This window comes from Triticum aestivum, chromosome 3D, assembly GCF_018294505.1.
Source record: "Triticum aestivum cultivar Chinese Spring chromosome 3D, IWGSC CS RefSeq v2.1, whole genome shotgun sequence".
Lineage (NCBI taxonomy): Eukaryota > Viridiplantae > Streptophyta > Magnoliopsida > Poales > Poaceae > Triticum > Triticum aestivum.
Genome location: NC_057802.1, coordinates 617,354,668 through 617,426,756, shown reverse-complemented (window position 1 = coordinate 617,426,756; position 72,089 = coordinate 617,354,668). Strand labels below are relative to the sequence as shown.

Genomic DNA, 72,089 nt, shown 5'->3' with positions numbered 1-72,089 from the left:
AAGCTACACCGAAGGAATCACACCATAAGGCTGTGAAGCATATTCTTCGATATCTAGCTCACACACCAACAATTGGATTGTGGTATCCCAAGGGCTCGGCTTTTGACCTCATTGGATATTCAGACTCTGACTATGCTGGTGACCGTGTGGACCGCAAGTCAACATCAGGCACATGCCATTTCCTCGGACGATCCTTGGTCTGTTGGTCCTCGAAGAAACAGAACAGCGTATCACTGTCTACTGCTGAAGCTGAGTACATTGTTGCTGGTTCGTGCTGTGCACAATTGCTATGGATGAAGCAAACCCTCAAGGACTACGGCATCAACCTGAAGAATGTGCCTCTCTAATGTGACAATGAGAGTGCCATCAAGATTGCTCATAACCCAGTTCAGCACTAGAAGACAAAGCACATTCAGATTCGTCATCATTTTCTTCGTGATGATGTGTTGAAGGGCGACATCTCTATCGAGCACGTGAAGACTGAAGACCAGCTAGCCGATATCTTCACAAAGCCCTTGGATGAGAAGAGATTTAGCAAGTTGCGGTGTGAGCTAAATATCTTAGAATCTTCGAATGTCCTTTGAAAAGGACACACATCCTAACACTTATACAAAATTGATGACTTAGATGTGCAACACACGAAGTAACGTTTTTCTTCAATCAATGAAGACTAACCCTCTAAGTGTGAAGAAATTAACAAAGAATTTGATTCTCAGAGCCCTACGATAATTGTACGCGGTGTCTGAAATCATCATTCTTATACGGTGGGTCTCGCCACCACCAAAAGTTGAAAATCTTCAATTTGAGTTTTTCTTCATTTTGAATTTCCTCAGTTGTTCGATTTCCTAAACTTGGCATTATCTTCACTATTTACATCGTTTTTCTTCATTGGCTATATATATATATATATATGAGTTTATGTCCTCTACAGCATCCACTTATTCCTATTTCTTCAAGTTGTTTTTTCTGCTAAGTGAATGTGATCGGACCCTTCCCCCTCTATGCTAAACTCAACCCAGTCTATTCACAAATTCTTCATGTGCGTTCTATTTTAAACTCGTTCAAAATCTTCAATGTGTCCTTGTCAGCTGAAGAAATTGCGAACGAAAACTTTAAAATTTATCTTATCTGAATTTTCGGCTTTTGCCGCTCAAACCGTTCCACATTCCATGATATGATTATCTTATGCACCCACGATCTCACACAATCGCCACCTCTCAGTACGTGGGTGACACATGTCACGCGAATGAGAAGGGTCAGGGGCACGTTCGTCCAATTTCCTCGGGCGAAAAGTTTTTCACCACGGCTATAAATACCCCCTCCCTTCCTCACTTCGCTTTTACCCCGCTCGACCTTGCTTGATCGCTCGATCTCTCAAAACCTAGCGCCGCCGCTACTTCCATCGTCGCTGGTGAGGAAGAGCTTCACTGCCTCGACCTCATCGCCGTCGTACTCGTGCTGGCCGCGGATTTCTTTACTCCGCCACCGCTGTAGCTGTCTTCCTCTGCCAAGTTAGGGCGTGGAAGATCTGAAGCGACGAGCTTCAAATCTACACTTCCCAGTTTGTCGTGTTCTTCGTCAAGGGTAAATAAAAGTTGCTTTTACTTCCCTTGTTGATTCTGATATTGTCTTCAATATCTTCAAAAGATGTTTATTCTTTAAATCTTCACACACTAAACACCTCACATAACATATGTTCTTGATCTGTTTCCCTAAGAAACATTTTTCTTCAAGATTCCTCAATTGTGTGGATTTTCAATTTGTACAACTCTGGAACCTAAGTCTTAGAATGCTTAGTGAAATTCCTCAAGACTCATCTGCTCAAATTCCTCAAGCTTGTTCTTTTTGAAAAAACTTTTGAGAACGCATATGACCTCTCCAAATTCTTCGCAACTATATTCTGTTCACAGGTACACATGTCCGCTGCTGAATCTCTAGGTTCTCATCAACTTAACTCATTTGCAGCGTTCCTCGAAGAAAAGTTGCACACCTCTTCAGAAAATTCTATTGTTCAGATTCCTCAGCTGAAGAAAATGGCTGACGGCAAAAAACCTCAGAAGGGAGGAAAGAAATTGGAAGTCAACACATCATTTGAAATTCCCGAGGATATCTATGATGAATATTGCACTCCTAATGAGGCCAAACATGGCAAGGAGACCAAGAATGAGCGCAAGGTGCGCATTCAAAGAATAGAGAGGAGATGGGCCAGAGAATGGAGGGAATATCGCTACGTCACTCCCAAGTACATGAAGAAATTCGTTGTACACCCTCCATGCCCGAGACCTCCATTGGCACCTGGCCAAGAAGCTGATCCCTCTAGCATCAGAAGAGGTGAAGAATTTCCAAGTCATGTGTTGACTGCCTTCATTGATGAGGAGAAATGGAAATATGAACAGGGGAGGAAGGTGAAGAAATCACAGTATAAGAAAGAGCGCTTTCTGAAGCAAAACGTGTTGAAGCTTTCACCTGAAGAACTTGTAGGTCACCAATCAGAGATCAAGAGTCTAAGTGATGAATTTGATCGCTATTATGCTGACTGGCTTGGAGCCAAGGTCGGATTTGTGAAGTTATCTGAGAAATTCACTACTACTGTTGCTGCCCCAACGCAACAAGAAATCCCTCAGGCTGAAGCATCTACTCAGCCTACTGAAGAACATGCCAGCACCGCTGATGAAAATCAGGCTGCTGATGAAACTGCTAGTACCAGGGCTGATGACTGCATTCTAGCCGCTGATGAAATTGCCAGGGCAACCTCTAGTGTTGCGCCTGAAGATCAAGTCAGGCCAGCCGAAGCTTCAACCGTTGTGCCTGAAGAAACTGACCATGCCAGGGCAACTGCATCAGTTGTGCCTGAAGAAAATGAACCAATTTCCTCTGCTCCTCCTGCACCTACACCTGGTCCAATTCTTCCTTCTGCATCAGATGTGAAGAAGACCAAGGCTGCGGAGCGTGCATCTGTGAAGAAAAGGAAAGCATCAAATTCATCACAATCTTCAGCTCCGAAGAAGATGAAGAAATTGACGAGCTTTGAGAATCCAATTGATGTTGTTCCAGTCTCATCCATGCCATCAAAGGAACTCATTCTCCCCAGCGGATCCGATGAAGATATTCCTTCTGCTGCTTCCTCAGAGCAGTTGGATGAAGAAATTGAAGTGGATACAATCCCTTCAACCCCGGTCGTCTCATTGCCCATGCCTCAGTTCACAGCTGAAGAGGCAGGCGTCGAAGAAATGAGTGAAGAAGATGAGGATGTGGACATTGGGAGCACCACACCAGTGATGAATGATGACTTTTTGGAAAGTCAGCACCCCAATTCTCCTTTGTTCACACCTCTGCAACAAATTCCTCAGTCCCCAGTGCATACTGAAGTTCACATTGGCTCTGAAGAACCTCGCACCACTCCGTCTGTGCTAATGAAATTGCTGCTGAAGAATTGAAGACCCAGGCTGCAACTGAAGAAGAAACTAAAATTCCTCAGCCTGTGGATCCTGAGATTACGATTCCTGAGGTTGTGATGCAATTGAATGACACTCCTCATCCCAAGCCAAAGGATCCTTTCTCAAAGAAGCAAAAATTCAAGGCTGATGACTTCTTCCATGAGCATGTACTCTTCACAGATTACAACCCATATGACTCTGCTCGTCTTAGAAGGAAGCGTTTCTGGACTGCCAGCCAAGCCAACTTCTATTCTTCACTGCTTTTCAACAAAGACAAGGTCTTCGACCATGAGCATATTCCTCGCGTTGACATGGAATCACTGCCTTGCTTCACGCCAGTCCTCAGTGTTCTTCATGACGCTGGACTGCTCAACTTCTGCACTGATATTGTTGATTGGAATGAAGAGCTAATTCTTCAGTTCTATGCAACGCTGCACATCACAGGAAATGCTGAAGATGTGAACTCTTGGGTATTGGACTGGATGACAGAAAACACTCACTTCAAAGCACCGGCCTCTGAATAGATTCATGTCCTACCTATCAGTCCTCCCCTTGAAGGTGCTCGTTGTATATACCATGAACCTGAGCTTACAGATCACCACATGCAAGTGTTGATGAAGCAGCTGAAGCCCGGTCAAGCCACAAGGAGCAAATTTTTCGTGAAGGAATTGCAGTATGTGCCTCGGACTGTCTATCGCATTCCGACGAAGACATTGAGTCCAATCAAAGGCCACGGCTCAAATGATGAAGAAGTCGTTGGCATCATGAAGAATCTGCTTTTCAACATCATTCGTGGCGTGAACTACCATGGTTTCTTCATGAGGAGTCTGGCAAATGTTGCATTATCACCATTTGAATTGAAGCCTTACGCTCCTTGGATTATGAGATCCCTCAGAACAAGGTATTCAATTAACTTCAAGGCTGATTTTCAAAATCATCTCAGCTGCTTGCCCCCCATTGAAGTCTTCAAACGGACATTTTCCTCAGCTGATGAAAAGGGCAAGTCCACTGCGTTATTGATGAAGGCATTCATCCATTGGATGGTCAATTTCGCAATGCTGCATTCTACTCCACCAATGATGACTCTGCCACTCATGACTCTGCCGCAAATGCTTCAAAGCAAAATCCTCAAGCCACAGCTCCAAGGGTGATGACTGATTGTGAGATTCTCCTCAGTCTTCACCAGAAGGTCGATCGCAACCACAAATGGGTTAATCGTCAGTTTGTTTCAATTCTTCACAACATGACTGCTACCCACAATGCAGTGAAGAAAAACCACTACTACCTCCATGAAGTCTTCGGTCGCACCTGGGCTATTCTGTCACATCTATATGGTGAAGAAGATCTGAAGCAAATGGGTCTCAAGCAGGACTTTGACTGGTCTCAGCCACCAGCGAAGAAATTCAAGAAGGTCAAAGTTCCCTCCTTGGTAGCCAGCTCATATTCTTCATCACGCGACACGGATGAGCATGAAGATTTGGACGACACTGCGCCAGGCCCTACTACAACAACTGACCCCAACAACGCTGGCGCTCCTCCATCAACATGATATTCTTCAGGGGCGTTAGTCCTCATTTTTCGATCCTTTTGGTCATTCGATGACAAAGGGGGAGAAATTTGAGTTAGTCTTCAAGCGGGTCTCTCTATATGGGCATTTTTTTTGCCAAATACAACTCTCGCTCTTTTGATGACTTTGTTGGATCGAGTTGTAAACTTAAACCCGATGGTGGTCTGATACTTTTGTTGTGTTCTTCTGCATGCTATTTCCTATTATTTGTTAATGCACGCATGTTGAATTACATCAGTCACCATATTTCATCATGCATTTCAAATTCTTCATATTATATGTTAAATGCGTGTATGAATTGCAAGATATAGGGGGAGATCTCCATGATTCTACTCTTCAAGAGTGCATTGCTTCAAAAGCAAATTCCGCACTATGCGCATCTTCAGGGGGAGTTCTTCTATATCTTGCAATCAAATTCCTCAATATCAGTATTTACACTCATGTGTTTTATCCCCGTTGAAAACTTAACCTATATTGTCATCAATCACCAAAAAGGGGGAGATTGTAAGTGCATCTAGTGCCCCTTAGTGATTTTGGTGTATTGAATACTTATAGTTTAAGGGACTGTGTACACAGGTCTATAAGTCTATGCGGAGTTTGATATTTACAGAGAAGGTCGACCCCTAAAAATGATTGTCTTCAACTGAAGACTTTGGATTTCTGAAGACTATGAAAGTGAAGAAATTGGACCGTGAAGACTTGGATTTCATGCTAGGAACATGAAGCGTGAACACTTTTGTTTTCACAGTTTCATTTTCTCTTTCTTGAGTCATAGGAAACACCATACTGTTAAAGGGGGTCGAGGAAATACTAAGGAAAATTTTCCATGTGATGCTCAACTCAAAATCCTACACCTACCAATCCCTTCGAGTGAAGCCATTGGAAATCTCAGACAGTTCAGTTAATTTCTTCAGTGACAGAGATGAAGTTCTTCTGGTCTCTGAGGAATTTGTTCTGACTAAGGAGTTAGGAATTCGCCAGTGTGGATTGCCTGCATGTGAGGAACATGATAGCCCTGAGGAATTTGATAGTCAAATTTCTGACCATTGCTGTGCTATGCGCCAGCTGTCCCAAAATATCTACCCACCTAACGGTCATATCATTGAAGGGCATTTATGTCTTATCATGTCGGGCTGCTCCCTAGGCTATAAATACCCACCCCCTACAACCACTAGCTGGTTGGCTGCTCCGAGAGAAACTGACACTTGTCATTTGAGAGCATCCCATCCTCCGAGGACTTTGAGCGAAAATCATCAAGTGAGGAAAACCCAAACCCAAACACCTACAAACCCTGAAGAGATTGATCCTGCGTGGATCTGACGCTTGTTACCTTTGAAGACTGTGCATCTTCCAGACGGTTAGGCGTCGTGGTCTAGAGCATCCAAGAGGAAATTGTGGATCGCCGAGTGACCGAGTTTTTGAAGGTTTGGAAGTCACTTGAAGACTTACCAGGAGTGATTGGGCGAGGTCTGTGTGACCTTAGCTCAAGGGGAATACGGTGAGGACTAAGTGTCCTGGACTGTGTGTTCAGGACTGGGTGTCCGGAACTGTGTGTCCTCAGGTTTGAATACCTAGCCGCCCTAACCAGACGTACAACTGTCACAACAGTTGGAACTGGTCTACCAAACCATTGTCTTCACCGAGCTAATGGTTCTATTTCCTCAACCCTTCCATTTCCTCATTACTGTGTTCTGTACTTGTTCATATCTGTTTGAAGACTTTGACTGAAGACTTTCTCAATTTCCTCAGTTCAATTTCTTCAGTCAGTTTGTCTTCAGCCTGTTTATCATGTGTTTACGCTTCCTGTACTCCGTGCTTGTTTTCATTTCATCATGATGACCATGCTTATGTTCTGTTATGTTTGCATCTGAGTACTTATTCCGCTGCAAGTAGTTCTTTGCTAAGGAATTTCCTCACCCTGAAATTCCTTAGTGAAGAATTTATAAAAATCGCCTATTCACCCCCCCCCCTCTAGTCGACTTAACACACTTTCACCATGCAGTCATGTTGATTATGATCATGAAACCTCAACTCCGATCAATGTGGGAGGAAATTATTGAGGATCTAGTTGGGGGGGGAGTTCCCGAACTACGTGGTCCACAAAAGGAACCGAAATTTTCACTTCCATCATTGCAGACCAATTATATCCTTTAAGATGGCTAGCTTTCGGCTTCACCCAGTCTGAGGTACTAACCCGGATGACCCGGTAGTAACAATCACAGAGGTGCTCCCTTTACCGCCTAGCCGAATAATCAGGAACGTATGGGTAAGCACAGGAGCCAGGCAACCCAGCTTGGCCAAAATCTTAAGTCAAATTGATTCATATTTATGTCTTTATAACGATAATCGTGGAAGGCAGCGCTTGTATACTGAATACAAACTCCGATGATATATATTTATTTTGACTCCATTGCGACCGTTTATCAGTTGAAAGTGGCCCATCGCCGGCTTCTACCCCTTTGTAGATACTACGCAGGGTGTTTCCGTAATAACATAACAACCCCTAGCTGACGTCTCGGTGCCCGAAGGCGGTTGTGTTAGCGGAAACGAGGCAATCAGATATGCGGGCTTTATAACTTGGGTCTTTTACATCTGTGTCCCTAACTCGAACCCACTACTCACATTTGCCCCTAATTCGAAAGCTTGCTCAAAATGCCCCTCCGCCGTTAGGTTCCCTTACAGAAATGCCCTTCTGCGCCGTTGCCGTCTGAGCTTTGACCTTCCTAAAAAAATAGCACTTCGGCCAATGTTTGACCGGCCTATAACTTTCACTCAGTCATAGGAGCTTAAAGTTGGGAGGCCAGCTAGTAGCCCCCGGTTAGTGTTCAGCGACAGCCGAGGTCAAGACGTAAACACTTCGGCCAATGTTATGAACGGCCCGACATTTAACACAGTCATCGGATCGCTGACCAGTTTACGCTTATTGTGACAGTCAGTTTTCGGCTTTCTCCACTGAGGTGCTTAACCATATGAACTGGAAGCACAATCGCAGTGGTTCTCCCTTTGCACACCTAGCCGAACAAAACGGAACGTAGGAGGCAAGCACAGGAGCCGGGCAACCCAACTATTGACCGAAGACACAATTCGAAACCGATGCATATATAGCAATATCCAAGAATGTTTTTGCCAAAGACTCCTCGGAGTACCTTGGCTTTAGTGGGTCCGGCTGTAGTTTCAGCCCCCCGTTAATATTGCCAATGCTTTAAAGGCGTCTGGCATTGCACTGCTCAGGAACTAGTCCCGATGTGGCGTGTATTTTGTCAACACCGAGGTGTAGTTCGGCGGGAAAGATGTCGAGTTGTGGGTCGAAAAAGATTTCCCAAACTGGATTATTACACAGGGTACCTCGGTCAAGAGGATGACCCGCCTCATAAAATAAAAACAGACATATAGATGAAAAGTGCCATAAGCTCGAAAAGCCAAAAAACTTATGGAAAAGCTTGACGTCCAAACTAAATCGAGTTTTTGGTGCCAATCCGAAAATTGGTCTTAAAAAAATTGTGCTTCTGCCGTGCTTTAACATGACACATCCAATCTCAAGACTTCAAGCGGGTCAGCCTACAGCTTCAAGCTCCTTATCCCGAAGGCGAAGTGCTTCTCCGAGGCCAGTTTAGCGAACTAAACTCGGGCGGCTATAGAGAGAAGCTAGGCTATCCGGCTATTGACCATACAATCGAGTCGAAAACGGAGCAGTAGAAAAAGACTTTGCGACGACCAAGAAGAAAAACACATTATTATAAAACGGCTCATGTAAATTTTAAGAGCCCCCAGTTAACATGGGCAAAGAGAGTTTCGAACAACGTATGTGAGCATGGTCGAACCGAACACAAGTTAAAAACTAAAACTTTGAGCATGAAAGCGACTTAGCTGGTTAATGTGTTCGGCATTGATGACGCGGTCCAAGCTTGTAACAGGTCGAGGTCCCAGCTCCCAAGCCAGTCCCGAGGTGGTGGAGCGAAGATCTCGGCACTCCGAAGTGGTAACATAGCATGGCCAATGCAGGCCGGCAGACTGACGCCAAAGTCCCCGGCGTGGGTTAATGAAGTGATGACGAAGCCCCCGGTCTAGCCGAGGTGACGTGGTACGTCGGTACGCCGAGGTGACAGGGCTGCCCAATTTCGGATCATTTACCTATGCACAGAACATAGTGCAAACCGGAGATGATAGTTATAAGAATAAATTTAAAAAGATTCGTAGCACAATAAAATAATTATGCTAAGTGAGTAATAAAAGAAATATGGCCCGTGTGCCAAACACTCAATGAGGTAGAGCTCTTTCAGCGATGCCAAAGTCGGATGCGCCGTTCGCCGAACTGTGTACGGAAACCGACCGAACCACCACGCGACCGTCGTTAATGCGGCCACCATTTGATAGACCTGTGTATAGATGATGGAACAAACCAGAGTAATAATTCTCCGGGAAAAATAAAACCAAACAAGCAAAAATACTAGGATTAATAGCACCTGGTTTATCTGTTGTACCAATCTGAAGAAAGGTTACTCCCAAAAATGGGACTCGATCCGCACCCCCATTACCTGATGGGCGATAAAGCGACGGCATGGCGATGCTGGCAAATATTGGCTCGCCGAGGCAAAGCCCCCGGTCCAGCTAACGTGACGGAGCTGGTCGGCTGGTGACGCCGAAATCACCGTAGTATGTTGATGAAGAAATAGCAAAGTCCCCGGTCTAGCCGAGGTGTCGAAGCCTCCATGTCAGCCGATGAGTCGAAGCAGGTCGGCTGGTGACGCCAAAGTCACCGGAGTAGGTTTGATGAAAATATGGTGAAGCCCCTGGTCCAGCCGAGGTGACGGAGCAGGTCGGTATGGAGACGTTGCAGCTGCCATGTCACCCGAGGTGTTGAGGCAGTTCGGCATGATGGACATCGGCTTGAAGAAGTAACAGTGCGGCCATGCCGACGCAGGTCGTAACTTGTGACGCGGTCAATGCCCGCTTGATGAAGTGACCATGCGGCAATGCCAGTATGCCCACTCTGTGTGATCCGTGGGGCGGCAATGTTAGTGATGATTTATCTTTTGCGATTCCGAACTCTTGTTCGGCTCGCCGAGATGATGATCCGAAGAAGTTGAGCTCGGCTCAAGAAATCGACGACGTGTCTAGTGCAGGTCAGCAGCCGTGGAGCAACATTGCCGGACTGGTTTGACACCAGCGTGATGGCCAAGAATACCTCAGAGGAGGCTTAAAATTTTATGGGCACATGTTTAAAAACAACGCACAATGCCCTAGAAAAAAATTCTTTCAAAATGGTTGTCCAATATTTCGTTCATGAAGAAACATGAACTCGGGCCGGATTTGCATTCGCGTAGAAAACAGATCCGAAAATTGGTCCACTCATCGGAATGTTCCCGGAAATTTGAACCGTCGGATCGAGCTGAAATTTTGAGGGGTGAGAGACGTGGGAATTCCGCAGCAGGTGAATGGTTGGATCTTCCAAAGGACCTCCGAGCTGGGCTCTGGAGACAACGCCCTAAACTCGTCCAGATTCCCGTCCAGATTTGACAGGGCTCCGGTATATCGTAGATTTCCGGAGATTCCTCTATCGGAACTCGACGAAATTTTGCATGGTTGTTTTAGACTTAATTCTGCACAATTCCACCGAAGCAATTGTTAAAGAGACACTCGAGGAGGCGGTGGCGGTGGATACAAGTTCGCTGTCCGGAAAAACGGCACGGTCGCACGAGGGCAATGTTGACGTTGAGCCCCCGGGATTCATGGATGATTCCTACATGATCTTGAGAGAGATCAGAGTTGATGATGACGAAGACATATGTCCGATCTTGACGATCCGAAGAGGAGCCTGGTCCTCGGCCCAGCCGAGGTGACCAGTCGAGTCGGCGATGAAGACGCCGACGTTGCAGTTGATCTACAAACCAGTCATTGATCCATTGCTGATCACACAACGAAACTCTCAATGAAAGCACCATTGTCGGTGTCAAAACCGGCAGATCTCGGGTAGGGGGTCCCAAGCTGTGTGTCTTAGGATCGATGCTAACATGAACACGGGATTTTACCCAGCTTCAGGCTCTCTCGAGAGATAATACCCTACATGCTGCTTGATTGACTTTGATGAGTATAGGGGCTACAAGAGTTGATCTACCTCGAGATCGTATGTTGTGGTCTAAACCTGAGGGTATGATGAATAATGTCATGATCCTCCATCGACTAGCCTAGCCTCGGCTTATATAACATACCGGAGGCCTAGGATAACAAGAGTCCTAGTCGAATACGTTGGTGGAGAGGAGTCCTTGTCTTGATCATCAAGTCTTATGGAATATCCCTTGTATGCGGCATGGGTTGTCCGAACTGGCCTATGAGTGAACCGCCATGGGGGTCCTCGACCCGATCCAGCTGGTCGGGAGACCAAGTGGTGAGTACCCCCTAGTCCAGGACACCATCAGTCGGCTCCCCCGCGTACCTGTTGCTATCAAGTCGTCATGGGTTACAACGTGTGGTACCCCTCCGTATATAAGAGGCCTAGGAGACAACGTGTCCGACACCTACACGACTCGTACCTAACCACACCGATTACAACTCCAAGTCCACGTAACCCCTTGCGTACATAATATTCAAGACAAATATAACAAAAAAGCACACATGTTTAATCTAATGTATGGTTACTAGCGGTAGGTAACGCCTTAAAAAAATATCTTCCGAAGAGAGCAGGTAACATGTTGTGATGCCACCAGGCTATTTGGTAATTTGGCTCTATTGGGGCAAGGGAGGCTAGCTGTCCACAAGATGTTCAATGTTTTCTTATTCTTGAAACCTGTCCTTCTATTTTTTTTTTTCATTGAGCACGTAGAAGTCTATAGGTACTTGGTATTTTACTAAATAAAATACCATGACTCTCCACTGATTCATCTTTAAAATACTAGCACTGGGTAATATCAAAGAGGTGATGCACTACTTATCTACTAAATTTTGTTTATGAAATATTACCTACTCAATTTGTCACTTATCTAATAAATTATGCAAACATGTATGTTTTGTTCTTTGGTCTGACTCGTGAACCACTATTTTGTTTAGTGATTGATTGATTCCTCAATTATTTTGAGACTTCTCAATGGTGACGTCTTTCTGCATCGTTAAATTGTTGAAAGCATTGGTTGGATGTGCTTGGACATATTTTTCAAGGTGAAAACCTAGATTCCGACCTTGATGATTGAATCCAGTGACACTAGCGCATGAGTGTCGCTCCCTTCCTCGTGGTGTAGCTTTGAAGAACTTTGTCGTCTTGTATGGTGTAATGAGATGGTTGGCGCGGACATGTTCATTGCCACAGTTTGCCAATCTATTCTGAATGCTTAGTTTTTTTTGCCAGCACATAGCTTTGGTCTTTTATGATTGTGTGTGTGTGTGTGTGTGTGTGTGTGTGTGTGTGTGTGTGTTAACCATACAGAGGCCGGGTGTGTGTTCATAGTGTTTGTATCCTCTTCATGCTTCATTTTGAACTAATAAAATTTACCCCTTGTCGAAAAAATGATCTAGCAAGTGTCATCGGATCAGGCCGGACCACAGTAAATACATGAAGAAATAACCAACGAGATTTCTTGAAATTAGATGGTACCTTGTCATTGCTGCCTGAATTGATTACAACATATTAAAATAACATTTGGTTGTATGGTGCATGAAAATTTGAATAGCATAGAATGAACAGTTTTTTGTTAATCATGCTGCATCACATATTTGCATGTTGAGTGAAAAATGTTAATGCGGATCACCAATTGTTAATAGGCACTCATAAACATGAAGTTGCGGCCAGCCTTTCTAATACGTCGAAGGACTAAAATATCACTGTGGATGCAAACAATACTAGCTCTAATTATTTGATCAGCAAGCCGCCATGATGGATTCCTACTCAGAGATTGTCTAGTTAGCTGGATAAATAGCACGCACCAAACACATGAACACGGCGCGACACTTGACCAATTTGATATTTTTTATGGCTACAGGAGCGTGTCCCTCCTGCATTATTAGTGACTTGAGAGGCTAGTTCTCCACAAGATGCTCAACGATTTTTTTATTCTTGAAACTTGTCCGTCCAATTTGTTAATATTTTATTTGTAATTCACTTAGCACGTATGAGTATATAAATATTTTGTATTTTACTGAATAAAATACCACAACTATCCAATGATACATCCATAAAATACTAGCACTTGGCAATATCAAAGTGGTGATGCACTACTTATCTACTCAATTTTTTTATGAAATATTATCTACTCAATTGCCACGTATCTAATCAATTATGCAAACATGTATGTTTGTTCTTTGTTGTGACTTATGAACCACTATAGTGGTTCATTGATTCCTCGATTAGTGTAAGACTCCTTAGTGGCAACGTCTTTCTGCGTCATTACCTTGTTGAAGGCATTGCTCGGATATGCTTCGATTGCTTTTTCAGGGTGAAAACCGAGATTCTGGCCTTGATGGTTGGATCTGGTGGCGGTGGCGCATGAGTGTCGCTCCCTTCCTCAAGGCATTGTTGTTGAAGAACTTCATAGTACGTGTGGTGTCATGAGATGGTTGGTGTGGATATGGTATTTGCTACAGTAGTTTGCCAATCAAATTTGAATGATTTGTTTTTTTCTTGCCCACACATAGCTTTGGTCTATTATGACTTTGCTGGTTGCTGGTATGTTGTGTGTGTGTGTGTGTGTTGTTGTTGTTGTTGTTGTTGTTTATGTGCATCCAAACTATGCAGAGGCCGGGTATGTGCTTAGAGTGTTACATTTAGCTAATAAAATCTACCCTTCGTCGAAAAAATGATATAGCAAGTGCCATCAATTGCTTAATTGGATCAGGCCAGACCACGATAAGTACATAGAGAAATAAGCAACGAGGTTTCCTCTAGTTGGATAGTACCTTGCAGAGTGTTCCACGAATTGGTTACAACATATTACAATGTCATTTGGTTGTATGGATCATGAATATATAAATTAATAATATAAGGTCCAAAACTAAAAATACATATTTGGTTGTATTTGATTACTGTATAATTTTAGAAAAAACATTGTATATAAGTAGCACAATAGAGTAAAAAATATTCTCATACATGTTGTATGACATGTTTGCATGTTGAATGAAAGATGTTAGCGGGGATCACCAATTGTTCATAGGCGCTCATAACCACGAAGTTGTGGCCGGCCTTTCTGATCCGTCGAACGAGTAATTAATTATTTGATGAGCTAGCTGCCTTGATGGATTCCTACTTGGAGGTTGGCTAGCTCGCTGGATGGATAGCACGCACCTAACACATGAACACGACGCGACACACGGCCGATTTGATATTTTCATGGCTACAGGAGCATGTCCCTCCTGCATTATTTCTTTCTTCCGAACTTCTGAAAACGCGATTCCGACCCTCCGAACGGCCGCAGGTGAAGCCAGGGAACAGGAATATTGTTGATTGACGATGCATCACATGCATTCACGTGTTCAAACCACAACGCATCCGCCATCGCATAAAACTAAAAACTAACATGAAAACAGTACCACGGCTGGTAAGTTCTGCCTTTAAATAGCCCCTCCCACAGGCTCGAGTTGCAACGCACAGACACATACACCACAGACACAGAGAGAGAGAGAGAGGGAGGGAGGGAGGGAGAGAGAGAGAGAGAGAGAGAGAGAGAGAGGGGGGGAGAGAGGGGGAGAGAGAGAGTTTTTGGTTGACCATGGAGGGTGTGGTGATCAGACACCGGACTGTGAAGGTGAACGGCATATCGATGCATGTGGCGGAAGCCGGCCCCGAGGTGGACGCCAAGGGGGCGGTGTTGTTCCTGCACGGCTTCCCAGAGCTATGGTACTCGTGGCGCCATCAGATGGACCACTTGGGGGCTCGTGGTTACCGCTGCATCGCACCTGACCTCCGTGGCTATGGTGGCACAACTGCACCACCAGATGTGGCCTCTTACACCGCCTTTCACATCGTTGGTGACCTTGTTGCGCTCCTCGACACCTTAGGGCTTGCAAAGGTACAATTAAGCTTACCTTGTAACCAAATAATATAGTTTGTTTCTCAATTATCCATAAGACACATGAGCACACACACACAACACACCCCCACCACAAGCAGGCCGGTGACACGCCCACAAATCAGATGCTAACACTGATTAAGATCGGAAAGAAATTACAGCATATAGTAGAATGAGATTGTTCAGCGATGGAGGGAGTAAGAACATATTTTGATTCATAGTTAGAGTTTGAAAATGCATTCTATGTGAAATTGTGGGAAAGTAACAAAAATAAAGTGTACATTTACTAAACAAAAGGCCACCACCATTTTTTTATGTTGTGAATAGTTATGACAAGCGAAGTCTATAAAACTGTTGCACCACACATACGACTTAATACTAAAGTCCCTACGGAAAAAAGACTTACAAAACAAATGACCATATCCATATATTCTATTTTATATCATTGTGGTTTTTATAACTAGATGGTACCCCACGTGTTGCTGCGGGGGATTGTCTGCAATATATTTCATTGAGATTTTGTTGTATATAAACATAAATATTTAGATTAATAACATAATAACTAAAAATACATCATCCCGTGCTTAAGTAAAAGATTCCTTTTGTACCTGGCTACCATGTTGTATAATCAAACAAGACAAAATTGTAATAATGCAAATGCCTGATTGGGGACACGTGAAGGAAACAAATATGTTTTTTATGCGCACACACATGGAAGGTGATATTCTATTTATATGTAATATATTATGCAGTGTTTCAGCAACTGTACTAATCTTCTCGCTTCTCCAAGTGAATTCATAAGCCTTGTGTTTTCTCGTTGGGCAAAAACCAAAATTTTCTTGATTATTTGTTAATATCAGGGGAGATTTGTTGTGCAATATAATTCATAAGCCATCCCCTGCATACATTAATGTTGTGACTGATTTGATTTTGACCTCATACCCTACGCGTCATGGTTGAAATGAAGGTGTTTGTGGTGGGGCACGACTGGGGCGCGCTCATCGCATGGTACCTGTGCTTGTTCCGTCCGGAGCGTGTGACGGCACTCGCTAACACCAGCGTTGCCTTCATGCGCAACATCATGATCCGCAACGGCCCCGACTTCGTGAATCCCATAGAGTACTTCAATCGCGCATACGGCCCCAACTACTACAAGTGTCGCTTCCAGGCAAGCCACCATCACGCATTTGTCCGGAGCCCATGAGTAGTTCGTCTATGTATTTTCAGATGCCCATGAGTAACTATTGCACGAAATCATTACAAAACGTATATATGTGTATGGTCCACGTTACAGGAGCCAGGTGTCGCGGAGAAGCAGTTCGCGCCAGCGCACGCCAAGCGCCTCATGAGGCAAATGTTGTGCCATTGCTTTAGCCACGGCGTGTTCTGCGATGAGGAGATGGACGACCACAAGTACCCGACATCACCGCTTCCGCCTTGGCTCACCGAGGCCGACATGGACTACTTTGTCACCTCCTTTGAAAAGACTGGCTTCACTGGTGCCATCAACTACTACCGCAACTTTGACAAGAACTGCGAGCTGGCGGCGCCATGGGCAGACGCCAAAGTGCAGGTGCCGACCAAGTACATCGTGGGGGACGGTGACATCACGTACAACTTTGAGGGGATCCAGGAATACATCCACGGCGGTGGTTTTAAGGAGGATGTTCCACTGCTAGATGAGGTGGTCGTCATCCCCGGCGCCGGCCACTTTATCCAGCAGGAGAGGGCCCAGGAGGTCAGCGACCATATCTATGACTTCATCATCAAGTTCTGATCCCGAAGTCCAGATCGACTCGACTATCCATGTGCTTGCGGTTGTCACTGTTTCATCTTGCGCTTGTCTGTTTATTGTAATGTCATCTGTTTAACATTCTGTTCCCATTCAAGGTGTGTACATGGATTGTTATATATTGTATCCAGTGGCGGAGGACGGAAAAAAAATAAGGTGGGGCGAACTCTGAAGTATAATTTATTTTGATGCAAAACCAACACAGATAACACACACCAGTGTACACTAATATTTTCAAATGATCCTAAATAGAATAACCAGATACAAAGAAAATGTAAACATGTTTGTCCAAATAGAAAAACAATCTAAAACATATCCATTAATAATGAAGCTTTAATGGCGCCTAGAAGGCAGTGCCATGTCCTTCTTTTGAAAATTTTCTTTAACTTTACCAAAATCAAGACTTTTGAATATCCCACGCTCAATGTAACACAACATCAAGCCACGTGTCGAATATGCATTCTCCGTTTCCACGGAATTCACTTAATCTTGATGAACAGAATGTGTCCTAGCATTGCGACTTTCACGGGTACTTGGATTGAAGCTACTAACAGGCTAAAAAATATCTTGTCAAATCTGCAATCCATCCCGAAGTCCAGATGGTCTCAAATATCTCCGACCGCATTGTAGATTGCTATGTCATTCTCTGAAAATGACACTAAAATTCAGAAACATACCTCTCTCGTTCGTATTTGGGAGCCTTTTTCTCCTCCTATTCATCTTGGTCCGAATGCCGGATATCGCTAGTCGCTACTGTTGGCTGCCCGCCTCAAGCGCAGCCTTCACGCCGCGGCGCTGCCCACTCGCGGACTGTAGTCCCGCTGGGCGCTGGCCCCGCCCCAGTGCGCGCTCCTGCTGGCTGCTGCTGGTTGCCACCGGCAACTGGAGCCGCTACTTGTCACGCCTGCTGCCTGCAGATGCTAACACTGACGCTGCAACTGCATCTGCGTGAACTGAACAAGTGCAGTTCGGTTAAGCAGTTAACTGAAGCTGCAACCCTGTGTGTGTGTTCACTGTGTTGGGCCGAGGTCATGTGCGTGTGTGTGGGCTAGAGGCCATGTAAGGTGGCCCAGCGTTTTTTTAGAATGAAGGCTCGAGAGAGAGCCCGGCTTTGAATTAACAAAACCATCAACCGGCCAGGAGTTACATCGGACAGCACCTTACAAGAGGAAAAAAGAAAAAGACGGCAGATACATGGTGTACTAGACAACTTACAAACCTCAACAACACCAAGCACTACAACATAATGGACAACAAAGCTTCGCTTGATGTCGATGATGTCCCCAGCCGCAGAATGAGCACCATAGGTGGAGCGGAAGCACTAACAAGATGAGAACCATCATAGGCAGGGAGCATGCCCTCATCTGCACCAGGAGAGGTGAGCTGCAACAACCTACCCGAAACCATCTCCGAAGAGGATCCCTGCCCCTCGTCCTGGCTCGAAGGACACCGTACCGTCGGAAGATGGGGAAGCTCACCCTAGAGCCAGATAAGATGGCAGCCACGAACAACCTTGAGAGATACTCAGCCCCGCCCCCAGCTGAGACGAGCTCGCCTTGGAAGATCCTTGCCCACACGCATAGAGCCACACACGAAGGGATGAACCTATCAAGATCGAAGGAGCTGAGGAAGGAAGCGCAGAACGATAAAATCGGACCACGCAACCGTCGATCCCCCAATCCCCAAATCAAAACGCCCTCGCATCTCTCGAACCACCTGAGCGGCACCTCCAGGAAGGTGAAGGCGGAGAGCGCCGCTGCCGTCCCATCAAAAAGGATGAGGTTTTCACCCGGGGCGAGAGGGGGAGAGGGGAACAGAACCTCGACGGAGCCTCCAGGGAGGGGCACGGCAACAGTTGATGTCGTCACCGTCGTGGCCGGGCCACACCGGCCAAGGATTTCTCCCAGACTGCCACCACTCCCGCACCCCAAACGCACCAGATCCGGCGACTAGGGACCGCCAAGGACCAACAGCACCGGGGTGGAAGGAGCTATGAGAGGGGGAGGGAAAGACTTGCAGATCTGGCGCCGTCCGCCGGGGAGAAGACCGCACGCGAAGACCAGCCACCAAACGACCGCCGCCACCATGTCGCCCGCGCGGCCGAGGGGGCGGAGCAGCACCCGCGACCACTGCTCGCCGGAGAGCCAGCCGTCGCCTCTCCCTCTGAGGCCGCCGCCTCGGCGTCCGTGGCTCTCTGCACGGAGGCGGAGCAGCAGATCCTCGCCACCACCGTCCTCGTCGGCCGCACTAGCTTGCCCGGAGACCTACTCTGGTGGCGGCGAGGGGGGAGCTAGCACGGGGTGGTGGCGCGCGCTAGGGTTTCGTCGCCGCCCGAGTCGCCCTAAGCGGAGCGACGCGGGGGGCTGGGGGGAGTCAAGGTGGCCCAGCGTGGCAGCTACTATGTACGTCTCACCGAACCAGAAACCAGTGAGTGTTTAGAACGGATCTCCTTTCCCCTTTCCCAAGCTCCTCCTCACCTACTCTGTTCTCTTCCTCACTTCTAATTCTCGATCGCGATCCCCAGGGTGTTACAATCTGGTAGTCAGAGCCTTCAAAAAAAACACCACCTTGCCGCCGCCAACAATCTCTTACCCTCTCGATCGACCGGTAAATTCCACCGTGTCAGCTGCGAGCTGCTCCGGCGAGCTCGCTCGAAATACTGCTCGGGATTCAGTCGATTTGGACCGAGACCATGGCGCTGCCATCTAAGCCCTCGGCGTAGACCCACCGTGTTCTCGACGCCATGTCGGAGACCACGGACAAGCTTCAGAGCCTGCTTGAGACCGTCATATGTCGCCTCAACGCGAATCAGAAGACTGCCCTCGAGCACCACCAACCACATATCGCCTAGAATTACCAGGTCTCCAATGAGCTCAAGCATATCTCGAAGCAGATCGACCTCATACAGGCAGATCAGGACGAGGCCCGCAAGTCTCGCGGGCTCCTCCGTGCATGCACCACCACCGCCGCACCCTCTGCCGGCCTGCCCCACGCCGCTACCCCTCTACACAGACGGAGCGACGTATCTGTCATTTGCATGGCTGGTCAACCACGGGCTACCGCTACTTATTCAACACTCGCCCACGGTGTCAAAGCATGCTCGCAGCACGGATCACTACACCAAACCGCTTAAGCATGATTTTCCGCGTTTCGACGGCGACACCCTGTGCATCTGGCTCAATCGGTGCATTTCTTAGTGCCGCTCTGTTCATGGATGGACTGGCCGCGATGTGGCTGCAGTCGTTTCATCAGACCCACCCGGGCAGACATGGCCAACATTCAGAGCGGTTGTTGAAGCAGAATTTGGACCAGAGGAATTTGAAGTGCAGATGCATCAGTTGGTTTAGTTGCGTCAGAGAGGGACTGTGCAAGACTATCGTCAGCAATTTGATACGTCGATGTACCATCTGCTGTCCTTGGACCCAACCCTGAGCACGCAGTTCTTCAACTCCCGGGACTAACGGACAAATTATGACTGGGCGTCCACTTACAAGCTCCTACTAGTATCAATCGAGCTGCGGTGTTTGCTCGAATTCAGGAAGAGGAACTAGAAGCAAAGGACACCGTGCCACCACATTGTTCCCGTGGGCCGGCCACCGCCTGCTGCACCAGCACCCATTCAGGCACGCGCCGCCACCCTTCCTCGGCCCGACAGCGATGAGTAGGCCAGGGAATGACAGCTCAAGGAATTCAGACGAGCCAACGGCCTCTGTTTCTGTGTTCGCGACAAGTACTCGCACGAGCATCAGTGCAAATGCAAGGGGGCAGATACTCATGATAGAAGTGGGCGATTTTGGGGAGATTCTCTCATATGATACAGTGCACGCCCTGCAAGACAAGACAACTCTTGGCTCCTTCATTTTCATAGACAAGACAACTCAACGTCAACGCGCTACCTCAAGGCAGATGGTTTCTAGAATGTTCATGAATTTCAACACAAATGTTCACATTTTTTTTTGCATATTATAAAAATGTTACTGAATTTTATAAAAAAATGTCTGTGAATTCAATTTATAAACTATTCATAAAAATAAGAACATATTATGAATTGCCAAAAAAAGTTCATTGACTCAAAACATGTTTGTTAATTCAAAAAAATGATTTATCTTGAAAAACATTTCATGCATTTAAAAAAAATGTTCATCTAACAAAAAATTGTGGATGAATTTCAAAGTATTATCAAATTTCAAAAAATGTCCATGGATTCAAAAGATGCTCCTGGGTTCAAAACAATGTTCATGAATTTTTAAAAAAATGTTCACTTTAAAAAAAGATGTTCGTGAACAAAAAATGTTCATGATTAAATAAATGTTTGTGAATTTGAAGAATATTTATAATTTTCTAAACGAATGTTCGTAAAATAAAAAATGTTTATGATTTCAAAAAATAATTATCACATATTTTAAAAGATCTTCAGAAAATGATAAATGAAATGCAAGAAAATGAGAAATGAACAAGCAAAGAACGAAGAGGGAAGAAAACACTAATATGAAAAAAGAACGGAAATAAGTAAAAAAAAAGAAACCGGAAGGAAAATACCGGTCTGGAGAGGTCAAAAATGTGTACGTTCTATGTGGGGTACCTTTAGCGGCCGTTTGTGTAAACGAAGCCAGCACGCACCACTAGATTAGCGGCAGCCCATAAGCGTCCTAGTCGTTCTCTCGCATTAAATTGGCTCACTTGCTCAAAAAAACTCTCTCCCTCACTGGGAGAAACTTTGGAAAATTTCTAGTGGACCGTGACCATTGAACAGTCGACTGTTGACAAATTTCACTGTGGACTTTTGAAATACAAGATCTGAAAAATGTAAATTCGAAACTAGTTCACAAAAGTTTAAAAAGTGATGAATTTTAAAAAGGTCACAAAATTTAGAAAAAGTTCATGAGTTCAAATAAAAAGTTTGCATATTTAGGAAAAGTTCAGAAAAAAGAACGGAAAACACCGGAAGGGAAAACGAATGAAAAAAAGTGAATGAAAACATGATTGGGAGCTTCTGAAAAATGGGGACCTCCTATTTGTGGCAAGGGGCCGCGGTTTTGCATAGGAGGTGGTTCACCTGGGCTTGACCATTCACGCTATCCTTCGCGCGAATGAAAGTTGCAAAAATAAGAGCTCGCTAGTGCTGGAATCCAACACGCGACCTCTACAGGTGCATGCGATGCGCTAACCACCCCCCTTGTCGACCTACTTGTGGAAGATTGGCAGCATGAATGTTAAAGAACCAAGCATAAGCGGCAAAAAACAAAACAAGTTCGCAAAAATCCATAAAACATATGGGCGACAGATCGAATACAAGTCCTCCCGCCAGGAAAGCGTGTCCATAGCGAATGTAGTATATGAGGTTTAGTGTGAAAAATGGCAGCCCAGTATATATGAACTATAATACGTGGCAGATTAAAACTTTTTTTTAAACACAAAATGTGAGTTTTTTTAAGAAAATACTTTTAAAAACACAAACATTATTTGGGAAACTCAAAAGAAAATTTAAACATTATCGGAATAAAAATTGAATACTAGAACATTTTTAGAAATAATGAACTACTTGTTGTAAACGCAAAACATTTTTGTAAAACAATAACAACATTTAAAAAGTGAATATTTTCCAAAATTGCAAACTATTTTTGTAAATCTCGAGCGTTTTTTGAATTTGTGAACTAATTTAGAAAAACATGAACCTTTTTCAAAACTGTAGTGTTTTTCCAATATGTGAAGAACTTTGGATAAAAGGAATATTTTTTAAATTCCCAAAGAAAAATTAAACATGTGAACATTTTTTGCATCTGTGAAATTTTCTGAGAACGAACATAATTTTTCAATTTGTGAACAAATTTGAAAAATAGGAATAAATCTTGAAATTCCTGAACATATTTGAATTTGTGAAGAAAAATTGGAAATAAGAAAAGATAAAGTCGCTAATATTTTTAAATCTGTGAACAACATTTAAAAATGTGAATTTTTTTAATTTGTGTACAAATTTTGAAAATGGCAAGTTTATTTGAAACAAAATATTTTCCGAACATTTCCTGAAATGAAGGGAACAAAATTTGAAATTATATTATTTTATAGAAATTGTCAACCAAATTTGAAAACTGAATGATTTAAGAAAAAATTGTAAGTTGCGAGCATTTTAAATTTTTGTGATGAAAAATAAAAATAAATTTGAGAAAGAAAAGTGAAAATGAAAACAAAAGAAAAAAGGAAAGATAAAGAGATATACTAAAAATAAAAAAAAGTAAAGAAAATAAACAGAAAAAGGGAAAAAAATCAGAAACAGGGAGAAAAAAATGGAAATAAAATCAGAAAATTGAAAAGTTCCGGTTTTGGAACCTTCTAGAAGTTTCCAGAAAATAGAAGAAAAAAAACCGGCTGGAGATCCTAGATGGTTCCCAAAACCGGGAAGGCTGAAAACGCTTGAACGGGCTTGCCCAGTGTGTACGATCAGTCAAATCTTCTGTGCGGGACATCAACAATTTGAGGCAGAACGCGTGAAATAGGGATTTCCCCCGAAATGGGTTGCCCTAGCAGCTCGCAACGTCGCGTGCGGGCTGAGTGCAAATAGTTGGGCCGAGTCTAGTACAAAGGGGGGTGTCGGCCGCTTCGTGGAAACACCTTTAGGTGGCGCAACGGCCGCCGAATAGGATTCGGGCGTGCCAGGTCGTTAACCAGCGACCCACACCGAGTAGGATTGACGTCCCGTACGCTTGGTGTATCTGGCCTTCTTTTGGGAAGCTCCTATAGGACGCATACTACGTCAAATGGAACGCGCGCTGCACGCGGGGTTACACGACTGGGCCGGCCCACTAGAGCTGATTCGCGTTGAACGCAAAACCGCGTGATGCAAAAAAACCGGAAAAATAAAGCAACGTGAGGAATCGACCTCGAGCATTCGATCAGGGAACTTCTTATACCTCACGAAGCTACCCACTTGAGCTGACCACGTCGGCTTATACTTATATATAGCGCGAACTATCAAGACCGAAAGTAACAACAGATTTGAAACATTTATGTTTTTTCTTATATTTCATTGAAATAACGAACAATTTTGAGATTCTCGTTGTTTCTGAAAATACAAAAAAAAAAACGTGAACAAATTTCATAATTCCAAACATATTTCGAAAACAGGAAGAAATGGTGAATAATTTTTGAAATCTTGAACTTTTTCTAAAATGCAAACAAATTTTGAAAATTCCAAACTTTTTAAAAAACGTGGATTTTTCTTGAAATGCCAACGTTTTTATGAACAAAAATGAACAAAAAAGAAAAATAATGAACTCATTATCAATAACGTGAACATTTTTTGAATTTGAGAACAAATTTTATAACCGTGAACAGTTTTTGAATTTGAGAACAAATATTGTAATCAAGAACATATTTTTAAAATCCAAACAAAATTTCAGAAACCCGAACATTTTTAGAAAAAAGTGTTTTTTGGTTTATATTTTTTTGAAAAGAAACAAAAAAGAGAAGAAAAAAGTAAAAAGTAAAAGAAAACCAAAAACAAGGAAAAGAAATAGAAAACCTAGAAAAGCCGGTCCGGAAAACCTTTAGAAGGTTCCAAAACCGGTTAAAACCGGCTTGAAACCATAGAAGGTTCCCAAAACCGAAAACGTGCTGAGCGCTGTAAATGGGCCGGCCCAGTCAATCGCTCGCTCGCACATCCCTGTGCGAAGCGTCGACAGTACGACGCAATATGCGTCCGAGAGCAACTAGTTAACGAACGCTCCTTCGGGAGCCTCGCAATGATTAGCGGCACTTTGGCACGCTCCCAGCCACCTCGCCACGTGTTGCGCTCTGGATGCTTCTTTCAAATTTTTTTGCACGCGTTTTCGGGTTTTTAAACGGTTTTTTCCGGTTTTTTTGAGGTTTCGGTTTTCAACCGGTCTTTCTGAACTTTTGGACCAGAAATTTTTTTCCCGCGAAAAAACACATTTTTTTTCTTTCGCGAGAGTCACGGTTTTGCTTACGCAAGAGTCACGGCCGTGCCTCACGGAAACAGGAAAAAACACATTTTCTGTTTTTTTTCCTTCAGTGAGAGGCACGATTTTGCTTTCGAGAGAGGCACGGTTTTGCTTACGCAAGAGTCACGGCCGTGCCTCTCGGAAACGGGAAAAACGCGTTTTCCGTTTTTTTCCTTTCGCGAGAGGCACTGTTTTGCTTCCGCGAGAGGCACGGTTGTGCTTTCACGAGAGGCACGGCCAAGCCTCTCGAAAACGAAAAAAAACGTGTTTTCTGCTTTTTTTTCTTTCGCGAGAGGCACGGTTTTGCTTTCGCGAGAGGCAGGGGTGTGTTTTCGCGAGAGGCACGGCTGTGCCTCCTCGGAAACGGAAACAAAATGCGTTTTCTCTTTTTTTTTCTTCTACGATATGCACGGTTTTGCTTCCGCGGGAGGCATGCTTGTGATTTCATGGGAGGCACGGGCGTGCCTCTTTCGGAAAGGGAAAAAACCCGTGCTCCCGGTTCGGTTTTAGTCCTTTTTTTCGTGAAAAAAGTTCGTCAAAACCTATCAACATGGGACCTAGTTTTGAAGATCTGAATGCGAGGAATCCAACGGTGAAAACGGTTCGGGATTTGGACGCACGGTTTAAGAGATAACACGTTTTGAATAAACGAATCTACGAAAAAGGGAAAACTCGCAGGTTGCAACAAGTGGCGCACATGCAGTGCGCCACTTGTCGCAACTGAGAAGGTGGGAGTGATCTTTGCAAGGAGTACTCCTTAACCAGTGAAGTACTCTTAACTAGTGATTTCGGATTTTCCCTTCTTTTGTTCCGTGCCTCAGTTACCGCTGCTCTGCATTGCTGCGCTGCATAGGACCTAGCACACGGGGCAGCTGCTGGGCCTACTGCAACAGCAGAAAAAAAAGAATTCCGTTATCCTGTTGGATTAGGACCGAGTTAGAAAAAAAACCGTAAGGCTTGAGCTAGATTCAATTTTTATTAAAAGTCAATTACACCGGTGATGTTAGAACTTGGTGCAAACGATCACTTTAGTGCTAGAACTTGTCACATACATTGAACTGGTGCAACAACTTGAGTCGGGCGTGCAAATACGGTGCAAACCATGTTTGATACGAAAACCATGCTAACTTGGCGCGCCAACTGGCAAGGGGTCTGCTGTCAAGAACTGGAAGGCAGATAGGACTGCGTGTGTCTGCTTTTTTGCAAAAAAAAACCTTAAATCTTTTATCTCATGAAAAAGAGCCCTGTGTATGGGTTAGAAGGCATTTTATTTTTTCCGCCCCTATGACACATGGGTCCCAGCTGTCAGTATTGGAAAATTAAACGGGAAAAAGAATGCCTCACGACTTGAACGCGCGACCTAACGCAATAATGCTAGCCGAATTAACCACACCACCAATCGCAGTATTCTAAAAAATTTAAGATAACAAGCCATTATGTTTTGTTTTTGAGATGATAACAAGCCTTCATGTTTTTTTTTGAGGGGTACAAGCCTTCATGCCGGACGCATGTGAGGCTTAAATGGGTTGCAAATAGTGTGGCCCATTTTTCACGCACTAGGTTTTTTTGAGGTATTTCTAAAACCTATGTAATAAAAATAATGTTAAAATATTCATGTGTTATAAATATTATAATTTTTTGTGGGGATATAAATAGTATACACAAAGACGATAATTAGTAATTAAAAACATTTAAATATACACACATGTATTGTATAAAAATGTTTCACTATATTTGCACTGTATTTGCATGCTCGAAGCAAGTTATTGCACCAGTTCAATGTATGCTATAAGTTTTAGCATCAAAATGAACGTTTGCGCCAAGTTCTGATACCGCCTGTGTAATTGACTCTTTTATTAACGACAGGGTAATAGCTTGAAACAAGCGGTCATAAGAAATTTGTCCATCCCTGTTAGCCACGCGAGCCGTGAGTTCCCGGAGAACGGACCGTGTGATCACAGTGACCCCGCCGCTGCCGTTTTGTTTCAGAGCAAACACCATCGGTGGGATGGGCAGTCTTGTGTGTCCCACGCTTATCCCGACGAGTGGGACATAATAGAATGGGTACTTTTTTGGGACTTGCACGAAAGACATGGACATCACAGGGCTGCCGCCGCTAAGGCTCGCTGAGGCGCCGACGAAAAGATGGCTGCTGGCACCGGCGGTGGCGTTGCGGCGCAGATAGGGGGTGTGACAGTATGAGAACTTTTTGGCGCCCACCTGAGAGATGAGACCGGACGCCCCGCCGTGGAGGGACCCCGGAGTGATCATCAGCGAGTCGACGCAGCCGAACGTGAGCCGCGCCGTGCCGTTTTGGAAGGCGAAGACCTCAGAGCCAATGGACCCTCTGGCGATGCCAGCACCATAGAAGGCCCCGAAAGCACAGCTGCCGCCCCTGGCGCAGGAGTGCTCCAGGTTGGCCAAGCACAAGCTGTCGTTGCATGCCACGGGATGGAAGCTGTCCGAGTTGGACGCGGTATAGTAGGGCAGGCCCTGCTTGACGCAAGATCCTTTGAGGCTGCAGGTGGAGCACTGCGTCCAGATGAGGTCACTGCCTGTGTCGACGATGGCCTCCGCGCGCTGCGGTGGGTTGCCGATCAGGTACTCAGCGATGTACTGGCTGGTGTTCCAGTGGACCGGCACGCTCACACTAGTACAAAACAGGGCTTTCGTCACAGGGCAATATTCACATTAGTCCCGGTTTAGTCACGAACCGGGACTAATGTGAGCATTGGTCTCGGTTCGTGCAGCTAAGGTATTAGTCCCGGTTCACCTGGGCCCTTTAGTCCTGATGCCACGAACCGGGACTAAAGGGTGCGATGCCCATTAGTACCGGTTGGTGGCACCAACCGGGACTAAAGGACTAATGGGCTTTGAGGCATTAGTACCGGTTCATGGCACGAACCGGTACTAAAGGGCCCATCAAACTCTACTCTCCCCCCCCCCCCCCCCCGACCGTCTTTTCAGTTTTAGAAAAAACAAAAGAAAATGATGGAAATGTCAAAAAAATAAAATAAAATAAGTTTCCCATGTGATATGTGGTCTAGTTGTTGGGAAAATTAACAAATATGAATTTCGACTTTATTTGCAAAATCTCTCTAGAATTTCTTAAAATGGGCATAACTTTTGCATACGAACTCGGATGAAAAAGTTTTTTATATGAAAAATTATCTACTCGAAAAGTTACATCCGATTTTAACTGGGGGAACCCCGTTAAACATTTTCAAAATCCTCAAAAACCTAACAGAAAAAAAGATACGGGGCTTCTAAGATCTGGAGAGGCAAAAAAATTCAAAAAAATTCAAATTGTGGTCAAACTGTGGTCAAACAATGACCAAACTAATTATTCTAGAATATTAGTGTTACTAAATAATTATTTCAGTTTTTTGAATTTTGGTCAAATCTGGTCAAACTGTGGTCAAACAATGGTCAAACTAATTATTCTAGAAATATTAGTGTTACTAAATAATTATTGTTTTTTAAAACAATAGTTTCAAACTCAAACAGTGAAATGTGTCACTTCATGCTCAAGCTAAATTCCTGAGGGTTAATAGAATTGACATCTTACTATTGTCAGGAAAACAACAAGTGCAGACTTGGAAACGAGGGAGAATAGAACCCGGAAGTTAAGCGTGCTCAGGCTGGAGTAGTGAGAGGATGGGTGACCGTCCGGAAAGTTAGATGATTTGGAATGATGAGGGGTGATTAGAGATTAGAGGATAAATGAGTAGTGATGAGGGGTGGTGATTAGAGATTAAAGGTTAAAATAATTCAGAAATTTGAAAATAAAAAAAAAATGAAAAAAATTCGCAATTTTTTTTTCAAAAAAATAAAATAAACCGGGACTAAAGGCCCTTACCAACCGGGACAAAAGCCCTCTTTTCTACTAGTGTCACGTCAGCAAAGGACACCAGCCGCTGCCAGCTGCTGGCCATGGCGCGCTGCACGCGCTCCGCCGTGGTGTAGCTCCCCTTGCCATCAACATGGGTGAGCTCCATGTGGAACCCCGCGCTACTACAAGTAACTAGGGTAGCAGCAGTGGAGCACAACACAACAACGATCAGCACCAGGCTTATTTCCATTGTTTCACTCGTTGGTTCGGTGCTGGCTCCTCACCATGTTCTAGCTTAATTGCAACCTGTGGCCTCCATATATATATGCATCTCTACTACTCCCTCCCTTCCTAAATATAAATCCTTTTAGAGATTCGAATGCGGACTACATATGAAGCAAAATAAGTGAATATACACTCTAAAATATGTCTATATACATCCGTATATAGTCCGTATTGCAATCTTTGAAAGGAATTACATTTAGGAACGTAGGGAGTATTAAAGGTGAATTTGTTTGTAGTCGTTCGCACACAACCACTAATGCAAAAATATAGAAACAGAGTGCAAATCAATTTAAAAACCAAGCCATTAATGTAATTAATTAGACAATTAAATGCGCAATTAATTAGATAATGTTAAATAGGAATATTTTTGCACTGAATCAATTTGAAAATTGATTCATTAATATGAAGGCTGTTAATTAGGCCTACAGATAATTAGAAGTAGCTAATTTTCTAGTTAATAAGACAATTAATGAATTAAGTAGAAAATTAATCACGCCGAATAAATCATATAGCCATTAATGCAAAAACGATTTGAAAAACTAGCACCGAATCCATTTGAAAATCAAATCATTAATACAAAAAATTAGCCAGGCAGTTAATTACATTTACAATTAATTAGGTTCATTTAAAAATAGATCTTTTCGCTTCGAATCTCTATTATTAGGGACGAATATGTACGTAGTCGTTTGCCCACTACCATTAATGCAAAAAATAGAAATAGAGTAATGCAATTAATTAGGTACATTTAAATAGACTTTTTTGCATCAAATCAATTTTCAAACTAAGTCGTTAATGCAATTTATTAATTAGGCAGACAATTAATTAGCCCTATAGACAACTAGAAGTACTCCCTCCATCTATAAGGCCTGATGCGTTTTTCTAGGCTAATTCAGACCACATGTTGGAGTAATAATATATGGCATGCAAGTTACATCAAGCACACCGTTAAATTCATAGGTGGAAGGAGTTTCATAGGATACTATTAATTTTGTCAATGGTCAAATCCAACCTCGAAAAACATATTAGGCCCTATATATATGGATGAGGGAGTAGGGATTTTCTTCGCGCGAAATCAGTTTAAAAGCGCTCGCGGGTGAGGAAGGCCAGCAGACTTTTGATGACGTTGGCGAGTACCAGCAGGCTCTCAGGGCATGGCCGAGCAATGCTTGCCACCATGAAAAACGGCCAACAAGCCCTCGCGATATGGGTGACCAAGTGTTCACCCAGATGGATGGCAATCGTGCTCAGCAGTACGTCCACACAATCGAGGGTCGCTCACTAGAGGACGACCAAGTACTGAAGATCGTGGGCTCCAATTGCGCCTTTGATGACAACGGTGACGATCGAGGACAATCGGTCACACGACACCATTTTTCAAATATTGTTCCATCCCGTAGCAACGCATGGGTATGTAGCTAGTCTGAATAATAAGCGGAAACAAACCAACTGACGGAGGATCGATTATGATACATTCGTAAATTAGTGCACTAGGTAGTATAATCAAGTCTGGGGTGCCGGCCTGAACCTTGAATGGGATTGGGCGAACTTCCTTATTGTCAAATCCCAGATTATTCCCAAACCTGGTATGTTAAAAAAATTCACAGGGAATAAAATTTTTGCTAGGAAATATCTATGATTGCCTATGATTGCTTGTGTGCGACTTTGTTTTGCTTGATTGATGCCTAGAACGGATAAAATCCCACCATCACTAGTTGAAACCCTAGCAAGCCTTGGTAGAAACCAAACCATTTGAAATATTATTGGGCACAAGGCTAACCTTAGTAAGTCCCAAGAATATCCAAGCCAGTTAATTTTTCTATGACTTGAGTTGGATTCATTTTGAAAACAATTCAAAAATCAAAGGGAAATTATTTAAAATGGCTTTGCAATTATTTTGGCAGGAAGATGAGTTCAACAAATCCAAACAATGAGCTTGACCCAATGGCATTTTTCTAAACTGAATTTGAACCACATTTAGTTTTGAAACCAAATTCAAATTCAAATGGGAATTATATATCCAAATTGCCTAAACAAAATTTTACAGAAAACCGCCTGAACTTAAAACACACATAATCTAAATATCCAAATTCGGTGATTCATTTTGCAAAATGACCCTCATGAAATTTACATTCACCCTGTCCAAAAACATTTCACTTTTGAATAATCTAAAATTTAAATTCAAACATAATGAATTCAAATTTAAATGGGGCATAACTTGCAAATTAAAAATCCAAATAAATTGATTCTTTTTTGCAAATTGAGCCTAGAGAAATATAGTTTCATGTCAAAACACTTTAGTTCATATGTGAATAATTTAAAAATATATTTTAAACATGATACAGAACAGCCCAAAATTCAAATAGAAATTAAACCTACATTGGTTATACTTTGAAATAAAAATTGTCTAATAAGACAATTATGATACAAATGAGTTCAGAAACTATAATATGGACTTTATTATTAGTTGACTTTAAGAAATCCAAATGATATTTGAATTTAATTCAAACACAGTTTGAACATAAGTTTGAAACCCTAGGTCTAATTTAAATAAAACTAATGCAAGATGGTTTAATTAATTAAATTAGACCTAGTAAGTACCTTGGAGTTAATAGTTGACTTAGGGAAATACGAGCTCAAATTAAATCCAAATAAAGTTGAAAACCAAATAAAATGTATTTCTGGAAGTTTAAAATTGTTTGAAAAATACAATATGTGCGGAAGGTGAGGTTGTTCGAGGGTTTAAAATTTGAAGTTTGAGTCTTAATCAACTGTAGGAGGTAGGATCAAAGTCACCAATGAATAGTGACCAATTGTACGACATCACTGTTTATGCATATTTTCTTCCCTTTCTACCTCCCCAATGAACATGGATTCATACTTTGAACTGAACATGTTTATACTTCATAGTACAAGACCATTCTAACATACCACGGTTTTCAGAGTTTTTCTGAAAGTATCAAACATGGTTTCCACGGAGTTCTCATTGTGACTTGATTTCCACGAAACAATTTTCCATTCCCAAATAGAGTAGTAGTATTACTAGCATAGTCGTTCCCTTCTCATAATCAGACACCTCAATTATAGCATACCTCAAATTCATACAAAGTCATGCAACTACTTAAACAATGCATTACACACATCGTCTAGCTACTACGTCACGACATGCCATCGGACTACCAAAATTTGGTATGTTTTACCTACATGCTACCTATTTAGAAGAACATCCATGACTGCCCTTGCCCTTCCCGGCACCCTTGACGTCCTTCTTGCCAAAGTAGCGGTTGAAAACATAGTGCGGATTAAGCCGGATCTGCTAATCGCCAGAGCTGTCCGTCCTGTCATAGCCCTCCTTCTCCTCCTTGGGAGGGCATTCTGGCCATGCCACGGACCGCAGACTCTACTCTCGGGCGAGGGAGCGCTTGTTCCTCCACTGCAACTTCTTACAATGTGGGCGGATGACTTCTTCCTCTGCGGCAGTGTGCGTCACCGCATCATTTGCCTCCGCCGCCGCCATGTCGGCAGCGAGTCGGGCCTCAGCGACCCCGATCTTCTCCTTCCCATGGTGGGCACACCAGTCCCGATAGGATTCATACTCCGGCGGAACGGTAATGGGAAAAGATAGATTGGAAGGCTCCCTAGAGGGCCACGATGATCTAGCCCTAGAGAATCCGATGCGTCGACGCAATGGGCTACGTCGGATAGATCCTACCGTCGGTTGGGCATTGCCTCCTCCGACCCGCATGGGACGACACCCCAGCCAACGAATCTGTGTTGGTTGGAGTTAGATCCACTGCCCGCCATGCTAGAGAAGGTCGGAGATCACGGGACGGGAGTTTGGGTGGTGGAGTGGAGTGAAGTGAAGTGGCTAGAGTTTGGCACGAGGAGCGGATGGGGATGAATATATGTGGAGTCGGGTGGGCCAGCACGGGCCGGAACCAACATGACGGACGAAGCCGGGCACGCCCGGGCCTCCCCATATCCGCCCCGTATTTGGGCTGGATATGCGGGTGCCAGTCGACTCGGGCGTTTGAAGCCGGTTTGAGGCACCCGTCTGGTCGGATGTTTTTGACCGGACACTAACCGGGCCGCCCACCCACACATTTGAGGTGGGTTTGGAGTGCCAAACACTCCCACAAATATAAATCGATTGACTTCTAAAAGCTAAATCACACTCATTCGAACTTCGAAGCATCAATATCAATGGAAGTTCCACATATGCATGAGTTGAAATAAATTTATCGCAGTGACACTAAACGTGGGTGATCAGAGTTTGCTGCAGTCCGCTGTTTGGAAAGATAGCTCATCCTTGGCAAGGTCGTAGAGCAGGTGGATGTTCTGCAACTGGAAGTTGCCGATGATGCTCATGTCGTTGGATGTCTCCATGACCATGCATGACGTGGAACTGTCCAGCGGCACCCAGTAGTTCTCCGGGGGCAGCACCATGTCCGCTCCGCCACTAAAGTGGAGCACCATGGACGGTACTTTCTTTTCCTGTGCCACCGCCACACACAGGTCCATCTCGCTGTCAGCAGGCGGCGGCACGAGGCTCCCGTTCAGCTGCCTCCGGAGCTCCTCGCGGAGGGGGCCGTATGCCTTCTCGGCCAGAGCCGTAGTGGGGCTGCCGGAGTCGATGATGACACCGCCGCTGGTGCCGTTCTCTTTCAGAGCGAACACAGTCGGTGGGATCGACAACCTTGTTTGTCCCACACTTATCCCGATGAGTGGGACGTAGTAGAATGGGTACTCTTTGGGGCCTTGCACGAAAGACATGGACATCACAGGGCTGTCACCGCTAAGGCTCGCCGAGGCGCCGACGAAAAGGTGGCTGCTGGCGCCGGCAGTGGCGTTGCTGCGGAGGTACGGGGTGTGGCAGTAAGAGAACTTGCTGGCGCCCGCTTGAGAGACGAGCGACAGGGGGCCGCGGCCAAGCCCTATGAGTCCGGACGCCTCATCGAGGGACCCCGGAGAGATCATCAGCGACTCGACGCAGCCGAACGTGAGCCTCGCCGAGCCATTTTGAAAGGCGAAGACCTCGGTGTCGATGGTCCCACTGGCGTCGCCGGCACCGTAGAAGGCCCCGAAATGGCAGCTGCCGTCCCGGCGGCACGAGTGCTCCTGGTTGGCCAGGCACAAGGTGTCGTTGCATGACACGGCATGGAAGGTGTCCGACTTGGACGCGTTATAGAGGGGCAGGCCCTGCTTGACGCATTGTTTGCAGGTGGAGCACTGCGTCCAGATGAGGTCGCTGCCGGTGTCGATGAGTGCCTCCGCACGCTGCGGTGGGGTGCCGATCAGGTACTCAGCGATGTACTGGCTGGTGTTCCAGTGGACCGGCACGGTCACGTCCACAAAGGACGCCAGGCGCTGCCGGCTGCTAGCCATGGCGCGCTGCACGCGCTCCGCCGCGGTGTAGCCGCCCTTGCTATCAACATGGGTGAGCTCCATGTGGAACCCTGCGCTACTACAAGTAACTAGGGTAGCAGCACTGGAGCATAACACTAGAACGATCAGCACCAGGCTTATTTCCATTGTTGTTTCCCTTGTTGGTTTGGTGCTATAGCTCCTCACGATGTTATAGCTTAATTTGTAACTTGTGGCCTCCATATATATGCATCTGGATAACATGTGGAAACAAACCAACTGACGGAGGATAGGATGATACATCCATAATTTATTACACTAGCTAGTATAATCAACTCTTGGGTGCCGGCCTGAACCATGAATGGGATTGGGCGGATTTCCTTACGGCAGAATAGGCATAGGACAGTTGTATAGCATTTTAAAAAATTCTACCATTATAGATACAGCTAGCTAGCAGCTGTGATTACATCGCTGATCTCTCCAAGTGTCGACCTTTACAAGAAGCTTGGATTTTGTCGCCAGATCCTAGTGTGTGTTTTTACCATTGTTCTCAACTGTTGCTAGTCCATTATTCGACGCGATAATCCTCTTGATATAACACTAGCAAAAGGGCCCGTGCGTTGCAACAGGAGACAAAAATATTATCTCCAATGGCCATGATCACATATTGATGTATCACCAAGATTCATTATCACTCTCAATTTCGTGAAATCATGAACATTTTTTTAAACTCGTGAACATATTTGAAATCATGAACATTTTTCAAATTCATGAACACTTATACAAATTTTTGTACATTTTCTAAAATCAAGAACTTTTTTTGAATTCATGAACATTTTATACTATTTGCAAACTTATTTAAAAATTGTGAACATTTTTTTAACAAATTTCTTGAATCGAAGAACATTTCTAGAATGGACAAACATGTTTGGAAATTAGGGAATTTCTTTTGAAGTTCACGAACATTTTTTCGAATTAACAAACATTTTTTATAATGCATGATCATTTTTTGAATCAGCGGATATTTTATGAATGAATAAACATTTTTTGAATTTTTAGGCTATTTTCCATTCATGATTTTGAATTCGCAAAATTTGGTCAATTTCATTAATTTTTTAATACACGAACTATTGATAAAATCATGAACATTTTTAAATTTTCCGAACATCTTCCATTGGGATGTCCGCAACGCATGCCTCCATCTGCCTGCCGGCCTGCCAGCCGACAGCAATGGCGGCATCTCCGTCTTCTGGTCGGACGAGAGGCTGTCCCAAATGCTTTTGGAGCTCAAGCGGCCATGACGGTCGTGGTGCAGCAAGGAGGAGGATGGATGCGGCTATGGCTGGGATTGGAGTTTAAATAGTCGGCGGATGGCAGGGCAAGCGACGAGGTGGTTAATGGCGGGTAGTAGACAAATGGGCGTGTGGCGTCGGAGTAGGTTCTTGGGCAACCGCTAACGAAGGAAGGCGGAATAATGACATGTCATTTGAACATGGGGTTTTCGCGTGCACCGGGAAACAACGCGGGCAGCGCTCTTGGCCAGCGCCACTTCAATGCGAGAGTTCCAGTGAGAGGTCGCGTCGCTCTGAGCCGGCATAAATGCAGCATCTGTGCTCTGGAGCAGCGCTGACCACTTCGGGCGGGAGGGACGTGGCAAAGAGGAGGGTTTGGGTGAGCCATGGCAGGTAGAATCGTGGGTGGTAAATGTCCGGACGCCCGCAAAGACCGGCAAAACACGTCCGGACCATGAGGTCTGGATGGTTTGCCGGCTTTTTGGCGGTCGGCGTTGAAGATGCCCTTACATACTCTTCGAGAGTTTAATAATTCATTTAAAGTATTTTATCAAATGATTTGAATTCGAATTATTATTTTTTAACAAAATGAATTCTAGTGATTTTCGGAGTGTAGTTTTTTTTAATGGAAGGTTTGTTTGATTTGAAAGATTATATTTCATTCATAATATTTTTTTACACTATTAAGTGTTGACCCGAACGCAAGAAATATTAATGGCCGACAAAAACAATATTGGGGCCTAGCGCCCATCAAACCATCACCTGTACCTCCACCGTTAGCTTATGCTTATCCATTCATCTCCACCGAGATGCATCTGCATCCATCTCCCTTCTCTCGCTCCATCTTTCTCACATCCAAAAAAGCACCGAGAGGTCCTTCCTTCATGGCCCTTATCCACAACGCTGCTCCTCATCCATCGTCACCCAGCACCCTGCAGCGCTGCTCTCTCATCTTCTCCGCCCCGCCCCCAGTTCCCTCCTACGCCTACGCGTCCATGCTCGAACCAAAGACAGCCACCCCAACCGCCGTGTGCTCCTCTTTTCTCCCCCCTCCACAACCAACCAAGCACGGATCGAGCGTGCGCGCCTCTGAACCTTGGCGACCACATACCTCTCCGCGCCGACGCTCCACTCCCGGATGTGCGGCCGCGGGGGTCTCCGGCCTGGGCCAGGAGAGGAGGTCAGGGTCGGCGAGGGACGGGGTCGGGCCGGTGTGCACAGTAGCTAGGAGGCAAAGTAGGACTGGGTCACGCTGAGATCCAGCCTCGTGGCTCCCCCGCTCCTCTCTCCCGCTCTTGGGCAAATCGCGGGTCCGTCGAGCGAACCGCCGGTGGCAGTGCTGTCCGTCCCCTTTCTTCCTCTGCTCTGACGCCCAGACTTGCCTTGCTTGGGTCCGTCGAGCGAAGCGCCGGTGGCAGCGGTGTCTGTCGTGCACGACGTGCTGCCGGCCGGTGCCCCTTTCTTCCTCTGCTCTGGCGCCCGCCCCGGGCTTGCCTTGCTTGGGCCCTTTCATTCTGTTCGCTCCTTTCGGTCGCCTCGAGCTCCCACGCATCTCTCTCTCTTTCTAGCTGCACATGCCGCCATGGCCGTGCCTTAGATCCTCCTCTTTGCGGCGCGTCGTGGCGCCGTTGCCGCTTCTCTGCTACTGATCCTCAGCCATTGACCGCCGCCTCCCGCTCGTCCTCTTCTGCTGTAATAAAAATAAAAAAGACGGAACATTTTTTCGGACTAACTAAAGCAGGGACGGCGGCTTTAAATTCTAAAAATCACAGGGGTCTTTGTGTAAAAAAGACGTGACGGCGAACCCTACAGACTCAAGCCGTACTTTATTATTATTAGGGAGAGATTATGACTTACTATTATAGAATTTGCCATGGCCTGACTGGCTGCAGTTTGGACTCATACTGATCCACCCGGCCAAGCCCTTCCCAAGTAAATCTGTCCAATTTGTTACAAGCTCGCAGTGTACTATTTTCTATTCCCTTTCTCAAATATGCATGAGTGTGCATATCATATATTAAAAAAAAAGGTGAAAAATAGCAGACCAAAGAATTAAAGTTTGTCTGGGAGAACATTTATCTCTGTTCAGTTTGTCTCGAATATATATACAACGGGGTTACATTTGACTTCAGGTGTAATTGATAGTGGTAAGGGTATGAGTCGTACTAGAGTCACACGCTTGTACCTTAGGCCTCCTATATATCAAGAGAGGCACCACATGTTGTAATCCATGACGACTTGAAACCAACAAGCAATATCTCAGGAAGGAGAGTCCATAATCATTGCCCCAGGGATGGACCTCATTAGCATATATTGTGCTGTCTGTGATCTTGCATGGCATGATTAATCTAACGTCGTCTAAAAAAATTGAAGACACAAATACAAATCTAATAGACCAAATTTTATGAAGTACAACTACCAAGAACATGAAAGAAAACATAAAGATACTTCAAAACTACTAAGATGGAGAGATGTCCCAGTTGAACATAAGGAAAAACTAATTGATGACCTATCTGTGCCAGGCGAGGATGTTAGACTGTATTTTGTATAGAGCTTCTGTGTATATCCGTATATTGTATTTGTGTACGATATGTACCCTTATATATAAAATGAGCCACACTCGCATTAGGGTGTCGTGCAGTTTCCCAACCCTATTGTTTTACATCGTAGCAGTTTAGGATCGATCCACCACTTCCGCTTCTGTCCCGATCGAATCTCCCGATCGTCCCGATGGCATCAGCCCCGACTGCCGCCGCCCCATCGACCTTCGTCGCCCCGGCTGCCGGCCTGGGCGCCGCTGCCAGGTTAGGGATGGCAATGGGTAGGGTATGGGCGGGTACAACCTCCTTCTACCCAAACCCATACCCATAGAAACTTTCTATACCCACCCACTTCAATACCCATGGGCATAAATTGATACCCATGCCCATACCCATCGGGTATCCTGTACCCAATGGGTATCCATTGGGTACCATATATAGCATTTAAATTTTGATTTTTTTTAGAGAAATGAGTCTGAAATTCAAGTGATATGGGCGGTCATTATGGCACCAACATAGTCTCCTCCGATGGGTGGCTTCTTGGAGGCATCAAGGGATTATGAGCAGCGGTTGGTGGAAGCACGACGTAGTGGGAATGAGCAGCTGGAATTGGGGGTCACTAGATCGAGAGTTTAGAGGAGTCCGATGGCGATGAGTCAAGATTTCATTGTTTCAAGAAGTTACATAGGACGTTAGAGGAGTGTCGAGTAGGCGATTGCAGGCCTATGACCTATGGCTGGTTTAGAGAATACATGATTTAGGGTTGGGCCATAGGAGTTAGATGCTTACCCCACATGTCATAGGAATAATTTGGATTTATTAATTTCTTTTGGGTATCCATTGGGTTACCCATGGGCGCAATTAAATACCCATGCCCTACCCATAGATTTTGCGGGTATGGATACCCATTACCCGCGGGTACAATATCTTTCCAAGTCATGCCCATGCCCATTGTTTTCGGGTAGGGTACCCGCGGGTACCCATACCCATGGGCAAAACAGCCATCCCTATGCCAGGTTGCCCTGACCTCTCCCAGGGCGGCCTCAAGGCCGCTCGTTCCCCTGGGCGCTGCCTCTACTGGCCTGGCCCAGCCCCAGCCGCTAGTGACCTACGCTGTCAACGTATCTGCTGGCCTGGCCCCACCCCCTGCACATGCATACGGGGGACCCGTCGTTTCTGGCGCAGCGCCCGCGTCCGCATCCTGGTGGGGTACCAGGCGCACCAGCGACCCCCGCCGGCGGCCGGTTCCCATGGCGCTCTGTCTCTGCATCAGCGGCAAACGTCAGCGACCGGTCCCTACAGTGCTGCCACGGCCGCTCCATGGTCGACTCCCTCTGCGGCTGCTCCATTGGCTTACACCTACCCGACTGCCTCGATGACCGCGCCTCCTTATGGCGCGTCCTCCTCGTACGGGGCGCCCTAGGGCTGTCCATCGACGGAGCTAGTGGCCTCCTCCGTGCTACCGAGTGGTCCTTCACCTCCGGGTTTTTATGCGCCATCGCCGCCTTCAGGGCATGGTGTACTCAATGAACCATTCTACTTTGCGCATCTCATCCTGGTGAAGCTAACAAGGGATAACTATCTGTCGTGGCGTGCTCAGGTGTTGCCATTTCTTCGCAGTCGCTACTTGGAGGGCTTTGTTGATGGCACTCTGTCGTGCCCCCCGCCATACCACCCGGGGCATCATGCGTGGGTGTCTCAGGATCAGGCCATCCTCTCTGCCATCCAATCCTCTCTAACGGAGGAGGTCTCATCGCTGGTCATCTTCGCCGCTACGTCTCGGGACACGTGGACGGCTCTTCATACCAGTTTTGCTTCGCAATCTCAGGCGCGGGCTCATGCTATTCGCACTGCACTTGGGGAGGAGAAGCTTCATGATCTCACCGTCACCGACTACTTCAACAAGATGACGGGTATGGCTGACACACTTGCCTCCATTGACAAGGCGCTTGGTCCAGAGGAGTTCATCTCCTATGTGCTCAACGGACTGAGTGACGACTATGATAATTTGGTGGAGAATATCAATGGTCGTCATGACACTCCCATCCAGCCACGTGAGTTGTACGCACGTCTCCTTGCTACGGAGCAGCGCATCCAGGCTCGCCGCTCTACGTCGAGTTTCTCTTCCACCAACGCTGCAACGCGTGGGAAGGGCAAGCCCTACAAGCCACCACCTGGTGGCAAACCTCCGCCGACCGCGCCTACTTCGTGGAACACCACTACCTCGACGGGAGGTTGAGTCCGTGCCTGCCGCCCTTCATGTGGTGCTCAGGTCCCCTGCTAGCTATGTGGACTTGATGGTCACCTTGCCTCCCGTTGTCATCGTCGTTTCAAGGAGGATTTCTTGGGGATCAGGAACAATGGCAAGGGTAATGAGAAGCAGGCTGCCCTGGCGAGTCATGAGCAGGGGCATACTCCTTCCTATCCAGTTGATGCATCTTGGTACATGGATACGGGAGCTACCAATCACCTGACAAGTGAGATGGGCAAGCTCTCTACATAGGAGCTGTACTGTGGACATGATCAGTTCGCACCGCTAATGGGGAAGGTATGCACATCTCATGTATTTGTCAGTCATCACTTCTTACACGTCGATCCACACAATTACGTCTTCTTAATGTCCTTCGTGTTCCCACTGTTTCACATAGTTTGCTTTCAGTTCCTAAACTTACTCGTGATAATAATGGTCTTGCTGAATTTCATCCTTTTCATTTTTTGTTAAGGAGCGGGACACGAGGGACGTACTCCTTATAGGTCGACTGCGGAATAATGGTCTCTATGCACTTGATGTGCCACCAGATCATGAGCTTCCAGTAGTGTCAAATAAACATGTTGATGCCTTTTTCGATGCCTGTCAGCAAGGAAAGAGTCATTAGCTTCCTTTTTATAAGTCGAGTCATGTAGTCAATAAACTGCTTGAGCTTGTGTTTTCGGATGTATGGGGCCATGCCCAAACCTTTGTTGGTGCTGATAATTAGTATCTCAGTTTCATTGATGCTTCCAGTCAGTTCACTTCCTAAACATAAGTCTGATGTGTTTAATGTTTTCTTGCAATTCCAAATGCATGTTGAGCGTTTGCTCAGTCATAAAATCATTCATGTGCTATCTGATTGGTACCACAACCTCAATGCATTCTTTAATAAGCTTGGAATTACACATCGTGTGTCATGTCCTCATACACATCAGCAAGACGGTATAGCTGAGCGTAAGCATCGTCATATAGTTGAGACTGGTATTTCTTTGCTTGCCTATGCCCCCGTTCCTTTCCGGTTTTGGAGTGATGCGTTTTCCACCGCATGCTTTCTCATTAACAGACTCCCTACACGACTCCGTCATATGAAAACACCACTTGAACTCTTGTTGAATGAAGTTCCTGATTATACGTTTCTCAAGGTCTTTGGGTGTGCGTGTTGGCCACATCATCGTCCATATAACCAATGCAAGTTGGAGTTTCAGTCTAAATAGTGCGTGTTTCTTGGTTATAGTTCTCTTCATAAAGGGTACAAGTGTCTTCATGTTCCCTCTAACCGCGTCTACATCTCACATGATGTGGTGTTTGATGAGAATGTTTTTCCTTTTTCCGCACTTCCGGTCACCTCCACCATTATCACTGCACCTAGGGATGGCAATGGGTAGGGTATGGGCGGGTACAACATCCTTCTACCCAAACCCATGCCCATAGAAACTTTCTGTACCCACCCACTTCAATACCCATGGGCATAAATTGATACCCATGCCCATACGCTCGGGTATCCTGTACCCAATGGGTATCCATTGGGTACCATATATAGCATTAAATTTTGATTTTTTTAGAGAAATGAGTCTGAAATTGTGATATGGGCGGTCATTATGGCACCAACATAGTCTCCTCCGATGGGTGGCTTCTTGGAGGCATCAAGGGATTATGAGCGGCGGTTGGTGGAAGCACGACGTAGTGGGAATGAGCAGCTGGAATTGGGGGTCACTGGATCGAGAGTTTAGAGGAGTCCGATGGCGATGAGTCAAGATTTCATTGTTTCAAGAAGTTACATAGGACGTCAGAGGAGTGTCGAGCAGGCGATTGCAGGCCTATGACCTATGGCTGGTTTAGAGAATACAAGATCTAGGGTTGGGCCATAGGAGTTAGATGCTTACCCCACATGTCATAGGAATAATTTGGATTTATTAATTTCTTTTGGGTATCCATTGGGTTACCCATGGGCGCAATTGAATACCCATGCCCTACCCATAGATTTTGCGGGTATGGATACCCATTACCCGTGGGTACAATATCTTTCCAAGTCATGCCCATGCCCATTGTTTTCGGGTAGGGTACCCGCGGGTACCCATACCCATGGGCAAAACTGCCATCCTTAACTGCACCAGAGAAATCTGCTTTACCTTTGCCTGGACATTTGTTGATGCTACATATACCCCCTTTTTGCTAGCTAACCATGGTGCAGGTACTGGGCGCAGAGCATGCCTCGAGCTTCTGGATCAGCAGCTGCCCGCGTCCTCGAATGTCCGCCAAGCCCGCTCGGGACGTCACTCTGTCTCCTGGCTTGCCGACGGGGTTGGCCGAGCCGAGCACTATAGGGCTTCCCGCCGCGCCGGCCGAGCCGGCGTCCTCGCCCGAGCCGGCATCCTCGCCCGTGCCAGCGTCCACGCCTGAGCCGGCGTCCTCTCCCGTCCAGGCGTCCTCATTCATGTCGACCGAGCGGGTGTCCTCGCCTGGCATGTCGCCTGGTGTGACTGGTTCTGCATCCGGGGAGCAGTCTGCGTCGCCATCGTCATCTTCGCCGACCGCGTCTCCGCCGCCACCTCCTCCGCCTACCACTGTTCTGCGTGCTCGTACGCGCAACCAGAGTGGTATTTTTTGGCCGAAGGAGCGTACTGACGGCACGGTTGAGTGGATTGCGGCGTGTATGGCACAGACAGATGTTGATCCCACTGCTGAGCCTCGGCATTTTCAGGCGGTTCTTCGGATTCCTCATTGGCGCAGTGCCATGGAGCAGGAGTTTCAGGCACTACTTGGTTCCTCCTGTGTCTGGTGTCAACATCATTGACTCCAAGTGGGTGTTTAAGGTAAAGAAGCATGCTGATGGATCTATTGAGCGATACAGAGCATGGCTGGTGGCTAAAGGGTTTAAACAATGGTGTGGTCTTGATTATGAGGATACCTTCAGTCCAGTTGTCAAACCTACCGCCATTCGTCTACTTCTGTCCATGGCTGTTTCCAAAGGGTGGTATCTACGTCGGCTTGATGTCCAGAATGCTTTCCTCCATTGGGTCCTGGAGGAAGAGGTCTAAATGCGGCAACCTCCAGGTTTTGTTGATCCTGCTCATCCGCATCATTTGTGTCATCTTGATAAGGCGCTTTATGGACTTAAGCAGGCTCCCCGTGCACGGTATGCCCGACTTGGCTCGGTTCTTTGACGTCTTGGGTTTGCTCCGTCCACTGCTGACACATCTCTGTTCATGTTTCATCGTCCTGAGGTTACTATGTACCTGCTGGTTTATGTTGATGACATTATTCGTATCAGCTCCTCAGTGACTGATCTTGATCGTCTGTTGTCTGCTCTGAGTGGTTATTTTGCTGTCAAGGATCTGGGTGCTCTCCATTACATCCTTGGTCTGGAGGTTTCACGGTCTCCTGCTGGCCTGACTCTCACTCAGCATAAGTATCCCTTGGACTTGCTACGACGTGCAGGTATGTTGCAGTGCAAGCATGCTACCACCCCTATGTCTGTAACTGATTGGTTATCGGCCTTGGATGGTGCCTTGCTTCCTTCAGATGATGCTACAGAGTACCGCAGTTCAGCCTGGGCGTTCGGTCTTTTCGGTTTGTTCGGTTCGGTCTTTTCGGTCTTTTTAAGAATTCGGTCTTCCATAATTGAAGACCGAAATAATTTCGGTCTTTTCGGTTTTCCACTATTCGGTCTTCGGTCTTTACATACCAATGTTCGGTCCCGACCAAACAGACCAAATTTAGTGACACAACTCAGATTCATATACATTACTTCCAGTATCTGTACATATTTATTTATGCAAAATTGAGACAACAAATGTATGTACAGAGGTGCGTGTGTGTATAAGAAAAATTAGACAAGTGTTAGACAACAAAAGTATGTAACAGGCTAACATCACAAATTCTGAACAATATAGCTTTGCACATACATAAGTATGCGTTAACATAGGTACGCACACACATTCAATAATCTGGACATGACACAAGGCTCTGCACTTAGGCATTATTGGCCGATCTGATGCACTCATGCACATACATAAGAGTCACTTGCTCATCTTCAAGCTTCAGTTGTGAGGTAAAGCACCGGAAAAGGAGAGTAGGCGGCGGCCAGCTTGGAAGAGACGGTGGCGACGGATTGACGCCAGTGCAGCAGCGTGGAAGGGGACGGGATCTGAAGCACCACTGGCGGATGGCGATTTGCAGGCTGTGGAGCGATGTACGGGAGGTTGGGTTGCCGGGCGGTCGTCACCGGTCACGGCAGCGGATCGGCGCGGATCTCACCGGTCACGGCCGCGGATCGGAGCGCTCCTTGGGGAGGCGGTCGTCACGGGGCCTGGTCTCTTAGCGGCGGCTAGGGTTGGTCATTGGCAGAGAAGGGGGAGGAACGAGAGTGAGGCTGCGGTTCGTGCCTCTGTGTCGCTCGTCGTGAGGAGGTGAGGTAGTGTCTCGCTCGTGAGGATTGGACTAGCCAGTTGGGCCTTAGGTAAACATTGTTGTGCGTGTGGGCTTTTAAAATAGATCGGTCTATATGGTCTTTTCGGTCCTGCAGGGTAGAGGACCGATTTGACCGTATTAAATTTTGTCATGTAGTTTTGCAGACCAAAGTTTATTCGGTCTTTTTTAGTTCGGTCTTTTCGGGTTCGGTCTCGGTCTTTTCGGGTTCGGTTTTCGGTCTTCGGTTTTTATGCCCGGGGTGAACCGCAGTATTGTTGGTGGGTCGCAGTACTTGACTATCACACGGCCGGACATCTCTTATGCGGTATACCGTGTGTGCCAGTATCTTCATGCTCCTCGGACTTCACACTGGTCAGCTGTGAAGCATATACTGCGTTATCTCTCTCATACTGTCTCCTATGGTTTGCATCTTCGGTCTACCTCCTCAAGTACTCTCTCGGCGTTCTCTGATGCTGATTGGGCTGGGAGCTTGGATGACCGGCGATCAACAGGGGGCTATGTTGTCTTCTTTGGTCACAACTTGATCGCCTGGAGTGCGGGCAAGCAGGCCACAGTCTCTCAGAGTAGCACTGAAGCAGAGTATAAGGCGGTTGCCAATGCCATGGTTGAGATCATTTGGGTATAGTCTCTCTTGAGAGAGTTGGGAGTCTCTCAAGAGCAGCCACCGGTTCTTTGGTGTGATAATATTGGTGCGACATATCTTTCATCTAATCCAGTTTTCCACGCTCGTGCCGAGCACATCGAAGTTTACTATCATTTTGTGAGGGAACGTGTTGCACAGAAGCTTCTTCATATCAAGTTTATCTCCTCCAAAGATCAACTTGCTGACATCTTCACGAAGCCACTTCCACAACCTCAGTTTGAAGGTTGTAGGCGCAATCTTAACTTACTTTGTACTTCAGGCATAGTTAAGATTGAGGGAGGGTGTTAGACTGTATTTTGTATAGAGCTTCTGTGTATATTGTATTTGTGTACGATATGCACACTTATATATAAAAAGAGCCACACCCGCATTAGGGTGTCATGTAGTTTCCCAACCCTATTGTTTGACAGAGGATGCTTCACCAAGGTGGTATGGCATGCCGCATCAAGGAATTTGTTATCTGATGAATCCAGTGGGATTGGGGTATTCAGAAGCTGCTCGGCGGCCTCCCGCACCTCTCGAGGGAGTTGTGGACAGACACACTGTTTGTCACCCGTCGCAACATTGCGAGCTGCAGCAGATGGATCAAATGGTGCAGCCCCATGAAGACTAGACTGTGGGGTCGGTGTGCCAGCTATGAAAACTTCTGCCATGGATCCCCGGCCCTGAAGCTATCCACCTCCCCAGAGTAGGACTCCAGTCGAGGGATTAGATAGTTGGTGTCTATCATCCCAACGAGCTGGCACACAGGACAATGAAACTGAGGACGACGCTTGCATGAGCGCTTCCAGTGACATCGTAGCTCTAGTCCAGCCGGCTGTTGTGAAGATAGGAGTTGGAGGCTCAGAAAGCCCAACTGATTGGCCTGGTAATGGATGCTCCGTGTGCCAGCAGGTCAGAATTGTTCAACGTAGTGTCGAGATGCCATGCTAAGCCATCAATGGCGAACTCGAGGATGCCAAAACGGATGTTGCCGGCAGGAGTCGGGGAAAAAACCATCTGCACCATGATGTCGATAGACGCTTGCCCCATGGTGAGCACAAACTATCATGGATATAATCCTAACAATACTACGGGGTGTCGATGTAGAAGCAATCATATCTATCAATTAGTAGGGATGGGAGTACACTCAAGGGTTTATACAGATTCAGGCCCTCTCCGGTGCTGGTAATACCATACTCCTGTGATGTTCTTTGCTCTTGGTGTAAGGTACAATGTGAGAAAGTTCAACCCTCAGCCTGATGTCCTGCTCTCTGCATTTAGAGTGCACTAGGAGGGTTGCCATAACTGGCTGATATTATGTTGTTCATGGCGGCAATGCATGGCCGACTGTTCATGGCCATTAGTGCTAGTAACTCTGGTATTTAACTAGATTTTACTACCGTTGGGTAACGGATGTAATTAAGACATGGTAGGGGTCTCGGTATCCTAGGCCGTAGCTCTCTGTAGAAGGACCCACCGCTCCCATCTTCCCAGTGGCCGACTGCTTGTTCTTATTTATTAGAGCAACTCCAACGGGTGGCCCATTTCGTCCACCCATGTCCGTTTGGGTCAGCGCGGATAAAAACACCGGCCCAACCCGCTTACCCATTCCCAAAAGCTGTCTGCTCCGCGTCCGCGCCGACCCATCTCTGGCCCAAAATTGCGCTTGAAATGCGTCGGCGCGGACGCGCCGCGTGTCTCCTCAGTGTCCCCCGCGGTCCCACTTGGCGGCCACCCAACTACCGCCCATTGTCTAATTTATGACGACCACCGACACTGGGCCAACTAGTCAGCCAGTGAAAGTGTCGTTTTTTAATCCACGCGTGCCAGGGGCGGCCTCATCCACTTCCGTCCACATCTGCCCCCCCGCCACCCCCTTCGTGCTTCCTCGCCGGCGACACCCCAAACCCTAGCAATGGACTTCTTCGGCAGCAGCTCCGGCAGCGGCAAGGGCAAGGGCACCCCCGGCGCCTCATCCTCCCGTGCTCCTCCTCCCCCTCCTCCTCCGCCGCCCGCACGTGACCGGTCAGGTCGGCGGCGTCTGCACATCCCGGTGCAGCAAGCGCGGTGGCACTGGGAGTACAGGCAGCCGCTGCCTTACCCCGACGCGACGCAGCTGCCGCACCACTGGCACCTCGATCCGTAGCAGATCCCAGTGCAGGCGGTTTCGCGGACACAGCGGGTGCACGGCGAGGAGGTGTGCAGGCGCCGGGCGCAGCTCACGCCGGCACAGCGGTGGATGCCCGAGTACACCGCCGACTCTCCCAACTGGGAGGCCTGGTTTGCCCTCGAACATGATGAGCAACGACGGCGAGGCATCGACGCCAACCCGCAGTTTCCACCGCCGCCCCCGCTAGTAGAGCCAGAGGAAGAGGAGGGGGAGGCGGAGTACCAAGCAGCCCTCGAGGAGGCCCTGTAGCATGCGCTGGAGGCTAGCCGGCTCGAGGAGGATGTCGGTGTCAAAACTGGCAGATGTCGGGTAGGGGGTCCCAAAATGTGTGTCTGAGGATCAATGGTAACGGGGGACGATGGGGACATGGTGTTTACCCAGGTTCGGTCCCACTTAAAGGAGGTAAAACCCTACGTCCTTCTTGATTATATTCGATGTGTATAAGGGTTAGAAGAGTTGATCTACCTCGAGATCATAATGGCTAAACCCTAGTTGTCTAGCCTATGATTATTCTGATGGCCTCTACGGACTAAACCTTTCGGTTTATATACACACAGGGGGGCTAGGGTTGTACAGAGTCAGTTTGCAGAAGAAGGAAACAACATATCCGGACACCAAACTTGCCTTCCACGCATATAGGAGTCCTACCCGGACACAGGGCATAGTCTTCTATTTTTATCTTCACGGCCCATCAGTCCGGCCCATATCGAATAGACCGGACACCCGAGGACCCCTTAATCCAGGACTCCCTCAGTAGCCCCTGAACCAGTCTTCGATCGCGAGGTGTTAGGCACGTGGATTATCTTCGGCATTGCAAGGCGGGTTCCTTCTCCTGAACATTTTAAGTCAGCTCCCTGCATAGAAGAACTGTGTCCGGCTCTGCACTATCAATACAACCCTTAGCCATGAAGGCAAGATGTCAAAACAAGAACAGTGTCTTTAACTGACAACTTTTTCGGTGAAGCGTCACACTTGACTCTTTAATATTTTGAACCGTTTTCACGCCTCCCGTTTCGCGTTTCGAGGCTTAGCCTCCATTGGCACGTCTTGTCAAAACAGAGATCGTGCCCGCCATTATGAGATTCACATTAATGTGGTTTGGGTAACCCAACCACGCCTTACACATGATTTCGTTGGGAACAAGCGAGTTTTATGACTTGAGAGGGGGACGTTTGGTATTTTCACCGTCTATAAGAGGACAAAGATCCCTCCTTTTTTCCCAAGCCTTCTTCCAACTCCTGCTTCCCAACCTCCAAGCTCCAGCGCCCAAAACTCTGATCTCCTCTGCCACCGCCACCTTTTTCCAGCGATGGCCGGGTTCGGTTCCAACGGCAAGTGGGAGGCCTCCTCCGTCACCGAGAAGGACATCAAAGATCTCTGGAGCGCGGGCTATTTGTCCGCAGGCATCGCGCACAGGCTCCCTGACAAGGATCAGGTCATCCCCACTCCGGAGCCTGGTGAGAGGGTGGTGTTCATCCCCCATTTCCTCCGAGGGCTGGGATTTCCCCTCCACCCCTTCGTTCGGGGCCCCATGTTCTACTACGGGCCAGATTTCCATGATCTAGCCCCAAATTCCTTCCTCCACATATCGGCGTTTATCGTCGTGTGTGAGGCTCTTCTCTGCATCCCCCACACTTCGGCCTATGGCTCAAGGTCTTTAATCTGAAGCCAAAGGTGGTCGACGGTCAGCATGCGGACTGCGGCTGGGCTATGGTAAGTAAGCTCCCCAATGTCGTCTGGCCCAAAGGGGCATTTATTGAGACTGTCAAGGTATGGCAGCAGGAGTGGTTCTACATCACCGAACACCGCGACGCCAAGTGGGCGGCCACGCCTGACTTCAGATCCGGACCCCCCATGAGACTCACCTCATGGACCGCCAAGATGCTATAGAAGCGCATCTCCAATGTGTTGGGCACGAACACCAGACTCACAAACGTGATCCAGGTGATGCTCTTTCGCCGTGTCCTCCCCTGCCAACTCCGGGCCTCTCCCATGTGGGAGTTCAATCCGGAAGAGCCACAGACCTTGAAGTGCTTCTTCGGCACAACGCACGAAGATATATGGAAGCAGCTTTTCAAGACCCAGAAAAGTTGGCCGATGAAGACCGAGGGCATCGGACTCGACATCGAGAACCCGGCCTCCGCGGTAAGCATAGTCTTTCCGCAGACTTATCCGGCCACTACTTCAAGTATAACGAATATCATATTGCCTGACTTTCGTACAGGGCTGGACGACAAAGGCGGAGCGGATCAACTGTCCGGTGCCGCTGCCGGAGAACCCAGCCACTCCCCAGCTAACGGAGATGCTGGTCCCGGCGCCGTATCAGGCGCCGGAGAAGAAGCCCAAGAAGAAGAAGGGCAAGGAGGCCAAGGGCGGCCCCCGCCACAAAGGTGCTTCGGACGCAGTGTCCGGAGAGACCGAAGCCCTCGGAAGAAGAAGAGGAAGAGGAGGTGGAGAGCGACTCCCATCGTAAGGAGAGGAAGAAGAATAGGGCGGCCTCCGAAGACCCGAAGGGGGAGGCGCCCAAGAGAGGGAAGGTGATCCTCCAAGACAGTTCGGACTCAGATGCCGAACTAATCTCCAAAAGACCTCCCTGGGTGAAGCCCTTGGCCGAATCGTAAGTATTCAGATACCCACTGTTTATCTTTGGTCTTCCTATATCCATTGTATAAGCTATTTTTTCATTTGCCTTTCATCCCTTGCCGCGATCTCCCGCAAACTCCATTATCGGAGGGGAACTCTCTGCCACCCGAAATGGCAGAGAGCGAGACACCGCCGCGAGCATCCTCGCCTATCACCATGGAGGACACCGAGGTGTCGTCCCGAAGGGCCTCTCCTGACCAAGGGGGGAGGGGGGCGAGCGAGACCGTCGAGAAGGCTCCCGAGGTTAATACCTCGGTCGCCGAAGAGCTAGGGTAGGCAACCCCTGATACGTCTCCAACGTATCTATAATTTTTTATTGTTCCATGCTGTTATATTATCAATCTTGGATGTTTTATAATCATTTTATAGCCATTTTATATCATTTTTTGGTACTAACCTATTGACATAGTGCCAAGTGCTAGTTGTTGTTTTCTACATGTTTTTTACATTGTAGGAAATCAATATCAGACGGAGTCCAAATGCCAAAAAACTTTACGGAGATTTTTTATGGACCAGAAGACACGTTATGGGCCATGGCTGCGCCTGGGGGGGGGGGGGTGCTCCAAGGAGAGCACAACCCACCAGGGCGCGCCAGGAGGCCCAAGCGCGCCCTGGTCGGTTGTGCCCACATAGGGTGCCCCCCGGACCGCCTCTTTGCTCTATAAATACCCCAATATTCCCAAAACCCTAGGGGAGTCGACAAAATATTCATCCAGTCGCCGTAGAGTCCAGAACCACCAGATCCAATCTAGACACCATCTCGGATGGGGTTCACCGCCTCCATTGGTGCCTCTCCGATGATGCGTGAGTAGTTCTTTGTAGACCTTCGGGTCCGTAGTTAGTAGCTAGATAGCTTTCTCTCCCTCGCTGAATTCTCAATACAATGGTCTCTTGGAGATCCATATGATGCAACCCTTTTGCGGTGTGTTTGTTGGGATCTGATGAACTTTGAGTTTATGATCAGTTATATCTTTTTATATCCATGAAAGTTATTTGAGTTTCTTTGATCTCTTATATGCATGATTGCTTATAGCCTCGTATTTCTTCTCCGATATTTGGGTTTTGTTTGGCCAACTTGATCTATTTATCTTGCAATGGGAAGAGGTGCTTTGTAGTGGGTTCGATCTTACGGTGCTTGATCCCAGTGACAGAAGGGGAAACGACGCGTATGTATCATTGCTACTAAGGATAAAACGATGGGGTCTATCTCTACATAGGTAGATCTTGTCTACATCATATCATCATTCTTATTGCATTACTCCGTTTTTCCATGAACTTAATACACTAGATACAATTACTCCGTCAAGTTTTTGGACCAGAGCCCAGTGCCAGATACGGTGCTTGATCAAACGGAGCCCAGTGCCAGATACACTTATTGCATTACTCTGTTTTCCATGAACTTATTGCATTTCTTATTGCATTACTCCGTCAAGTTTCTGTTTTTTCCTTGTTTTTAAGTATTGCAGAAAAGGAAAACCAAACGGAGTCCAATTGACCTGAAAATTGGCGGAGCTTATTTTTGGACTAGAAGAAGGCCACGGAGTCAAAGAGTTGGGCCAGAAGAGTCCCGGGCTGCCCACGAGGGTGGAGGGCGCGCCCACCCCACCCTGGGCGCGCCCCCTGTCTCGTGGACAGCCCGGAGACCCCCCCTGACTTGTTCCCGACGCCAAAACCTCTTATATATACAGAAACTTCCAGAAATAAACCTAGATCGGGAGTTCCGCCGCCGCAAGCCTCTGTAGCCACCGAAAACCAATCGGGACCCTGTTCCGCCACCCTGCCGGAGGGGGGATCCCTCACCGGTGGCCATCTTCATCATCCCGGCACTCTCCATGCCGAGGAGGGAGTAGTTCACCCTCGGGGCTGAGGGTATGTACCAGTAGCTATGTGTTTGATCTCTCTCTCTCTCGTGTTCTTGAGGTGGTACGATCTTGATGTATCGCGAGCTTTGCTATTATAGTTGGATCTTATGATGTTTCTCCCCCTCTACTCTCTTGTAATGGATTGAGTTTTCCCTTTGAAGTTATCTTATCGGATTGAGTCTTTAAGGATTTGAGAACACTTGATGTATGTCTTGCATGTGCTTATCTGTGGTCACAATGGGATATTCACGTGATGTACTTGATGTATGTTTTGATGATCAACTTTCGGGTTCAGTGACCTTGTGAACTTATGCATAGGGGTTGGCACACGTTTTCGTCTTGACTCTCCGGTAGAAACTTTGGGGCACTCTTAGAAGTTCTTTGTGTTCGTTGAATAGATGAATCTGAGATTGTGTGATGCATATCGTATAATCATACCCACGGATACATGAGGTGACATTGGAGTATCTAGGTGACATTAGGGTTTTGGTTGATTTGTGTCTTAAGGTGTTATTCTAGTACAAACTCTATGATAGATCGAACGGAAAGAATAGCTTCATGTTATTTTACTACGAACTCTTGAATAGATCGATCAGAAAGGATAACTTTCAGGTGGTTTCGTACCCTACCATAATCTCTTCGTTTGTTCTCCTCTATTAGTGACTTTGGAGTGACTCTTTGTTGCATGTTGAGGGATAGTTATATGATCCAATTATGTTATTATTGTTGAGAGAACTTGCACTAGTGAAAGTATGAACCCTAGGCCTTGTTTCCTAGCATTGCAATACCGTTTACGCTCACTTTTATCGCTTGCTACCTTGCTGTTTTTATAATTTCAGATTACAAAAACCTATATCTACCATCCATATTGCACTTGTGTCACCATCTCTTCGCCGAACTAGTGCACCTTTACAATTTACCATCGTATTTGGTTTGTTGAGGGAAATTTGCAACTGTCCTACAAACCTCTGCACTTGGAGGCCCAACAACGTCTACAAGAACAAGGTTGCGTAGTAGACATCAAGTAGTTTCTGGCGCCGTTGCGGGGGAGGTTAGTGCTTGAAGGTATACCTTTAGATCTTGCAATCGAATCTTTTTGTTTCTTGTTTTATCACTAGTTTATTTTATAAAAGAAAACTACAAAAAAATTGAATTGAGGCTGCCTCATATGCTTCATCTTTTTAATATCTTTCATGAGAATAAGGATTCCGATAATTGTGCTCAATTTCTAGAAGAAGAATGCATTAAATGTTTGTCACTAAATATTTGAATGATGAGCATGATTGCAATGTTGTTAGTATGAATTCCTTGAATATCCATAGTACTAATGATGATTGCACTAGTCATGATGAAAATGTCTCTTATAAGCATGTCAATTTTTGTGGGGTGCATAGAGTTTGCAAGTACACACCAAATATGGAAGATAGATTTTGCAAGAGGCATAAGTATTTGGAAACTAAATGGTTGCAAGAAAGGCTAGATGTTTGTGCTGAAAATTTAAAATTTCTTTGCCATCCTTGTGAACTTTGCAATGAACATGATCATTTAAATACCCAATGCAAATTGTTTCATGATCGTATCGTGTCCAAAAGTTGTGATGACTTGATTTCCCTTGCACATCATAATGAACTTAGTTTGCTTTTGGGTTATGAAGAAATGAAATGTATAACTAAGGATATGCCAGAATTTGTCCGTGATAAAGTTCTTGATTTTGATCTAGAAGAAATTTTTATGTATTGTGCGGTGAATTGGATTGAAAATCCTTATATTGCTAATTACGTAAAGACAAGAAAACAAATAGAAGATGAAGAGAATACTAATGAAATGGAAGAGACTTCCCAATATCCTCCTATTATTTCTTATGATGAATCAGGTAACGAGGAGGAGCTTTCTATTCAAGCAATCTCATTAATAAGGAGCTCAAAAAAGAGGGTTAGACCCACACATGATGTGAAGAGGAAAAAGAAAAGACGGAGAAGCAAAGGTAGAAAGGTATCCCTCCCAAATGATGTTTCTCCTATTACTCATTGCGATGATGATAATTGCTATACTATTGGTGCTATCCATAGTATTAATTATGAGAGTGATTATGCTTATGATATGAAAAGGCCCAATTTTGGGAATGCTATGTTTGATGAGAATGAAAATTTTGAGAATATATTTGCTGCAATTAATGTTTGTCCCAAGCTTGGGGATGCTATGTTTAATGAAGATGATATTTTTAGCCTCCCAAGTTTTGATGAGCAAATTTATTATGATGATAGCATACCTCCTATTTATGATGGTTATATTGATGAAAGTGGGTTTGGAAGAGTGTCAAATTTAGGAAGTAATGATCCAACTATTTTGGAGGATGTTGAATCTTATTGTGACAATTATAAAAGTCGATTTGGAGAGGTCATGACTTTATTTAGTAATGATTCCACTATCTTGGAAGAGGTTTCAATCGATTATGATGAGAACAAAGTTGCTACTTATGATAATTATTGTGATGACACTTATGCTATAAAAAGTAGTGATGATTATATTTGTAAAACTTGTCATGATTATGATTACCCTTTTTCTGAACATTACTCTTTTAATGTGGAAACAATATATAGTATTCGAGTTTCTTATGATACTCCCACTATTCTGAATGAGAATAATTTTGCTTATGTGGAGAGTAATAAAATTTCTATGCTTGTAGATCATGAAAAGAATGCTTTAGGTGCTGGTTATATTTTTGAATTAATTCATGATGCTACTGAAAATTATTATGAGGGAGGAATATATGCTTGTAGGAATTGCAATAATACCAAGTTTCCTCTCTATGTGCTTAAAGTTTAGAAGTTATGCTTGTTTTGCCTTCCTATGCTAGTTGATTATTGTTCCCATAAGTTGTTTGCTCACAAAATCCCTATGCATAGGAAGTGGGTTAGACTTAAATGTGCTAGGAATATTCTTCATGATGCTCTCTTTATGTTTCAATTCTTATTTTTTATGTGAGCATCATTGAAATCATCATGCCTAGCTAGGGGCGTTAAACGTTAGTGCTTGTTGGGAGGCAACCCAATTTTATTTTTGTTTCTTGCTTTTTGGTTCTGTTTAGGAATAAATAATCCATCTAGCTTCTTGTTAGATGTGTTTTTGTGTTTTAATTAGTGTTTGTGCCAAGTAGAACCTTTGGGAAGACTTGGGTGAAGTCTTTTTGATCTTGCTGTAAAAAACAGAAACTTTAGCGCTCACGAGATTAGCTACAACTTTTTACTGGAGAGTGCTATTTAGTTGATTCTTTTTGAAGATGATTAATAGATAAATTCCTCACGTCCAGAAATTTATTTTAGAATTTTTGGAGTTCCAGAAGTTTGCGTTAGATACAGATTACTACAGACTGTTCTGTTTTTGACAGATTCTGTTTTTCGTGTGTTGTTTCCTTATTTTGATGAATCTATGGCTAATATCGGAGGTTATGAACCATAGAGAAGTTGTAATACAGTAGGTTTAACACCAATATAAATAAAGAATGAGTTCATTACATCACCTTGAAGTGGTTGTTTGTTTTCTTTCGCTAACGGAGCTCACGAGATTTTCTGTTAAGTTTTATGTTGCGAAGTTTTTTAGTTTTGGGTAAAGATTTGATGGATTATGGAACAAGGAGAGGCAATAGCCTAAGCTGGGGGATGCCCAAGGCACCCCAAGGTAAAATCTAAGGACAACCCAAAAGCCTAAGCTTGGGGATGCCCCGGAAGGCATCCCCTCTTTTGTCTTCGTCCATCGGTAACTTTACTTGGAGCTATATTTTTATTCACCACATCATATGTGTTTTGGTTGGAGCGTCTTGTATGATTTGAGTCTTTGGTTTTTAGTTCACAAAAATCATCCTTTCTGTACACACCTTTTGAGAGAGACACAAATTATTCAGAATTTATTAGAATACTCTATGTGCTTCACTTATATCTTTTGAGCTAAACAATTTTGCTCTAGCGCTTCACTTATATCTTTTAGAGCACGGTGGTGGTCATATTTTATAGAAATTATTGATCTCTCATTCTTCACTTATATTATTTTGAGAGTCCCTTAGAACAGCATGGTAATTTGCTTTGGTTATAAAATTAGTCCTAATATGATAGGCATCCAAGATAGATATAATAGAAACTTTCATATAAAAAGTGCATTGAATACTATGAGAAGTTTGATACATGATAATTGTTTTGAGATATGAAGATGGTGATATTAGAGTAATGCTAGTTGAGTAGTTGTGAATTTGAGAAATACTTGTTCTAAAGTTTGTGATTCCCGTAGCATGCACGTATGGTGAACCGTTATGTGATGAAGTCGGAGCATGATTTATTTTATTGATTATATTCCTTATGAGTGGCGGTCGGGGACGAGCGATGGTCTTTTCCTACCAATCTATCCCCCTAGGAGCATGCGTGTAGTACTTTGTTTCGATAACTAATAGATTTTTGCAATAAGTATGTGAGTTCTTTATGACTAATGTTGAGTCCATGGATTATACGCACTCTCATCCTTCCACCATTGCTAGCCTCTCTAATACCGTGCACCTTTCGCCGGTATCATATACCCACCATATACCTTCCTCAAAACAGCCACCATACCTACCTATTATGGCATTTCCATAGCCATTCCGAGATACATTGCCATGCAACTTACCACCGTTCCTTTCATTATGACACGTTTCATCATTGTCATATTGCTTTGCATGATCATGTAGTTGACATCGTATTTGTGGCAAAGCCACCTTTATAATTCTTTCATACATGTCACTCTTGATTCATTGCATATCCTGGTACACCGCCGGAGGCATTCACATAGAGTCATATTTTTTGTTCTAAGTATCGAGTTGTAATTCTTGAGTTGTAAGTAAATAAAAGTGTGATGATCATCATTATTAAAGCATTGTCCCATGTGAGGAAAGGATGATGGAGACTATGATTCCCCCACAAGTCGGGATGAGACTCCGGATGAAAAAAAAAGAGAGAAAAAAAAGAGGCCAAAAAAAAGAGAAGGCCCAAATAAAAAAAGAGAAAAAAATGAGAGAAAAAGAGAGAAGGGACAATGTTACTATCCTTTTTCCACACTTGTGCTTCAAAGTAGCACCATGATCTTCATGATAGAGAGTCTCCTATGTTGTCACTTTCATATTCTAGTGGGAATTTTACATTTTAGAACTTGGCTTGCATATTCCAATGATGGGCTTCCTCAAAATGCCCTAGGTCTTCGTGAGCAAGCAAGTTGGATGCACACCCACTTAGTTTCTTTTGTTGAGCTTTCATACACTTATAGCACTAGTGCATCCATTGCATGGCAATCCCTACTCACTCAAATTGATATCTATTGGTGGGCATCTCCATAGCCCATTGATACGCCTAGTTGATGTGAGACTATCTTCTCCTTTTTGTCTTCTCCACAACCACCATTCTATTCCACCTATAGTGCTATGTCCATGGCTCACGCTCATGTATTGCGTGAAGATTGAAAAAGTTTGAGAACATCAAAGTTATGAAACAATTGCTTGGCTTGTCATGGGGTTGTGCATGATTTAAATACTTTGTGTGGTGAAGATAGAGCATAGCCAGACTATATGATTTTGTAGGGATAACTTTCTTTGGCCATGTTATTTTGAGAAGACATGATTGCTTTGATAGGTATGCTTGAAGTATTATTATTTTTATGTCAATATTAAACTTTTGTCTTGAATCTTTCGGATCTGAACATTCATGCCACAATAAAGAAAATTACATTGAAGAATATGCTAAGTAGCATTCCACATCAAAAATTCTGTTTTTATCATTTACCTACTCGAGGACGAGCGGGAATTAAGCTTGGGGATGCTTGATACGTCTCCAACGTATCTATAATTTTTGATTGTTCCATGCTATTATATTATCCATCTAGGATATTTTATATGCATTTATATGCTATTTTATATGATTTTTGGGACTAACCTATTAACCTAGAGCCCAGTGCCAGTTTCTGTTTTTTTCTTGTTTTTAAGTATCGCAGAAAAGAAAAATCAAACGGAGTCCAATTGACCTGAAAATTGACGGAGCTTATTTTTGGACCAGAAGAAGGCCACGGAGTCAAAGAGTTGGGCCAGAAGAGTCTCGGGCTACCCAAGAGGGTGGAGGGTGCGCCCACCCCCCTGGGCACGCCCCCTGCCTCGTGGACAGCCCGGAGACCCCCCTGACTTGTTCTCGACGCCAAAACCTCTTATATATACAGAAACTTCTAGAAATAAACCTAGATCGGGAGTTCCACCGCCGCAAGCCTCTGTAGCCACCGAAAACCAATCGGGACCCTGTTCCGGCACCCTGCCGGAGGGGGGATCCCTCACTGGTGGCCATCTTCATCATCCCGGTGCTCTCCATGACGAGGAGGGAGTAGGTCACCCTCGGGGCTGAGGGTATGTACCAGTAGCTATGTATTTGATCTCTCTCTCTCTCTCTCTCTCTCTCGTGTTCTTGAGGTGGTACAATCTTGATGTATCGCGAGCTTTGCTATTATAGTTGGATCTTATGATGTTTCTTCCCCTCTACTCTCTTGTAATGGATTGAGTTTTCCCTTTGAAGTTATCTTATCGGATTGAGTCTATAAGGATTTGAGAACACTTGATGTATGTCTTGCATGTGCTTATCTGTGGTCACAATGGGATATTCACGTGATGTACTTGATGTATGTTTCGGTGATCAACTTGCGGGTTCATTGACCTTGTGAACTTATGTATAGGGGTTGGCACACGTTTTCGTCTTGACTCTCCGGTAGAAACTTTGGGGCACTCTTAGAAGTTCTCTGTGTTGGTTGAATAGATGAATCTGAGATTGTGTGATGCATATCGTATAATCATACCCACGGATACTTGAGGTGACATTGGAGTATCGAGGTGACATTAGGGTTTTGGTTGATTTGTGTCTTAAGGTGTTATTCTAGTACGAACTCTATGATCGAACTGAAAGAATAGCTTCATGTTATTTTACTACGAACTCTTGAATAGATCGATCAGAATGGATAACTTTGAGGTGGTTTCGTACCCTACCATAATCTCTTCGTATGTTCTCCTCTATTAGTGACTTTGGAGTGACTCTTTGTTGCATGTTGAGGGATAGTTATATGATCCAATTATGTTATTATTGTTGAGAGAACTTGCACTAGTGAATGTATGAACCCTAGGCCTTGTTTCCTAGCATTGCAATACCGTTTACGCTCACTTTTATCGCTTGCTACCTTGCTGTTTTTATAATTTCAGATTACAAAAACCTATATCTACCATCCATATTGCACTTGTATCACCATCTCTTCGCCGAACTAGTGCACCTATACAATTTACCATTGTATTGGGTGTGTTGGGGACACAAGAGACTCTTTGTTATTTGGTTACAGGGTTGCTTGAGAGAGACCATCTTCATCCTATGCCTCCCACAGATTGATAAACCTTAGGTCATCCACTTGAGGGAAATTTGCTACTGTCCTACAAACCTCTGCACTTGGAGGCCCAACAACGTCTACAAGAAGAAGGTTGCGTAGTACACATCAGGGTCCTTCCCACACGACCCAGAAACCGTCGCGGATAGGGAGCCTTGATGCATAAAGTTGTCCCTATATAACCGTTTCCGATATCTCGAATATCCCAAACGCTTCATCCTTGCTACTCGTTTGTGCTCGCATTGCCATCGCAGTCGGAGTTTAGTGGTTCTGGCTAAAACTAGGCAGATTCCAGGCACGGGAGTTTTCCAGGCAGATTCTAGGCACGGGAGTTTTAAGATGCCTGGCACATCACAAACAGTTCATGATTATAAACCGCGTACGATGGGTAGAGAATCACACACATTTAGTTTTCCTGCACCGTATGTGATAGTGTCTGACATCACACACGCTTTGCAAACGGCTACTGTGTGCATGCTTGCACACGTTTCTTCTCTGTGAACCGTCTCGGATTATGGTGTATATCGCAAACGTTTGTGTTTTACCAACCGTGTGTGCCGTAATGACCTGCACAACGTAACTTCGCCCTAATTTAATTGCTGCTATTTAAAATTGTACCTAATTTAAACTTGAAAGTAGGCTATAGCTTTATTCATATCCATCAGGTTCAAACAACCAATGCATTATTCGATTCACAGGTACATATGTTTAAGAATTACATAAGCACCAAATAAAGAATGATGTACCAGGGTTCTATAGTTGTACTATTACAGATGGTAAAGAAAGAGGCGACAGACATTCCAGTTGCTGAACAAGGTGAAGCGGAATGGCCCTATTGCGCTCTCCTAGATGCAAAAGGCATGCAGGACTCTAGTCCAACCCCTTGTGATGGCCGGCCGCCAATCATGTAGTTTGAGAGGTAATCTTGAGTAAACTGCTTCAGGATCCACTACAAAAGAAAAAAAGATTCAGATATTGTCAGCTAACACAACTCATTACGGGCAGTAAAAAGAAGGCTACAGGGTTCTTACTTACCATCCTGGAGTTCACTGTTGTCTTGCATAAAGTGTAAAGAAATAGTTCGATTGACATCTTTTGACCCATTTTAATAACAATCTTTATCAATTTCCTCACTTGATGCTGGTTCATGAATATCTCATTGCCCCATACGCAGAAAGGGTCGAAGTGTGGATCTTTGGCAATGATCTAAAAGCACCAAGTTAATATTAGAAGCTAAACAACAATTAAAAAATGATGTAGTACAACACTCCATCCATCCCATTATATAAGATTTTATTACATGTATATCTAGACATCATCAGAACATTAAGGTAACACTCTTCCTTGTTGCTATGTAGCCTGGGATTGCATATTTAGTCATTCAGTACAATGCATGTTACTAAACAACAATTGATAAACGAAAAGGCATGTTAACTGCAATATCCTTAACAGCAACCAAATATCGTAATTCATAGTGGTATTGTTGAAACTGTTATTGATGAAATTGAACTGCACGACAAATAACTGGTATTGTTGAAACTGTTATTGATGAAACTGTTATTGTTGAAACTGTTATTGATGAAATTGAACTGCACGACAAATAGAGCATCACATTGTGAAGAACTGAAATAAACAAGTCATAAGGACATCTCCAGGCGATCCTTAGAAAGTTAAAGGACTAAAACCCCTAGTGGATATATATATATACTCCAGAAATTTTTGGCCTTTTCTAGTCGATCCCCTAAACTTAAGGTTGTAAACTTCAATTTGATCAAGTTCAAAGCAGGTTCAACCGAAAGTAGCATGCATTCAAACATAAACATAGATAGTTTTGCAGAACCGAACATAAAACATAAATTTAAACTAAGCTAAACTACTTTCGTTCGAAGTAGAGGTCGAGCCAATCCTTCCTCGTCATGTACGGTGTGCCGCCAGCCGGGTCCGGGCCAGTACCGTCGTCGGGGTCGTTGGGGAAGGCACTCCTCCACTTGTCAATGTCGATCTCCTCGTCCTCGGGGCCCACCTTGACGCCTTCCGCGCCGCCGCCGCCGCCTTCGACCTCGTCATCAGAGGAGAGCGTGATAACCACACCGCCCTCCGCGTCGCGGTCCTCACCGCCTTCGACCTCATCATCAGAGGAGAGCGCGATAACCGCGCTGCCCTCCGCGCCGGCAAAGATCGCCCGCTCAGCCTCCACGAGCTCCGGGTGCTGCCGGCGGAGCTCTTGCATGTAGGACTCGTGGGCGGCCTCGGCCTCGAGGCGTTCCCACGCCTCGCGGTCCTCCCATGCCATAGCCGATCTCACCACCCCTCGCTCCAGCGGAACAAGCTCGACCGGACATGTGCCGAAGGGGAAATTGAGCCTAGCCACCGTGCCGTGGTAGCGGACCTGCCAGCGGTCGTACTCCATGGCCGCAAGCTCCGTCGTGTGGAAGCTACCGAGCCACCGGCGGGTGTGGGTCTCTCGATCTGTAATCTCGACGACCCACGTCCCCGACCGCCGCTGCCGGACCCCGAGGTACGACTTAGTCGGCTGACGGGTCCGAGGGAGGACGGGGAAGTCCTCGAACCGGTGTAGGGGCGCGGCGGCGGGCGGATCAGGGAACCGGCGACGGTGGTTCGGCCCCGCGGAGGACGATGGGGACACCTGGGCGGCCACCTTACCCGCGTCGGGCGAAAAGGCCGCGATAAACCTGTTTTTGGCCATTGGCTCCTCGAGCTCCCCGGCACACAGCCAGAGGTTGAGTTTGGAGGCGCCGGCGATGGCGACGACCTAAAATTGGTTTCGAGGGTTGTGTGTGTCTCTGTGAGCATAGAACGACATGAGTGTTCTGTTTAATCTTGGAATTTTTTGGGGTTCGTTTGGCCTTTTTTATACATTAACTGGGTTTTCTAGGCATTTTATGTGCATAATTCAAATTTGAACTACAAGCACATGCTCCAATGCACCAAAGTTTGTTGAAAAATCAAATGTGTGTCCTTGGGTGAATTTCTAGGTCCCATGCAAGAGATGGGAATGAAATTCAAACACCAGGGCACTGTTGATTGCCGGTAAAATGTTGAGATGCCTGGTTTTTAAATTCTAGTAAATCCAAAACTCGTCTGAAATTCATGAAACTTGGCATACTATCATGTAGCGGCATCAACATGATGTGGTAAAAAATCTGTCCCATTTGGGGTCGGTTCGGGTATAAGCTTCTCACAAACCAAATCTTCTCACAACAAACATGATGGTCTCGATATAGGGGAAGTCCCACCTTTGGGGACGAAACGATATCCATTGCCTCTTATTGCTTTCAAATTTTTTTCTTGTGTCAACATAGAACAACAGGAGTGTTGTGTCAATTTTTGAGATTTTTCGGGGTTTGTTTGGACATTTTATGCATTAACTGAGTTTTCAATGCATTTATGTGGATAATTCAAATTTGAACTAGATGCACATGCTCTAGTGCATATAAATTGGTTGAATAATTCAAATCTGTGTCCTTGGGTGCATGCTTAGGTCCCATGCAAGAAATGGGAATGAATTTCAAACACCAGGGCACCGTTGATTGCCGGCAAAACATTGAGATGTCTGGTTTTTAAATTCTAGTAAATCCAAAACTCGTCTGAAATTCATGAAACTTGGCATGCTATCATGGAGCGGCATAAACATGCCGGGGTAAAAAATTATCCCATTTGGGGCAGGTTTGGGTATATGATTCTCACAAACCAGAGCTTCCCACAACAAGCCTGATGGTTTCGGTAGGGAACGTACGTCCCACCTTTGGCGACGAAACGATATCCATTGCCTCTTATTGCTTTCACAAATTTTCTCGTGTCAACATAGAAAACCAGGAGTGTTGTGTCAATTCTTGGGATTTTTCGTGGTTCGTTTAGACATTTTATGCATTAACTGAGTTTTCTAGGCATTTTATGTGCATAATTCAACTTTGAACTACATGCACATTCTCCAGTGCATATAAATTGGTTGAAAATCACATGTGTGTCCTTGGGTGCATGCTTAGGTCCCATGCAAGAGACGGGAATGAATTTCAAACACCAGGGCAATGTTGATTGGCCGCCAAACGTTGAGATACCTGGTTTTTAAATTCTGGTAAAACCAAAACTCGTCTGAAATTCATGAAACTTGGCATGCTATCATGGAGCGGCATCAACATGCCATGGTGAAAAATTTGTCCCATTTGGGACAGGTTTGAGTATTAGCTTCTCACAAATCAGAGCTTCTCACAACAAGGATGATGGTTTCGATAGGGAACGTACCACCTTTGGGGACGGGACGATATCCGTTGCCTCTTATTGCTTTCAAAAAAATTCTAGTGTCAACATAGAACAACTGGAGTGTTGGGTTTAATCTTGGAACTTTTCCGGGTTTGTTTGGCCTTTTTTATACATTAACTGGGTTCTTGGCATTTTATGTGCATAATTCAAATTTGAACTACAAGCACATGCTCTAATGCACCAAAGTTGGTTGAAAAATCACATGCTTGTCCTTGGCTGAATTTCTAGGTCCCATGCAAGAGATGGGAATGAAATTCAAACACCAGGGCACTGTTGATTGCTGGCAAAATGTTCATATGCCTTGTTTTTAAATTCTAGTAAACCCAAAACTCGTCTGAATTTCATGAAACTTGGCATACTATCATGGAGCGGCATCAACATGCTGTGGTAAAAAATTTGTCCCTTTAGGGGTAGGTTCGGGTATAAGCTTCTCACAAACCAGAGCTTCTCAAAACAAGCATGATGGTTTCGATATAGGGAACGTCCCACCTTTGGGGACGAAACGATATCCATTGCCTCTTATTGCTTTCAAATTTTTCTCGTGTCAACATAGAACAACAGGAGTGTTGTGTCAATTTTTGGGATTTTTCGGGGTTCGTTTGGACATTTTATGCATTAACTGAGTTTTCAATGCATTTATGTGGATAATTCAAATTTGAACTAGATGCACATGCTCTAGTGCATATAAATTGGTTGAATAATTCAAATCTGTGTCCTTGGGTGCATGTTTAGGTCCCATGCAAGAAATGGGAATGAATTTCAAACACCAGGGCACCGTTGATTGCCGGCAAAACATTGAGATGTCTGGTTTTTAAATTCTAGTAAATCCAAAACTCGTCTGAAATTCATGAAACTTGGCATGCTATCATGGAGCGGCATAAACATGCCGGGGTAAAAAATTATCCCATTTGGGGCAGGTTTGGGTATATGCTTCTCACAAACCAGAGCTTCCCACAAGCCTGATGGTTTCGGTAGGGAACGTACGTCCCACCTTTGGCGACGAAACGATATCCATTGCCTCTTATTGCTTTCACAAATTTTCTCGTGTCAACATAGAAAAACAGGAGTGTTGTGTCAATTCTTGTGATTTTTCGTGGTTCGTTTAGACATTTTATGCATTAACTGAGTTTTCTAGGTATTTTATGTGCATAATTCAACTTTGAACTACATGCACATTCTCCAGTGCATATAAATTGGTTGAAAATCACATGTGTGTCCTTGGGTGCATGCTTAGGTCCCATGCAAGAGACGGGAATGAATTTCAAACACCAGGGCAATGTTGATTGGCCGCCAAACGTTGAGATACCTGGTTTTTAAATTCTGGTAAAACCAAAACTCGTCTGAAATTCATGAAACTTGGCATGCTATCATGGAGCGGCATCAACATGCCATGGTGAAAATTTTGTCCCATTTGGGACAGGTTTGAGTATTAGCTTCTCATAAATCAGAGCTTCTCACAACAAGGATGATGGTTTCGATAGGGAACGTACCACCTTTGGGGACGGGACGATATCCGTTGCGTCTTATTGCTTTCAAAAACTTTCTAGTGTCAACATAGAACAACTGGAGTGTTGGGTTTAATCTTGGAACTTTTCCGGGTTTTTTTGGCCTTTTTTATACATTAACTGGGTTTTCTAGGCATTTTATGTACATAATTCAAATTTGAACTACAAGCACATGCTCTAATGCACCAAAGTTGGTTGAAAAATCACATGTGTGTCCTTGGGTGAATTTCTAGGTCCCATGCAAGAGATGGGAATGAAATTCAAACACCAGGGCACTGTTGATTGCCGGCAAAATGTTGAGATGCCTTGTTTTTAAATTCTAGTAAATCCAAAACTCGTCTGAAATTCATGAAACTTGGCATACTATCATGGAGCGGCATCAACATGTTGTGGTAAAAAATTTGTCCCTTTAGGGGTAGGTTCGGGTATAAGCTTCTCACAAACCAGAGCTTCTCAAAACAAGCATGACGGTTTCGATATAGGGAACGTCCCACCTTTGGGGACGAAATGACATCCATTGCCTCTTATTGCTTTCAAATTTTTTCTCGTGTCAACATAGAACAACAGGAGTGTTGTGTCAATTTTTGGGATTTTTCGGGGTTCGTTTGGACATTTTATGCACTAACTGAGTTTTCAATGCATTTATGTGCATAATTCAAGTTTGAACTGGATGCACATGCTCTAGTGCATATAAATTGGTTGAAAAATGAAATATGTGTCCTTGGGTGCATGCTTAGGTCCCATGCAAGAAATGGGAATGAATTTCAAACACCATGGCACCGTTGATTGCCAGCAAAACATTGAGATGTCTGGTTTTTAAATTCTAGTAAATCCAAAACTCGTCTGAAATTCATGAAACTTGGCATGCTATCATGGAGCGGCATAAACATGCCGGGGTAAAAAATTATCCCATTTGGGGCAGGTTTGGGTATATGCTACTCACAAACCAGAGCTTCTCACAACAAGCCTGATGGTTTCGGTAGGGAACGTACGTCCCACCTTTGGGGACGAAATGATATCCATTACCTCTTATTGCTTTCACAAATTTTCTCGTGTCAACATAGGACAACAGGAGTGTTGTGTCAATTCTTGGGATTTTTCGTGGTTCGTTTAGACTTTTTTATGCATCAACTGAGTTTTCTAGGCATTTGATGTGCATAATTCAAATTTGAACTACATGCAGATTCTCCAGTGCATATAAATTGGTTGAAAATCACATGTGTGTCCTAGGGTGCATGCTTAGGTCCCATGCAAGAGAAGGGAATGAATTTCGAACACCAGGGCAATGTTGATCTCCCGCCAAATGTTGAGATACCTGGTTTTTAAATTCTGGTAAAACCAAAACTCGTCTGAAATTCATTGAACTTGGCATGCTATCATGGAGCGGCATCAATATGCCATGGTGGAAATTTTGTCCCATTTGGGACAGGTTTGGGTATAAACTTCTCACAAACCAGAGCTTCTCACAAGAAGGATGATGGTTTCGATAGGGAACGTACCACCTTTGGGGACGGGACGATATCCGTTGCCTCTTATTGCTTTCAAAAAAATTCTAGTGTCAACATAGAACAACTGGAGTGTTGTGTTTAATATTGGAATTTTTCTGGGTTTGTTTGGCCTTTTTTATACATTAACTGGGTTTTCTAGGCATTTTATGTGCATAATTCAAATTTGAACTACAAGCACATGCTCCAATGCACTAAAGTTGGTTGAAAAATCACATCTGTGTCCTTGGGTGAATTTTTAGGTCCCATGCAAGAGATGGGAATGAAATTCAAACACCGGGGCACTTTTGATTGCCGGCAAAACGTTGAGATGCCTGGTTTCTAAATTCTAGTAAATCCAAAACTCGTCTGAAATTCATGAAACTTGGCATGCTATAATGGAGCGGCATCAACATGCCGTGGTAAAAAATTTGTCCCATTTGGGGCAGGTTCGGGTATAAGCTTCTCACAAACCAGAGCTTCTCACAACAAGCATGATGATTTCGATATAGGGAACGTCCCACCTTTGGGGACGAAACGATATCCATTGCCTCTTATTGCTTTCAAATTTTTTCTCGTGTCAACATAGAACAACATGAGTGTTGTGTAAATTTTCGGGATTTTTCGGGGTTCGTTTGGACATTTTATGCATTAACTGAGTTTTCAATGCATTTATGTGCATAATTCAAATTTGAACTAGATGCAGATGCTCTAGTGCATATAAATTGGTTGAAAAATCAAATATGTGTCCTTGGGTGCATGCTTAGGTCCCATGCAAGAAATGGGAATGAATTTGAAACACCACGACACCGTTGATTGCCGGCAAAACATTGAGATGCCTGGTTTTTAAATTCTAGTAAATCTGAAACTCGTCTCAAATTCATGATACTTGACATGCTACCATGGAGCGGCATAAATATGGCGGGGTAAAAAATTTATCCCATCTGGGGCAGGCTTGGGTATATGCTTCTCACAAACCACAGAGCCTGATGGTTTCGGTAGGGAACATACGTCCCACCTTTGGGGACGAAACGATATCCACTGCCTCTTATTGCTTTCAAAAAAATTCTCGTGTGAACATAGAACAACAGGAGTGTTGTGTTAATTTTTGGGATTTTTGGGGGTTCCTTTCGACATTTTTATGCATTAACTGAGTTTTTTAGGCATTTTATGTGCATAATTCAAATTTGAACTACATGCACATGCTCCAATGCATATCAATTGGTCGAAAAACCACATGTGTGTCCTTGGGTGGATCCTTAGGTCCCATGCAAGAGACGGAATGAATTTCAAACACCAGGGCAATGTTGATCTGTCGCCAAATGTTGAGAAACCTGGTTTTTAAATTCTGGTAAAACCAAAACTCGTCTGAAATTCGTTAAACTTGGCATGCTATCATGGAGCGGCATAAATATGCCATGGTGGAAATTTTGTCCCATTTGGGACAGGTTTGGGTATAAACTTCTCACAAACCAGAGCTTCTCACAACAAGGATGATGGTTTTGATAGGGAACGTACCACCTTTGGGGACGGGACGATATCCGTTGCCTCTTATTGCTTTCAAAAAAATTCTAGTGTCAACATAGAACAACTGGAGTGTTGTGTTTAATATTGGAATTTTTCTGGGTTTGTTTGGCCTTTTTTATACATTAACTGGGTTTTCTAGGCATTTTATGTGCATAATTCAAATTTGAACTACAAGCACATGCTCCAATGCACTAAAGTTGGTTGAAAAATCACATCTGTGTCCTTGGGTGAATTTTTAGGTCCCATGCAAGAGATGGGAATGAAATTCAAACACCGGGGCACTTTTGATTGCCGGCAAAACGTTGAGGTGCCTGGTTTCTAAATTATAGTAAATCCAAAACTCGTCTGAAATTCATGAAACTTGGCATGCTATGATGGAGCGGCATCAACATGCCGTGGTAAAAAATTTGTCCCATTTGGGGCAGGTTCGGGTATAAGCTTCTCACAAACCAGAGCTTCTCACAACAAGCATGATGATTTCGATATAGGGAACGTCCCACCTTTGGGGACGAAACGATATCCATTGCCTCTTATTGCTTTCCAATTTTTTCTCGTGTCAACATAGAACAACAGGAGTGTTGTGTCAATTTTTGGGATTTTTCGGGGTTCGTTTGGACATTTTATGCATTAACTGAGTTTTCAATGCATTTATGTGCATAATTCAAATTTGAACTAGATGCAGATGCTCTAGTGCATATAAATTGGTTGAAAAATCAAATATGTGTCCTTGGGTGCATGCTTAGGTCCCATGCAAGAAATGGGAATGAATTTGAAACACCACGACAACGTTGATTGCCGGCAAAACATTGAGATGCCTGGTTTTTAAATTCTAGTAAATCTGAAACTCGTCTCAAATTCATGATACTTGACATGCTACCATGGAGCAGCATAAATATGGCGGGGTAAAAAATTTATCCTATTTGGGGAAGGTTTGGGTATATGCTTCTCACAAACCACAGAGCCTGGTGGTTTCGGTAGGGAACATACGTCCCACCTTTGGGGACGAAACGATATCCACTGCCTCTTATTGCTTTCAAAAAAAAATCTCGTGTTAACATAGAACAACAGGAGTGTTGTGTTTAATATTGGAATTTTTCTGGGTTTGTTTGGCCTTTTTTATACATTAACTGGGTTTTCTAGGCATTTTATGTGCATAATTCAAATTTGAACTACAAGCACATGCTCCAATGCACTAAAGTTGGTTGAAAAATCACATCTGTGTCCTTGGGTGAATTTTTAGGTCCCATGCAAGAGATGGGAATGAAATTCAAACACCAGGGCACTTTTGATTGCCGGCAAAACGTTGAGATGCCTGGTTTCTAAATTCTAGTAAATCCAAAACTCGTCTGAAATTCATGATACTTGGCATGCTATGATGGAGCGGCATCAACATGCCGTGGTAAAAAATTTGTCCCATTTGGGGCAGGTTCGGGTATAAGCTTCTCACAAACCAGAGTTTCTCACAACAAGCATGATGATTTCGATATAGGGAACGTCCCACCTTTGGGGACGAAACGATATCCATTGCCTCTTATTGCTTTTAAATTTTTTCTCGTGTCAACATAGAACAACAGGAGTGTTGTGTCAATTTTTGGGATTTTTCGGGGTTCGTTTGGACATTTTATGCATTAACTGAGTTTTCAATGCATTTATGTGCATAATTCAAATTTGAACTAGATGCAGATGCTCTAGTGCATATAAATTGGTTAAAAAACAAATATGTGTCCTTGGGTGCATGCTTAGGTCCCATGCAAGAAATGGGAATGAATTTGAAACACCACGACACCGTTGATTGCCGGCAAAACATTGAGATGCCTGGTTTTTAAATTCTAGTAAATCTGAAACTCGTCACAAATTCATGATACTTGACATGCTACCATGGAGCGGCATAAATATGGCGGGGTAAAATTTTTTATCCCATTTGGGGCAGGTTTGGGTATATGCTTCTCACAAACCACAGAGCCTGATGGTTTCGGTAGGGAACATACGTCCCACCTTTGGGGACGAAACGATATCCACTGCCTCTTATTGCTTTCAAAAAAATACTCGTGTTAACACAGAACAACAGGAGTGTTGTGTTAATTTTTGGGATTTTTGGGGGTTCGTTTCGACATTTTTATGCATTAACTGAGTTTTTTAGGCATTTTATGCGCATAATTCAAATTTGAACTACATGCACATGCTCCAATGCATATTAATTGGTCGAAAAACCACATGTGTGTCCTTGGGTGCATCCTTAGGTCCCATGCAAGAGATGGAATGAATTTCAAACACCAGGGCAATGTTGATCTGCCGCCAAATGTTGAGATACCTGGTTTATAAATTCTGGTAAAACCAAAACTCGTCTGAAATTCATTAAACTTGGCATGCTATCATGGAGCGGCATCAATATGCCATGGTGGAAATTTTGTCCCATTTGGGACAGGTTTGGGTATAAACTTCTCACAAACCAGAGCTTCTCACAACAAGGATGATGGTTTCGATAGGGAACGTACCACCTTTGGGGACGGGAAGATATCCGTTGCCTCTTATTGCTTTCAAAAAAATTCTAGTGTCAACATAGAACAACTGGAGTGTTGTGTTTAATATTGGAATTTTTCTGGGTTTGTTTGGCCTTTTTTATACATTAACTGGGGTTTCTAGGCATTTTATGTGCATAATTCAAATTTGAACTACAAGCACATGCTCCAATGCACTAAAGTTGGTTGAAAAATCACATCTGTGTCCTTGGGTGAATTTTTAGGTCCCATGCAAGAGATGGGAATGAAATTCAAACACCGGGGCACTTTTGATTGCCGGCAAAACGTTGAGATGCCTGGTTTCTAAATTCTAGTAAATCCAAAACTCGTCTGAAATTCATGAAACTTGGCATGCTATGATGGAGCGGCATCAACATGCCGTGGTAAAAACTTTGTCCCATTTGGGGCAGGTTCGGGTATAAGCTTCTCACAAACCAGAGCTTCTCACAACAAGCATGATGATTTCGATATAGGGAACGTCCCACCTTTGGGGACGAAACGATATCCATTGCCTCTTATTGCTTTCAAATTTTTTCTCATGTCAACATAGAACAACAGGAGTGTTGTGTCAATTTTTGGGATTTTTCGGGGTTCGTTTGGACATTTTATGCATTAACTGAGTTTTCAATGCATTTATGTGCATAATTCAAATTTGAACTAGATGCAGATGCTCTAGTGCATATAAATTGGTTGAAAAATCAAATATGTGTCCTTGGGTGCATGCTTAGGTCCCATGCAAGAAATGGGAATGAATTTGAAACACCACGACACCGTTGATTGCCGGCAAAACATTGAGATGCCTGGTTTTTAAATTCTAGTAAATCTGAAACTCGTCTCAAATTCATGATACTTGACATGCTACCATGGAGCAGCATAAATATGGCGGGGTAAAAAATTTATCCCATTTGGGGCAGGTTTGGGTATATGCTTCTCACAAACCACAAAGCCTGGTGGTTTCGGTAGGGAACATACGTCCCACCTTTGGGGACGAAACGATATCCACTGCCTCTTATTGCTTTCAAAAAAAAATCTCGTGTTAACATAGAACAACAGGAGTGTTGTGTTAATTTTTCGGATTTTTGGGGGTTCATTTCGACATTTTTATGCATTAACTGAGTTTTTTAGTCATTTTATATGCATAATTCAAATTTGAACTACATGCACATGCTCAATTGCATATCAATTGGTCGAAAAACCACATGTGTGTCCTTGGGTGGATCCTTAGGTCCCATGCAAGAGACGGAATGAATTTCAAACACCAGGGCAATGTTGATCTGCCGCCAAATGTTGAGATACCTGGTTTTTAAATTCTG

At 44.8% G+C, this 72,089-nt stretch overlaps 3 protein-coding genes across 3 annotated transcripts; 1 reads left to right on the top strand and 2 right to left on the bottom strand.

Moving 5' to 3' along the window:
* Positions 1-14,653: 14,653 nt before the first annotated feature.
* LOC123075990 (epoxide hydrolase A) lies at positions 14,654-16,872 on the top strand. Its single transcript, XM_044498466.1, has 3 exons — positions 14,654-14,996; positions 15,964-16,164; positions 16,291-16,872. Exons 1-3 carry the CDS (start codon positions 14,697-14,699, stop codon positions 16,771-16,773), a joined length of 984 nt encoding a protein of 327 aa, XP_044354401.1. The 5' UTR covers positions 14,654-14,696; the 3' UTR covers positions 16,774-16,872.
* Positions 16,873-26,522: 9,650 nt separating this feature from the next.
* Positions 26,523-28,828, bottom strand: LOC123075989 (aspartic proteinase nepenthesin-1-like). The gene is made up of 2 exons (XM_044498465.1): positions 28,606-28,828; positions 26,523-27,412 (listed from the first exon to the last, which is right to left on the bottom strand). Exons 1-2 carry the CDS (start codon positions 28,826-28,828, stop codon positions 26,523-26,525), a joined length of 1,113 nt encoding a protein of 370 aa, XP_044354400.1.
* A 4,298-nt stretch (positions 28,829-33,126) lies between these two features.
* Positions 33,127-34,392, bottom strand: LOC123075988 (aspartic proteinase nepenthesin-1-like). Its single transcript, XM_044498463.1, has one exon. The coding sequence runs from the start codon at positions 34,390-34,392 to the stop codon at positions 33,127-33,129; it is 1,266 nt and encodes a 421-aa protein (XP_044354398.1).
* Between the last annotated feature and the right edge of the window lie 37,697 nt (positions 34,393-72,089).

Coding starts and splice junctions, on each gene's coding strand:
- LOC123075990 (XM_044498466.1), top strand. CDS start 14,697: ATGGAGGGTGTGGTGATCAGACACCGGACTGTGAAGGTGAACGGCATA. Junction 14,997..15,963: donor ACACCTTAGGGCTTGCAAAG/GTACAATTAAGC, acceptor GTTGAAATGAAG/GTGTTTGTGGTGGGGCACGA. Junction 16,165..16,290: donor ACTACAAGTGTCGCTTCCAG/GCAAGCCACCAT, acceptor TCCACGTTACAG/GAGCCAGGTGTCGCGGAGAA.
- LOC123075989 (XM_044498465.1), bottom strand. CDS start 28,828: ATGGAAATAAGCCTGGTGCTGATCGTTGTTGTGTTGTGCTCCACTGCT. Junction 27,413..28,605: donor GAGGGCTTTTGTCCCGGTTG/GTAAGGGCCTTT, acceptor CTGTGACGAAAG/CCCTGTTTTGTACTAGTGTG.
- LOC123075988 (XM_044498463.1), bottom strand. CDS start 34,392: ATGGAAATAAGCCTGGTGCTGATCGTTCTAGTGTTATGCTCCAGTGCT.